The sequence below is a fragment of the Oncorhynchus tshawytscha genome, linkage group LG34 (assembly GCF_018296145.1).
Source record: "Oncorhynchus tshawytscha isolate Ot180627B linkage group LG34, Otsh_v2.0, whole genome shotgun sequence".
In the NCBI taxonomy this organism is placed as follows: domain Eukaryota; kingdom Metazoa; phylum Chordata; class Actinopteri; order Salmoniformes; family Salmonidae; genus Oncorhynchus; species Oncorhynchus tshawytscha.
Window position 1 is genome coordinate 84174 of NC_056462.1, and position 72089 is coordinate 156262.

At 42.3% G+C, this 72089-nt stretch overlaps 1 protein-coding gene across 1 annotated transcript; it reads right to left on the reverse strand.

Annotated features, from left to right (window-relative positions):
* Nucleotides 1–13966: 13966 nt before the first annotated feature.
* On the reverse strand, nt 13967–56576 carry LOC112231574 (TBC1 domain family member 2A). The gene is made up of 13 exons (XM_042311771.1): nt 56453–56576; nt 55762–56091; nt 53399–53565; nt 52810–52940; nt 52325–52536; nt 51704–52072; nt 51198–51308; nt 49199–49368; nt 48363–48884; nt 44530–44650; nt 36009–36194; nt 34703–34824; nt 13967–14320 (listed from the first exon to the last, which is right to left on the reverse strand). Exons 2-13 carry the CDS (start codon nt 56071–56073, stop codon nt 14119–14121), a joined length of 2625 nt encoding a protein of 874 aa, XP_042167705.1. The 5' UTR covers nt 56074–56091; nt 56453–56576; the 3' UTR covers nt 13967–14118.
* Nucleotides 56577–72089: the final 15513 nt, after the last annotated feature.

Consider the following 72089-nt stretch of genomic DNA (forward strand, 5'->3'; position numbering starts at 1 on the left):
TACAGCACCCTTAACCACTGCGCCACCCAGGAGGCCCTAAAATGGATGTTTAATGATGTGATGGAAATTTGTCTATGGCTGTCTGAGAAAAATGACGAAAATCAATTCCTGAATAGTACGATTGCAGCCAATATCAGATATTATTTCTAGACAAATCAAAGACAATTATAATACTGGTAAAATGGTGTTTCAATACATTTTCATTTCTGAATGCCTGCCGGGCCAAAGTGCCCAGAGTTGCAGAATCACCACCACTGGTGGAACCATGTCTTTGACTGTTCAGCTGTTCGATCCTTTGGGATGAATAATCTTGGTTTAAGATTTCATAGCGTCCGTCGAGTTCTTACTCTGAAATTTAGAACAGTTGGCACTGCGAGCAGGGTTCAGCACGATTCATAGTCAAACCAGAGTGTCCAGATCAATGGAGCAGGAGCTGGCAACAAACAAGGTAGGCACAGTTCCTACACCTGTTTCCACAAATTTGACATCTTGGGGAGATGAGAATCGTAGACTGAACAATTATAGGATACGGACCTAGAAAGCCTGAGTTTATTCAGTAGGCCCATTGTGTAACGATTGGTCGTAAATATATGGTGTAGGGTAGGTTCCTTTAAGGACAGGTCCAGAGTGGAGGTTTTCCTCTACGAGATCCAGGTAAAAATATGGTGTAGGGTAGGTTCCTTTAAGGATAGGTCCCGAGTGGAGGTTTTCTTCTGCAAGATCCATGAGTAACAATACAGCGTAGAGTTGGTTCCGTATAGGATAGATCCCTAGTGGGGGTATTCCCCTGCGAGATCTGTAAGAGGGACGAAAGTCCCAGCCATAGTGGAAGTGAGGCAGCAGAGTGTATGTGGATAGTGAGAGAATTCTCTTCGATTATAATCACAGCCGTATATATCCCCCCCCCCAAGCAGACACATCGATGGCTCTGAACGAACTTTATTTAACTCTCTGCAAACTGGAAACCATTTATCCGGAGGCTGCATTCATTGTAGCTGGGGATTTTAACAAGGCTAATCTGAAAACAAGACTCCCTAAATTTTATCAGCATATCGATTGCGCAACCAGGGGTGGAAAGACCTTGGATCATTGTTACTCTAACTTCCGCGACGCATATAAGGCCCTGCCCCGCCCCCTTTCGGAAAAGCTGACCACGACTCCATTTTGTTGATCCCTGCCTACAGACAGAAACTAAAACAAGAGGCTCCCATGCTGAGGTCTGTCCAACGCTGGTCCGACCAAACTGACTCCACACTCCAAGACTGCTTCCATCACGTGGACTGGGATATGTTTCGTATTGCGTCAGATAACAATATTGACGAATACGCTGATTCGGTGTGCGAGTTCATTAGAACGTGCGTTGAAGATGTCGTTCCCATAGCAACGATTAAAACATTCCCTAACCAGAAACCGTGGATTGATGGCAGCATTCGCGTGAAACTGAAAGCGCGAACCACTGCTTTTAATCAGGGCAAGGTGTCTGGTAACATGACCGAATACAAACAGTGCAGCTATTCCCTCCGCAAGGCTATCAAACAAGCTAAGCGTCAGTACAGAGACAAAGTAGAATCTCAATTCAACGGCTCAGACACAAGAGGCATGTGGCAGGGTCTACAGTCAATCACGGACTACAGGAAGAAATCCAGCCCAGTCACGGACCAGCATGTCTTGCTCCCAGGCAGACTAAATAACTTTTTTGCCCGCTTTGAGGACAATACAGTGCCACTGACACGGCCTGCAACGAAAACATGCGGTCTCTCCTTCACTGCAGCCGAGGTGAGTAAGACATTTAAACGTGTTAACCCTCGCAAGGCTGCAGGCCCAGACGGCATCCCCAGCCGCACCCTCAGAGCATGTGCAGACCAGCTGGCCGGTGTGTTTACGGACATATTCAATCAATCCCTATACCAGTCTGCTGTTCCCACATGCTTCAAGAGGGCCACCATTGTTCCTGTTCCCAAGAAAGCTAAGGTAACTGAGCTAAACGACTACCGCCCCGTAGCACTCACATCCGTCATCATGAAAGTGCTTTGAGAGACTAGTCAAGGACCATATCACCTCCACCCTACCTGACACCCTAGACCCACTCCAATTTGCTTACCGCCCAAATAGGTCCACAGACGATGCAATCTCAACCACACTGCACACTGCCCTAACCCATCTGGACAAGAGGAATACCTATGTGATTATGCTGTTCATCGACTACAGCTCGGCATTCAACACCATAGTACCCTCCAAGCTCGTCATCAAGCTCGAGACCCTGGGTCTCGACCCCGCCCTGTGCAACTGGGTACTGGACTTCCTGACAGGCCGCCCCCAGGTGGTGAGGGTAGGCAACAACATCTCCTCCCCGCTGATCCTCAACACTGGGGCCCCACAAGGGTGCGTTCTCAGCCCTCTCCTGTACTCCCTGTTCACCCACGACTGCGTGGCCACGCACGCCTCCAACTCAATCATCAAGTTTGCGGACGACACAACAGTGGTAGGCTTGATTACCAACAACGACGAGACGGCCTACAGGGAGGAGGTGAGGGCCCTCGGAGTGTGGTGTCAGGAAAATAACCTCACACTCAACGTCAACAAAACTAAGGAGATGCTTGTGGACTTCAGGAAACAGCAGAGGGAACACCCCCCTATCCACATCGATGGAACAGTAGTGGAGAGGGTAGCAAGTTTTAAGTTCCTCGGCATACACATCACAGACAAACTGAATTGGTCCACTCACACAGACAGCATCGTGAAGAAGGCGCAGCAGGGCCTCTTCAACCTCAGGAGGCTGAAGAAATTCGGCTTGTCACCAAAAGCACTCACAAACTTCTACAGATGCACAATCGAGAGCATCCTGGCGGGCTGTATCACCGCCTGGTACGGCAACTGCTCCGCCCTCAACCGTAAGGCTCTCCAGAGGGTAGTGAGGTCTGCACAACGCATCACCGGGCAAACTACCTGCCCTCCAGGACACCTACACCACCCGATGTTACAGGAAGGCCATAAAGATCATCAAGGACATCAACCACCCGAGCCACTGCCTGTTCACCCCGCTATCATCCAGAAGGCGAGGTCAGTACAGGTGCATCAAAGCTGGGACCGAGAGACTGAAAAACAGCTTCTATCTCAAGGCCATCAGACTGTTAAACAGCCACCACTAACATTCAGTGGCTGCTGCCAACACACTGACACTGACACTGACTCAAGTCCAGCCACTTTAATAATGGGAATTGATGGGAAATGATGTAAATATATCACTAGCCACTTTAAACAATGCTACCTTATATAATGTTACTTACCCTACATTATTCATCTCATATGCATACGTATATACTGTACTCTATATCATCGACTGCATCCTTATGTAATACATGTATCACTAGCCACTTTAACTATGCCACTTTGTTTACATACTCATCTCATATGTATATACTGTACTCGATACCATCTACTGTATCTTGCCTATGCTGCTCTGTACCATCACTCATTCATATATCCTTATGTACATATTCTTTATCCCCTTACACTGTGTATAAGACAGTAGTTTTGGAATTGTTAGTTAGATTACTTGTTGGTTATTACTGCATTGTCGGAACTAGAAGCACAAGCATTTCGCTACACTCGCATTAACATCTGCTAACCATGTGTGTGTGACAAATAAAATTTGATTTGATTTGATTTAGTGATAAAGAGTTGCCTATAAATTCTGAAAGAAAGCCACAGTCATGATTAAAAGAAAGTAGCAACATGGAGAGAGGTTGGTTTATGCCATATTGCAGATTATGTGGAAATAAGAAGACAAGTGTGAATAATTTTGGTAAGGTGTATTATCAACAACAGTGATATTTGAGGCACAACGCTGGAATAAGACATTAATTAGGTCATGCGTATTCTCCAGCAATACATTTGCAGACGCTATATTATTGGTTCTAATACAAGGTATGAAGTGCTGTGACCAATTAATAGGCACACATACCCTAACTATTCTACAGGGAAGTTGGTAGCGCTACCTTGGAAAATAGTTAATAGAAGGTGGGGTTTAGAGATTGGAGTGAAGAAGTCTAAACATCCTGGACACCGTCCGGGGAAGCGTCAGAATAATAACTATTGAAATGGCGATCGGGGACCCGATGCTCCCGGTAAAGCAGGACTAGTAGAAGAGAAGTTTAATAGAGCCATAGAGGTGTTGAAAAAGTCACACAAGCATTCTAGCAATTTGGCTCAAATATGGGAAAATTTTGCAAACTGGATAAAATTGGTCAGCAATTCCCGGCTAACAGAAAATTCCAATCTAATAGAGAATTCAGGGAGGCAATTGTGACTTGGCTCAATGACATAAAACCAGAATCAAAAGCGCAATATACCAGCGTTTTGATGTCAGCGTTCTATCAACAAAAATTACAAACGGATAAACCCGGAATTAGTAGATGTACTCAGCCTCAGAAAGACTGGGTACGTGAGTACATTGATGGAATTTGTACGTCGGTTTTGATGGTAGGTTTGAAACCTATGATCAAAACTGCAATTGCGAGGATATTTGACCAGCATTTTCACTGGAATGAAATAGTACAAGCGGTGTGGAGAGAGAAGCTAATTCCGTTTACTCCGCAGATGTATGAGCTGTTAATGCAGCCACAGTGAAAGTCACTAACAGTGGTTTCAATGGCCCAAGTAAGACAAGGAAACAGGGAGGAAAGGTGTGGGGCTATTGGTCACTGGAAAAGAGAGTGTAAGGTAGGAATTGAGCCCGCTGCATTCAGAGATGCAAGCATTGCATCTTTGTCAAAACAACAGCAACAAATCCTTTTGAAAGCAGCGGGACAGGAAAATGTTACATAGCAGTGTATGGCCTCGGTTCATCGATAGTGGTTTATAGAGATTACAGTTTCTATGTGAAGGGAGCCCAAGTCTCAAACAACATTTTAGAAAAGATGCCAGGGATCAAATATCGCGGGTTCCTTATCATGAGAAACGGGCTGAATTTGCCACGGGAAAAAGTATTTTGGATTGAAGAATCTAGGCGAAATGCCAGGGTGATGAATTCTAAAGGTAACAAATTAAAATTATCTGGCCAAACATTCCTTGCAAACTCAGAAAACCTAATCTCATGAGACATTATATGTTGTTTTATTATGAAATAGATTTACATTTTATGTTGTCTTATTCTGAAATAGATTTATAGTATGGACGAAAAGGTGGAGGGGTCACGAAGAATTAGCATTGGGTTTACCAAACCTAAAATTAACTTGACATTTTATGGGGAAAAGAGACCAGTGAATTGTTAGACACGGTGGCAAGATAATGTCGGCGTGTCTAAGGATTGTATATGCTAAATAAACGATGGGGTGAATTAAAACAAAGTTTAATGATTGGAGTATGGGCAGTGGATTTACCATTATCATGTTTGGTTTATAATTAATACTTCTGGATTGCTGATTAAGATTTCGCATAGTTTTATTTTAGTTTTATTTCACGTTTATTTAACCAGGTAGGGCAGTTGAGAACAAGTTCTCATTTACAACTGCGACCTGGCCAAGATAAAGCAAAGCAGTGCGACATAAACAACAACTCACAACAAGTTACACGTGGAATAAACAAACATACAGTCAATAATACAATAGAAAAAGTCTATACAATGTGTGCATATCGTAGGATAAGGGAGGTGGCAAAATAATTGCAATATAACAATTAAACACTGGAGTGATAGATGTGCAGAAGACGAGTGTGCAAGTAGAGATACTGGGGTGCAAAGGAGCAAAATAAATCAAATAAATAACAGTATGGGGATGAGGTAGTTGGATGGGCTATTTACAGATGGGCTATGTACAGGTGCAGTGAGCTAGTGCTTAAGCTAGTGCAGGAGAAATGAGTCTCCAGCTTCAGTGATTTTTGTAGTTCGTTCCAGTCATTGGCAGCAGAGAACTTGAAGGAAAGGCGGCCGAAGGAGGAATTGGTTTTGGGGGTGGCCAGTGAAATATACCTGCTGTAGCTCGTGCTACGGCTGGGTGCTGCTACGGTCACCAGTAAGCTGAGATAAGGTGGGGCTTTGCCTAGCAAAGACTTATAGATGACCTGGAGCCAGTGGGTTTGGCAACGAATACGAAGTGAGGGCCAGCCAACAAGAGCATACAGGTTGCAGTGGTGGGTAGTATATGGGGCTTTGGTGACAAAATGGATGGCACTGTGATTGACTGCATCCAATTTGCTGAGTAGAGTGTTGGAGGCTATTTTGTAAATGACATCGCCGAAGTCAAGGATCGGTATGATAGTCAGTTTTACGAGGGTATGTTTGGCAGCATGAGTGAAGGATGCTTTGTTGCAAAATAGGAACCCCATTCTAGATTTATTTTTGGATTGGAGATGCTTAATGTGAATCTGGAAGGAGAGTTTACCGTCTAACCAGACACCTAGGTATTTGTAGTTGTCCACATATTCTAAGTCAGAACCGTCCAGAGTCGTGATACTGGACAGGCGGGCAGGTGTGGGCAGCGATCGGTTGAAGAGCATTGAAGATTTACTTGCATTTAAGAGCAATTGGAGGCCACGGAAGGAGAGTTGTATGGCATTTAAAGCTTGTCTGGGGGTTAGTTAACACAGTGTCCAAAGAAGGGCCAGAAGTATACAGAATGGTCACATCTGCGTAGAGGTGGTTCAGAGAATCACCAGCAGCAAGAGCGACATCACCCCCATAGAGACTGCCAGAGGTCCGGACAACTGGCCCTCCGATTTGACACACTGAACTCAGAGAAGAGAAGTAGTTGGTGAACCAGGCGAGGCAGTCATTTGAGAAACCAAAGCTGTTGAGTCTGCCAATAAGAATGTGGTGATTGACAGAGTCGAAAGCCTTGGCCAGGTCGATGAATACAGCTGCACTCTTATCGATGGCGGTTAATGATATCGTTTAGGAGAAATGATCGAAACAGGTGGGATTTAATTATAAAATGAATGAGAAACACCAGTCACTAGTCTATTTTACCATTATCTTATGGGATACTATTATTTCCTCATGGAGTTATCAAGAGTTGAGATGCCGATCTTTCATTACCATGCCACTCGAGACAGGAAAGCAGGGACAAATGGTGGTTATAATGAGAAGAGTTATTACCGGCAATAGAATTTCCCGTTTATAAATGTGCACTACCGTTCAAAAGTTTGGGGTCACTTAGAAAACTCCTTGTTTTTGAAAGAAAAGCAATTTTTTTGTCCATTAAAATAACAGAAAATTGATCAGAAATACAGTGTAGACATTGTTAATGTTGTAACTGACTATTGTAGCTGGAAACGGCAATTTTTTTATGGAATATATACACAGGCATACAGAGGCTCATTATCAGCAACCATCACTCCTGTGTTCCAATGGTACATTGTGTTAGCTAATCCAAGTTTATCATTTTAAAAGGCTAATTGATCATTAGAAGAAAAGAAAAACAATCACATGTAGCAGCACTGATAAGGGGAGAGAGCCGTGGATTAGTGATGAAGGGGGTCGAGATCAGGTCACATTAAGGAGAAGGAACAGTTTATTGCCCGTATCACTTCATTTCCTGCCTAGCAATGCAGACGCAATGTTTAGCGAGGAGACTCCACCCCAAATTGAGGTATATATACCACCACTGGTAGAACCATGTCTTTGTCTGTTCAGCTGTTCGATCCTTTGGGATGAATAAACTTGGTTTAAGCTTTCATAGTGTCTGTCAAGTTCTTACTCTGATATTTAGAACCTAACACCATCCAGCCCTGGAGTTTTCCCTGACTTAAAGGCTTTAATTGCATCAAGAAGTTCCTCCTCTGTAATTTGGCCTTCACATGCATCTGTCTGTACAGCTGTTCATTTTACATTATTAGTAGAAAAAAATCCTTAGAGCTAACTTCGGTTTATGGAGATTGAGGAGACTTTTTAAAAAATGATAGTCTATGTTGAAGATGAAAAAAGAATTTGGAGCATTTTTCCCCCAAATTCCATCCAGTTCTCTTTATTTAATATATTACACTTAATCTTTGAATAAGTTCCGTTTCTTTTTGTTTTTCCTCTAATGTATTCTGTGCCTCTATGGCATATTTTTTATTACTTTCTATCTGTACCATTAGTCCCTCTATTTACTTTGTTAATATGAACTATTTTGATCTAAAAAATGTGTACTGAAATGCATGGCCTCTAAAGGCACATTTAAAAGTGTCCCATACCATAAGGGGATCTGCTGTACCTATGTTATGTCGGAAAAAGTATGTTATAAATTCTTCTATCCTGGTTAAAAACAAGGAAAATTTTCAATATCCTCGCCCATGTGGAAATTCTGTAAGAGTAATGTATATGCCAATTATTTGATGGTCCGACCGCATTCTGTCCCCTATCAACAGTTTTTTTTTTTACTTTTGGTGCCAGCGAGAATGACAAAGTAGTCAAGATGACTAATTTGACTGAGCATCTGCCATGTATATCTTACTAGATAGGGATATTTAAGTCTCCACTAGTTCCAATATATCCATGATATTTGTGATTACCTTAAGTGCATAAGGGTGATAGTTCGTAGTGTGATTTCCTTTACGGTCCATTTAATAAAAAATATTTATTTAACCAGGCAAGTCAGTTAAGAACAAATTCTTATTTACAATGACAGCCTACCGGGAAACAGTGGGTTAACTGCCTTGTTCAGGGGAAGAATGGCAGATTTTTACCTTATCAGCTCAGGGATTCGATCCAGCAAGTTTTTGGTTACTGGCCCAACGCTCTGACCACTAGGCTACCTGCTGCCCCAAATTAAGGTATGTAAAACCACATTATCTCCCACCATAAAAATAGTGTATTGCTTGTAGGCTTGAAACATGATTATATATACTGTAGTTTCAAAGTGGCGCGGATCATCATTATTTGGACCGTGAAGATTAATTAGATAAATATGTTTATGGTCCAATAACATATTTAAAATAATCCATCTACGTTGCGGATCTGTTTGAACAGTTTGCACATTCTGAAAAAAATATTGTTAATTTAATATCAACACCCCTTTTGAGTTTCTTTGCCCATCGGAGAAGTTTATTTCGCCCCCAGTCCTTTTTCCACACAACTACATCTAAAATTGTTAAATACATTTCCTGTAAACAATAGATATTATATTCCTTCTCTTTAGCCAGGTAAATACTGATTGTCTTTTCTTATTATCTTACTACCTGCTAAGCCATAACTGGCTATACTTATTTCACCATTAAATAAATCACAATACAGATTTACAAAGCATGTTTCTAGCACTCAAGCACGTTTTGCAATGGTACAACAGCACAGTATTTTTGCATGATTTATTAACTGATTATGCACACTCACACTTCATTTGCTCACACACACACACACACACACACACACACACACACACACACACACACACGCACAAACACAATGACTCTACACACGCACACACACTCACATACAATCATTTGTGGCATACAGCAAGTCAGCCACCAGGGGGAGACTCGTCGAGGCCTGGTGACAGACGGTGTGTACATCACGAGGCGATGGCTCCATCTTCTGGACATGCCAGGTCTCGACGGGTTCTCCAGCCAGGACTAATGGGAGCTGATTGGGAGTTGGTGTGTAAATCAAGGGCTGATTGCACACCAGCTGAGCAAGGCCCATAAAGCTGCCAGAAGGGCAGCACACAGGAAGAGACTGACTTCCGGCGCCGACAGAGATGGCCGCCTCGCTTCGCGTTCCTAGGAAACTATGCAGTGTCTTGTTTTTTTACGTGTTATTTCTTACACTAGTACCCCAGGTCATCTTAGGTTTCATTACATACAGCCGAGAAGAACTACTGAATATAAGATCAGCGTCAACTCACCATCAGTAGCATTCCAGAGGGACATCAGAGACTGTAACGTTCTCTGCTTCACGGAAACATGGCTAACTGGAGAGACGCAATCCGAAGCTGTGCAGCCAGCGGGTTTCTCCACGCATCGCGCCGACAGAAACTAACAACTTTCTGGTAAGAAGAGGGGCGGGGGCGTATGCCTTATGACTAACGTGACATGGTGTGATGAAAGAAACATACAGGAACTCAAATCCTTCTGTTCACCTGATTTAGAATTCCTCACAATCAAATGTAGACCGCATTATCTACCAAGAGAATTCTCTTCGATTATAATCACAGCCGTATATATCCCCCCCCAAGCAGACACATCGATGGCTCTGAACGAACTTTATTTAACTCTCTGCAAACTGGAAACGATTTATCCGGAGGCTGCATTCATTGTAGCTGGGGATTTTAACAAGGCTAATCTGAAAACAAGACTCCCTAAATTTTATCAGCATATCGATTGCGCAACCAGGGGTGGAAAGACCCTGGATCATTGTTACTCTAACTTCCGCGACGCATATAAGGCCCTGCCCCGCCCCCTTTCGGAAAAGCTGACCACGACTCCATTTTGTTGATCCCTGCCTACAGACAGAAACTAAAACAAGAAGCTCCCACGCTGAGGTCTGTCCAACGCTGGTCCGACCAAGCTGACTCCACACTCCAAGACTGCTTCCATCACGTGGACTGGGAGATGTTTCGTATTGCGTCAGACAACAACATTGACGAATACGCTGATTCGGTGTGCGAGTTCATTAGAACGTGTGTTGAAGATGTTGTTCCCATAGCAACGATTAAAACATTCCCTAACCAGAAACCGTGGATTGATGGCAGCATTCGTGTGAAACTGAAGGCACGAACCACTGCTTTTAATCAGGGCAAGGTGTCTGGTAACATGACTGAATACAAACAGTGCAGCTATTCCCTCCGCAAGGCTATCAAACAAGCCAAGCGCCAGTACAGAGACAATGTAGAATCTCAATTCAACGGCTCAGACACAAGAGGCATGTGGTAGGGTCTACAGTCAATCACGGACTACAGGAAGAAACCCAGCCCAGTCACGGACCAGGATGTCTTGCTCCCAGGCAGACTAAATAACTTTTTTGCCCGCTTTGAGGACAATACAGTGCCACTGACACGGCCTGCAACGAAAACATGCGGTCTCTCCTTCACTGCAGCCGAAGTGAGTAAGACATTTAAACGTGTTAACCCTCGCAAGGCTGCAGGCCCAGACGGCATCCCCAGCCGTGCCCTCAGAGCATGCGCAGACCAGCTGGCCGGTGTGTTTACGGACATATTCAATCAATCCCTATACCAGTCTGCTGTTCCCACATGCTTCAAGAGGGCCACCATTGTTCCTGTTCCCAAGAAAGCTAAGGTAACTGAGCTAAACGACTACCGCCCCGTAGCACTCACATCCGTCATCATGAAGTGCTTTGAGAGACTAGTCAAGGACCATATCACCTCCACCCTACCTGACACCCTAGACCCACTCCAATTTGCTTACCGCCCAAATAGGTCCACAGACGATGCAATCTCAACCACACTGCACACTGCCCTAACCCATCTGGACAAGAGGAATACCTATGTGATTATGCTGTTCATCGACTACAGCTCGGCATTCAACACCATAGTACCCTCCAAGCTCGTCATCAAGCTCGAGACCCTGGGTCTCGACCCCGCCCCTGTGCAACTGGGTACTGGACTTCCTGACAGGCCGCCCCCAGGTGGTGAGGGTAGGCAACAACATCTCCTCCCCGCTGATCCTCAACACTGGGGCCCCACAAGGGTGCGTTCTCAGCCCTCTCCTGTACTCCCTGTTCACCCACGACTGCGTGGCCACGCACGCCTCCAACTCAATCATCAAGTTTGCAGACGACACAACAGTGGTAGGCTTGATTACCAACAACGACGAGACGGCCTACAGGGAGGAGGTGAGGGCCCTCGGAGTGTGGTGTCAGGAAAATAACCTCACACTCAACGTCAACAAAACTAAGGAGATGCTTGTGGACTTCAGGAAACAGCAGAGGGAACACCCCCCTATCCACATCGATGGAACAGTAGTGGAGAGGGTAGCAAGTTTTAAGTTCCTCGGCATACACATCACAGACAAACTGAATTGGTCCACTCACACAGACAGCATCGTGAAGAAGGCGCAGCAGGGCCTCTTCAACCTCAGGAGGCTGAAGAAATTCGGCTTGTCACCAAAAGCACTCACAAACTTCTACAGATGCACAATCGAGAGCATCCTGGCGGGCTGTATCACCGCCTGGTACGGCAACTGCTCCGCCCTCAACCGTAAGGCTCTCCAGAGGGTAGTGAGGTCTGCACAACGCATCACCGGGGGCAAACTACCTGCCCTCCAGGACACCTACACCACCCGATGTTACAGGAAGGCCATAAAGATCATCAAGGACATCAACCACCCGAGCCACTGCCTGTTCACCCCGCTATCATCCAGAAGGCGAGGTCAGTACAGGTGCATCAAAGCTGGGACCGAGAGACTGAAAAACAGCTTCTATCTCAAGGCCATCAGACTGTTAAACAGCCACCACTAACATTCAGTGGCTGCTGCCAACACACTGACACTGACACTGACTCAAGTCCAGCCACTTTAATAATGGGAATTGATGGGAAATGATGTAAATATATCACTAGCCACTTTAAACAATGCTACCTTAATAATGTTAGGGTACCCTACATTATTCATCTCATATGCATACGTATATACTGTACTCTATATCATCGACTGCATCCTTATGTAATACATGTATCACTAGCCACTTTAACTATGCCACTTTGTTTACATACTCATCTCATATGTATATACTGTACTCGATACCATCTACTGTATCTTGCCTATGCTGCTCTGTACCATCACTCATTCATATATCCTTATGTACATATTCTTTATCCCCTTACACTGTGTATAAGACAGTAGTTTTTTTTTGAATTGTTAGTTAGATTACTTGTTCGTTATTACTGCATTGTCGGAACTAGAAGCACAAGCATTTCGCTACACTCGCATTAACATCTGCTAACCATGTGTATGTGACAAATAAAATTTGATTTGAGTGCGGGGAAGAAAGGACTCCTGTATAGTTGGGGATGGTTACAGAGGTAACAGGAGTGAGTGCAGTTTTGATCCTGGGAGGATACAGCAAGACCTGGAGCCCAGAAGACAGTATCCCGTAGAGGGTCTCATGGGGGAGACCTATCCTTTTCTTTTTGATTTATTATTTTAATAAACACCCTTGAAACTAAGCTAATCCTACTCTGTCCGTGTCTGATCTGTGTAAACGTCTTGACCAAACCCCCTGGTCTGCCACATATCATATATCCTGATGCCTAGTCAATTTAGCCCTGTACAAAGAGTGAGTTTCAAAAGTATTGGGAAAGTTACAAAGTCCTGAATGAATCCTGAATAATGATGAGTGAGAAATATTTATGCCTCTAACTTTCTCACTCATTATTCACAATTCATTCAGGATTATCCATAAATATGGTAGCACCCACAGTAATGTAGAAGTGTTTTTGAAACATTCTATTGTTATTTATGGTAAAAGTGACCATGCATTTTTTTGGGACACAAAATAATCTGAAACACAACCAAAACAAACAGCAAATGCATGCCAACAGAGTCGCAAGCTTGATGTAGTCATTGCGTGCTATGAAAATGGGACCAAATGCTTAACGTTTTACTACTGTAATACACGCAAGTGAATTTGTCCCAATACTTTTGGTCTTCTAAAATGGGGGGGACTATGTACAAAAAGGGCTGTAATTTCTAAACAGTTCACCTGATATGGGTGACAATACCCTCAGATTTAAACTGACAGTCTGCACTTTAACCTCAGTCAGTCATTGTATCATTTCAAATCCAAAGTGCTGGAGTACAGAACCAAAACAACATCAAATGTGTCACTGTCCCAATGCTTTTGGAGCTCGATGTATCTACTCCTACCACTCCCAACACATTGTAAATATGGCATTGTAGATATGGTACTGACCCTGTATATAGCTTACTTGCTTCCTCGTGTTCTAATTTCTATTTCTCGTCATTTTTTATTCTACTTTATATTTTATAGTACTATTGATATTGATTACTGCATTGTTGGGAAAGAGCTTGCAAGAAAGGCATTTCACTGTATTTATGCACGTGACAATAAAACATGAACATTGAAAACATCAAACAAGACAAACTGACAATATCTACTGAGATAAGTGAGTAACAGGACACGGGGTAAAAGTTCCGATTGGAATCTGGCCAGAGCATTTTATCCAGAGCTCATGTGTCCCCCTCATCCTCGCTGGAAACGAGCCCAAGCTCCCTGTCCTTGTGCTGGCGTCGCTCTCTACCCAGCTCCCTCTGGATACGCTCTAACTCACTCAACTGTACATGCACACACTGAAGGTGCAGGGCCCGTCTCTGACGGAGCAGCCTGAAAGGAAACGGGTTCATGTCGCTGAATGCAATGGTTGTCAGTCTCCTGTGGAGGGAAGGAAAAAGCAGTGTGTGATTTGTATGTAATCAGTTGTATATTTTGACGCTTATGTTGTCCAGTCACACACTAAGTATATAGAAGTATTTTCAGTCCTGTTGACTAGTGTTGACAAATTAATGGGAATTGTATTAAAATTGTTTTGGGGAGAAGAACAGTCTCTATAACCAGGTTTCCATCCAACCATTTGATGCAGATTAATTACCTGAGGCATACTTGAGAGAATGGCGCCGAAGGAGATGGCTGCTGTTTGATGATCCTGTATCCAATTGTGCTACTGTGTATGTTTTTTAGCGTTATTCGTAACTTATTTGTACATAATGTTTCTGCCACTGTCTTACATTTTCGAACAAAACAAACATTTATTGTGGATCTGGGATTCCTGTAGTGCTTTCTGATGTAGATCATCAAAGGTAAAGGAGCCATTTTTGCGGCTGTGGTGGTTTTACATTTGAGCGCCGTCTCAGATTATTCCATAAAGTTTTTAAAAAATCTGACACAGGAGTTGCATTAAGGAGAGGTATATCTATAATTCCATGTGTATAACTTGTATTATCATCTCAATTTATGAGTATTTCTGTTGAATGATGTGGCTATGCAAAATCACTTGATGTTTTTAGAACTAGTGAATCTAACGCGCCAATGTAAACTCAGATTTTTTTATATAAATATGAACTTTATCAAACAAAACATGCATGTATTGTGTAACATGAAGTCCTATGAGTCATCTGAAGATAATTCAAGGTTAGTGATTAATTTTATCTTTATTTCTGGTTTTTGTGAATGCTATATTTTGCTGGAAAATGGCTGTGTTTATTGTGGTTTGGTGGAGACCTAACATAATCGTTTGTAGTGCTTTCGCTGAAAAGCCTATTTGAAATCGGACACTTTGGTGGGATTAACAACGAGAATAGCTGTAAAATGATATAAGACACGTATGTTTTAGGAATTGTAATTATGATATTTCTGTGGTTTGAATTTGGCGCCCTCTATTTTCACTGGTAGTTGTCATATCGATCCCGGTATCGGGATTGCTGCAGTAACAGGTTTTTAAACAGGCAAATTGCCAATACAGGACTAAGATTTTATCGTACTACACCGGCTCTGACGCTCGTCGGATGTGGCAGGACTTGCAAACTATTACAGACTACAAAGGGAAGCACAGCCACGAGCTGCCCAGTGACACGAGCCTACCAGACGAGCTAAATTAATGCTATGCTCGCTTCGAGGCAAGTAACACTGAAGCATGCATGAGAGCATCAGCTGTTCCCGGACAACTGTGTGATCATGCTTGCTTGTAGCCCATTTGAGTAAGCCCTTAAAGGTCAACATTCACAAGGCCGCAGGGCCAGACGGAATATCAGGACGTGTACTCCGAGCATGCGCTGACCAACTGGCAAGTGTCTTCACTGACATTTTCTGTCCCTGACTGAGTCTGTAATACCAACATGTTTCAAGCAGACCACCATAGTCCCTGTGCCCAAGAACACTAAGGTAACCTGCCTAAATTACTACAGACCCGTAGCACTCACGTCTGTAGCCATGAAGTGCTTCGAAAGGCTGGTCATGGCTCACATCAACACCATTGTCCCGGAAACACTAGACCCATCCCAATTTGCATACCGCCCTAAGAGATCCACAGATGATGCAATCTCTATTGCACTCCAAACTGCCCTTTCCCACCTGGACAAAAGAAACACCTATGTAAGAATACTATTCATTGATTACAGCTAAGCTTTCAACACCATGATGCCCTCAAAGCTCATCACTAAGCAAAGGACACTGGAAATAAACACCTCCCTCTGCAACTGGATCCTGGACTTCCTGATGGGCCGGCTCCAGGTGGTAAGGGTAGGTAACAACACATCCACCACACTGATCCTCAACACGGGAGCCCCTCAGAGGTGCGTCCACGGTCCCCTCCTGTACTCCCTGTTCACTCATGACTGCATGGCCAGGCACGACTCCAACACCATCAAGTTTGCCGATGACACAACAGTGTAAAGCCTGATCACCAACAACGATGATACAGCCTACAGGGAGGAGGTCAGAGACCTGGCCATGTGGTGCCAGGACAACAACCTCTCCCTCAACGTGATCAAGACAAAGGAGAGGATTGTGGACTACAGGAAAAGGAGGACCGAGCTCGCCCCCATTCTCATCGACGGGGCTGCAGTGGAGCAGGTTGAGAGCTTCAAGTAAGACAGTCGTGAAGAGGGCATGACAAGATTTGTCATGAGATTGAAAAGATTTGGCGTGGGTCCTCAGATCCTCAAAAGGTTCTACAGCTTCACCATCAAGAGCATCCTGACTGTTTGCTTCACTGGCTGGTATGGCAACTGCTCGGCCCCTGACCGCAAGGCACTACACAGGGTAGTGCGTACGGCCCAGTACATACCATCCAGGACCTCTACACCAGGCAGTGTCAGAGGAAGGCCATAAAAATTGTCAAAGACTCCAGCCACCCTAATCATGGACTGTTCTCTCTGCTACCACATGGCAAGCGGTACAGGAATGCCAAGTCTAGGTCCAAAAGGCTTCTTAACAGCTTTTACCCCCTGCTGAACAGCTAATCAAAGGGCTACCCAGACCCCTCTTTTACGTTGCTGCTACTCTGTTTATTATTTATGCATAGTCATTTTAACTCTACCTACATGTACATATTACCTCAATTACCTTGACTAAACGGTGCCCCGGCTACCTACTCTGTAAACGTAGGTAGAGTGACCCTGTATATATCCTCACTATTGTTATTTTACTTCTGCTGTTAAATATTTGTTACTTTTATTTTCTATTTTTTACTTAACACTTTTTTTCTTCACTTCTTAAAAAGCATTGTTGGTTAAGGACTTGTATGTAAGTAAGCATTTCACTGGAAGGTCTACACCTGTTTTATTCGGCACATGTGACAAATAAAATTTGATTTGATTTGAAAAGAAGTCATGACAGGCCTGAAGGAATTAGTACATTTGTGGGTAAAATGTCCTAATGTTGACAAAACATAAAGGCTACACAAGGGTTAATAATTTTTTGGTCTGTGAAATTGATTGTGACAATTGCTGTGGAAACACCTTTATGCGCAAATATTGATATAATAACCATCATATCGAAGTAAGTGTAGAGTCACGCGTTTATATGTAACATTGTTTGTAGGCCTACCATCACCATGTGGAAAAGCATCGAGTATATAGGCAGATGAAATAAGTTATGAACTTCACATGGTGGTTAAGTGCACATAATCATGCACATTTCCAATAAATATACTTTTTTTTTTAATGCTGATGACATGATCGTTGCTTGGCTGCCAATTATTAGATAAAATGATCTTTCGCTTACATATATTGTACTGTTCTAACTCCAAGCTGTACTCCCAAGGAGTACATGTTGAGTTAAATAGTTAGTTAAACTCTTACCAGCACTTATGCCCTTCAAGGAACAGGCAGGTGTTGTCTTTTGACAGGTTTAATGCAGAAACGTGTGAAACTGCAAATACATATATAACAATCTATGCACAGCAAATCAACAAACAAAGTTCACTTTTAAGCTAAGCTAGACTGAGCGAATGAAACTAATCACAGTGCTAATACCTGTAATGGCTATGCTAGATGTCAATTAAATTATTTTGAATGACGGCCATGCTACAATTGCTAGCGATTTCCAAACACATACAAAAGTTGTATGGAGTTACACATTTCTCAAAATAATGATACACATGTACAGATAATATTAGAATTATGTTTACTTGCTGATAGTTTTTGGCCCTTATAGTGGCACTAAGGGATGGAAATGGATAAATAGCAGTTAGCCGGAACACTGCAAGGTATTGTGTATAACTGAGTTCACTGTCACATTCTTCTTCTATGGTAAAAACAGGAAGTGAAATGATGACAACCAAAACTAGGTGGGGAAAACTGAAATGAATCTATTAAAAGGTTCAAATACATCTTTTAAGGCATCTTTTAAGATACCACTTCTAACATATTTACAAACTTTTCTTCAGGGAACAAGAGAAGGACGATATCTGAGATGGGTGTTGAGAAGGTCTTGGAGACATTGTGTCGGGTTACTTTAAATTCCACCTTCCTGACCATTCCATCTTTTACACAATTACTCCCAAATTCATTTTCTTGCCTGATTGTCCATTGTCTCCTTCCTTGAGGTTGGGTCGCTTGCTTTCTGATGGCTTTGTAGCGTGTTGAGGTATTCATTGCACCATCTGGCCCAGAATGTGTCCACCAGTACCTGAACTCTTCCACAGTTGCTCAAACAGGTTTCGATTTTTTTTATTTTTTTTTACATGTACATTCTACAGTACAGACTGTTGGTCACAGATACCTTGTTGGTCACAGATACCTTTAAAAAATACCTTTTAATAAAGTTGGGGGCGTGGATCAGAAAACCAGTTAGTATCTGAGCAGCCCGACATCTCCTTTGCATAGAATTGATCAGGCTGTTGATTGTGGCCTGTGGAATGTTGTCCCACTCCTCTTCAATGGCTGTGCAAAGTTGCTGGATATTGGTGGGAACTGGAACACACGGTCGTACAAGTTGATCCATAGTATCCCAAACATGCTCAATGGGTGACTGAGTATGCAGGCCATGGAAAAATTCTGACATTTTTAGCTTCCAGGAATTGTGAACAAATCCTTGCGACATGGGGCAGTGCATTATCATGATGAAACATGAGGTGATGGTGGCCAATGAATGGCACAACAATGGGGCTCAGGATCTCGTCACAATATCTCTGCGCATTCAAATTGCCATCGATAAAATGCAGACGATATTGCCACTCCTATTTGCCACATCTTCACTTTGAGCCTACTAGAAAGTGTGTGCCCTCAGGCCTGGAGAGAAGCTAAAGTCATTCCACTTCCCAAGAATAGTAAAGGGTTAGGGTTAGGGGTGGTACTGTCACATCCTGACCATAGAGAGACCTTATTTTCTATGGTAGAGTAGGTCAGGGCGTGGCTGGGGGTTTAGTCTAGTTTATTATTTCTATGTGGGGTTCTAGTATTGTTTTTCTATGTTGGTGATTTTGAATGATTCCCAATTAGAGGCAGCTGGTCATCGTCTCTAATTGGGGATCATATTTAAGTAGCATTTTTCTCTTATGTTTTGTGGGATATTGTTTAGGTGTAGTTGTATGTTAGCACTCCATTGTCACGTTTCATTCGTTCTTTATTGTTTTGATATATGGTTCACTTACTTTATATAAATAAAAATGTGGAACCCAGATCACGCTGCACGTTGGTCCGAGTATGCTTCAAAAGATTGTGACACTCACAAGTGTTTCTGTACAACTGTTAATTTTACACTTATTCAGGAAATCATTACTTAACAGTTAACTTCAGTTAGTGGAAATGGAGGAGACTGAAAAGAGAACATGCGCATAAAGTATTTTGCTTCCTCCTTCAAAATATGAATGGGTGAATCATGGATGACTAGGTTTCTGTAAATAATGTTTGGTAGCATTTATATGTTGAAGATTCAACAATAATTGGTTTATTTTTCACAATTTTCCATCCAATTAGCTCTATTTTGTAATACATTATACTTGATCCTTCCAAATAAGTTAGTCATTTTCTTTTTGTTATTCCTCTAACTTATTATGTGCCTCTATGGTATAGTTTTTATTGCTATCCATCTGTACTGCTATTTCTTGTATTTCCTTTGTTAATATGAACTCTTTTGACAAATTGTTTTTGTTTGAAAGAATATTGAATTGCATGACCTCTAAAAGGCACAATTAAAAGTGTCCCACACAATAATCTGCTGTACATAAAGTGCATTCGGAAAGTATTCAGACCCCTTGACTTTTTCTACATTTTGTTACATTGATTAAATTAAATGTTTTCCTCATTAAACACTGTACTCCATAATGACAAAGTGGAAACAGGTTTTTAGAAATTTTGCAATTGTGTGTGTGTATGTGTATATGTATATATATATATATACATATATGTACTGTATATATATATACAGTTGAAATCGAAAGTTTACATACACCTTAGACAAATACATTTAAACTCAGTTTTTCACAATTCCTGACATTTAAGCCTAGTTAAAATGCCCTGTCTTAGGTCAGTTAGGATCACCACTTTATTTTAAGAATGTGAAATGTCAGAATAACAGCTGTTATTTCTTTCATCACATTCCCAGTGGGTCAGAAGTTTGCAGACACTCATAGTGTTTGGTAGCATTGCCTTTAATTGTTTATCTGGCTCAAGCATTTTGTGTAGCCTTCCAAAAGCTTCCCACAATAAGTTGGGTGAATTTTGGCCCATTCCTCCTGACAGAGCTGGTGTAACTGAGTCAGGTTTGTAGGCCTCCTTGCTCGCACACACTTTTTCAGGTCTAACCACAAATGTTCTATAGGATTGAGGTCAGGGCTTTGTGATGGCCACTCCAATACCTTGACTTTGTTGTCCTTAAGCCATTTTGCAACAACTTTGGAAGTATGAGTGGGGTCATTGTCCATTTGGAAGACCCATTTGTGACCAAGCTTTAACTTCCTGACTGGTGTCTTGATGTTGCTGAAATATATCCACATAATTTTCCTACCTTATGATACCATCTATTTTGTGAAGTGCACCAGTCCCTCCTGCAGCAAAGCACCCCCACAACATGATGCTTCCACCCCTGTGCTTCACAGTTGGGATGGTGTTTATCGGCTTGCAAGCCTCCCCCTTTTTCCTCCAAACATAACGATGGTCATCATGGCCAAACAGTTCTATTTTTGTTTCAACAGTCCAAAGGACACTTCTCCAAAAAGTACCATCTTTGTCCCCATGTGCAGTTGCAAACCCTAGTCTGGCTTTTCTATGGCGGTTTTGAAGCAGTGGCTTCCTTGCTGCGCGGCCTTTCAGGTTATGTCGACATAGGACTTGTTTTGCTGTGGATAGATACTTTTGTACATGTTTCCTTCAGCATCTTCACAAGGTCTTTTGCTATTGTTCTGGGAGTGATTTGCACTTTTTGCACCAAAGTACGTTCATCTCTACGAGACAGAACGCGTCTCCTTCCTGAGCGGTATGACGTCTGAGTGGTCCCATGGTGTTTATACTTGCATACAATTGTTTGTACAGATGAACGTGGTAACTTCAGAAATGTGGATATTGCTCCCAAGGATGAACCAGACCACAATTTTTTTCTGACTCCTTGGCCGATTTCGGTTGATTTTCCCATGATGAGGCAAAGAGGCACTGAGTTTGAAGGTAGACCTTGAAATACATCCACAGGTTTTCCTCCAATTGACTCAAATTTTGTCAATTAGCCTATCAAAAGCTTTTAAAGCCAAGACATCATTTTCTGAACATTTCCAAGCTGTTTAAAGGCACAGTCAACTTTGTATGTAAACTTCTGACCCACCGGAATTGTTATACAGTGAGTTAAAAGTGAAATAATCTGTCTGCAAACAATTGTTGGAAAAATTGTGTCATGCACAAAGTAGATGTCCTAACCGACTTTCCAAAACTATAGTGTGTTTAACAAGAAATGTGTGGTATGGTTGAAAAATGTGTATTATTGACTCCAACCCAAGCTTGTAGCGTCATACCCAAGAAGACTGTAATTGCTGCCAAAGGTGCTTCAACAATGTACTGAGTAAAGGGTCAAAATGCTTACGTAAATGTGACATTTCAGTTTCATTTTTTTTGCAACAATGTCTAAAAACGTGTTTTTGCTTTGTCATTATGGGGTATTGTGTGTAGATTGATGAGGGGAAAAAACTATTTAATACATTTTAGAATAAGGCTGAATATTTTTTGAATGCACTGTATGTTATTCTTAGGGCTAGGAATCCCACTAGCTGGACAACATCCGGTGAAACTGGAGGGGGCGCAATTCAAATAAATAAATCATACAAATTGTGGATATGAAATATTTAGGTACATACAAGTGTCTTATTTCAGTTGAAAGCTTAAATTAATGTTAATCTAACTGCACTGTCCAATTGAGCTATTACAGCGAAAGCATGCAATGTGATTGATTGAGGAAGGTGTCCCTCATCAAAATATTTTTACACTGGCACAGGTTTCACAAATTCACAAATAGCGATTAAATATTCACTTTCTTTTTGAAAATTTTCCTCTAATTTGTCATCCAAAGGGTCCCAGCTATAACATGTAGTGTTGTTTTGTTAGATAAAATCCTTCTTTATATCCCAAAAAGTCAGTTTAGTTGTCGCCATCGATTTGAGTAATCCACTCGTTCAACATGCAGAGAAAGGAATCCGAAAATCTACCCCTAAATTTTGTTTCAACAAGTCAAAATGTTTCCATTTACTCCTCAGATACCCTGAAATGTAATCAAACTATAATATTTCTTACAGAAAGAAGTATGTTCAATGGGAAACCAATTTTAGCACGTGCGTCTGGTCTTTATCACGCACCCAAATATGAATTTCCAAGACTGTCCCTGTACTAAAACTGATCATTCATATTAGTTTTGAACAGACTGCTGACACCCTGTGGAAGCCAAAGGAATTGCATCCTGGGAGCTAGAATTCAGTATGCCCCTATACTTTCCATTGTAAGCGCAAGGTCACTCAAAAAAAAAAAAAAGAATCTATGGATTTTCTCTTGCCATACCTATTGTGTTATAGTCTCCTACATTATTTTAACATTTCAACTCATTCCAAAACAAAGAAAACCCCTTGAATAAGTAGGTGTTTCCAAACTTTTGACTGGTAATGGAGACTAATTAGCAAAATCAATTTATCGTCCAATAGCATGTTTAAAAGGATCCACCTTCCTTTTGGATCTGTTTTGACAGTTTACACATTCGGATCTAATTTGTTATTAATTAATATCAACAGGCTTCCCTTTGAGTACTCTCCAGGAGGAGTTGGGGCTGCACCAGTCTTCTAAGCCAGGAATGTGGAAGGGGTTCATATGAAGGGTGCTTCAGAAAAGACAGGAACCAAAGGTCTTGCATTGAATATGGCAGAGACCTCAGACATGAGAGTTGTCAAGATCTCGTGAGTGAGCTTTGAATATCTAACTTGAAGGAGCATGGAGTCTAGGATGTGGTGTGCGATCCCAATCATGCGCTACTCATGTGTGAAGAGTGCGGGTGGTTGTAAACCCAGGCACATTTCTGGTTGAGGTAATCTTCAATGCTGGTCTCCCAGGATACAACTTCAGTCCTTTGGATGTGCCTACAAAGTTAATCCCGCAGTACGACCTCAGCTGCTTGGCAGGGCCTCTGATGGAGAAGAATCTATGGAGCGCATTGATGAAACTGGAAGAGCTCATGGATTCTATTACCTCTATGTGAATGTCCCTTGTGGGCATGCATGTGAACAGCACGGCCAATCACTTGGTGTGGTCTTGTCTGCCTCTGTGCAGCGTGCGGTGACCTCCCATGGTCCAAAGACATCTCGACCAACTTATGAGAATGGGGGGTCTCGTAGTTTCTTACAGGTTACAGATAGGTGAATAATGCTGCTGATGCATCTTTTGGCTAACACTATCAACAAACCACTTGTTCGGATGGCTCCTTCAGTAAGGTGTCTTCCTTGGTGCTTCACTCCTTAATGATGGTGACAAATGAGTAAGGTCACAACATGATGCTGGCCTTGGATAATAAGGACAGGGTTGGTCTAATTTTCCTGAAAATGTGAGTAATTGATGCGTTCTCCTACTCGCAGTAAGATTTCTTTGTCAATGATGGGATAAAGCTTGCGGAGAGACTATTGGGCAGAAGGTCTCGTTTTTCCTTGATGCATTTGATTTATTTTGATCACTGTGTATTCGGGTCGTCACTTCTTTCACATCAGTGAGGCCTTTCTTGCAGGTGTGCCAGCAGGCACAGCTACTTCCATCTGCAGATTTGGTAAACCTTTAGGCTATGTGGAGAAGACGGGCTGTTGCCCTCACGAGGGAACTCCAGTGGAAAAGCTCTCAAATTGCTTGGAATACAGCTGAGTCTCTGAAACTTTAGAAGGAAGGGTTGTCACTTTTTAGTGAATCTCGACGTCTGACTCTGGGTTGACAAGCTTGAATGAAGCTTGCTCATCACATGCTGACCTGTCAGGCATGAGAAGGAAAGCTGGCCCCAGGCAGCCATATCGTACTTCCAAGATGGCCTGTGTCATGACGTAGGTTTATGACAGTCATAAATACCTCTTCCCCCCCTTTTTTCTCTCTCTACTTCCCCCCTTTTTCCCCCCACCTGATGTTCCCAGAACATAGAGATTCTGGGAACATCAGAAGGTGGGGGGAAATGAACTATATTATGGTAATCTGACCAATTGAATATATGAGGTGGTACTTAATGAATATGATGTCAGTTCAGTTGTCATCTGAGACATTCTCATCAATGATAAGATTGGAAAGTCTACATAGCAGAGTTATCGGATTCACATGGAAATGTTGTTCAATTTAAATGTAAGAATATTAAATTAGTGGTGATGGGATGAAATGTGATTTTTAGCTTCTAAAATGTGGGAATTGGGTTTTCATAAGGTTAGGGCTCTGCTCAATCAGTGGCCAGCCCCAGTGAAGAGTCATGGGTTATAAAAAACTTTTCAGTCACACCCTTCTCGCTCCACTATATAAAGCCTTGACGACAATATAACCTCCTGTTCCGAGGATGTGAGGATGACGGTCCGATGTCAGAATGGTTCAAATAATAACTACAGAACGAAGCCAACATCAGCGTGAGCTTTGGTTGCGAATGGTATGAACTTTGAACTCTTATTCACTACAGAAGTGATACCTCCTAGCCATTGAGTTAGCAACAGCAGCTGCAAACGCAGGTTAGGAAGGAACAGACAGAGTATCCCCGCTACCACACAACGACGTTACTACAACATATCCAATTTACCAGCAGAGACATTCTTCAAAGGACGAAGGACTCGGTTGTGCAACACGGCCTTCCATCTACCACCAACCTACCGAAGCGCAGCTCAGAGTAAATATTTATTGAATTTTCCTTTTCCAAATGGGCGGTAATTTAGAATGCATAAGATACTGTATTTACGATAGCACAGCTTTGACCTTTGTTCCTCAGTCTTCCTGCTCTTTCACTCATACCCAGCCCATTTTCTTTTGTGTAACAAGCTGTCATATCTGTTCCGCCCGCTAGGGACGTTTTCCTTTATGACGGAATTTGAAATCGAGGTATGATTTATTCTTTGTATATGTAATTCTGTGTGATTAGTTTAGGTATTTAGTAAATGGATAATTAAACCCAATTTTGCATTGCTGATTCAACTTGTTAGCCAGGGTTCGTGAAGATATCTGAAAGTTGTAAATTCTTGGTTAAGACTGAATTAAGGTGACGATTAATATTGACTGCTATTGATGTAAAATATTACTAGGTCTTTAAGAGTTTATTCGGAAGATAACAGCTCTATAAATATTATTTTGTGGTGCCCCGACTCTCTAGTTAATTACATTTACCTGATTAGCTCAACCAGGTAATATTAATTACGGAGAAATTATTTTATAGAATAGCATGTCATATCACTAAACCCGGCATAGCCAAAGACAGGACACCTGCTTGCACAGATTTTGAACCATGGTCAGCTGGGTTGTGTTCCGTCAGGACATACTTCCACTGCTCTGGTTGCATTGAATGTCTGATGCGTTGTACGCAGTTTTTCACAGACACATAAAATCTTTGAGTTTGATTATATAAGTATCCTAACACCACTTTGATGTCGATGTGGAATGTGATCCTATCTAGTTTCAGGTCCATTTCTTCCACAATGAGTTTGGCGTTCTCTACAGCCAAGACGGCATCACACAGGTCCAGTCTGGGAACGGTGAGCTCAGGCAGAGGTACCAGCTTGGCTTTGCCAAGGACGGCTTTTCTGTCTTCGCCTGTGGTATTCAGGTAAGCAACTGCCACTATTGCCTTAAGACATCTGAGAAGACAGATAGCTCTGTGCTTTTGAAGTGGAGAAAGATGTATAGGTTAGTGGAACATGTAACACCTTAAGTTCCAGCAGCACATCTTTTGATCTTTTCCAGTCTTCATACTTTACCTCCGGGAGGGGGTTATCCTACTCTGTTTCTTGAGAGGAGAGTTCTCTTGGAAACAGTTTTCCTTGAATCATCTGGGGTAAGGAATCCTAGCTGTTCACTGTTGAAAAGCACACCTTAAGATCTTCTGCCTCTCAGGAACTTGGATTGTAAATGTATTTGACATGATGTTCCAGCTCACTTCAAGGCTGTGCTGGACAGGAAGATCATCCTAAGAGCGATCCAGGTCTTTGAGGTCTTTGGCCCGATTTTCTCAGGGAAGGAATTCATCACTTCTGTTTTGTTTGAGGCTATCTTGTGAAGCCTGAGGTTGGAGAGTTTGAGCATGTTCTGGGCTCTTCGTAGAACATCAATGGCCTCAGCCTCTGTGGGAAAGGACTTAAGAGTGTCATCCACATAGAAGTCTCTCTCTATGAAGTGTCACGCACCTCCTATTCCTTCGCTGCCTTCTTCAATCCAAAGATTACCGGAGACATGGACCCTCATGCGGTATTCAATCACTTTGTTGAGATCAGTGTTACGTTACCATAAGAAACACAAGACACCTCAGTGGTCTTCATGAACCACAAAACAGTGGAACATCTGTTCTTTGTCTGCTGTGATGGCGACAGATTCCTTCCTGAACCTGAGGAGGACCCCTAAGAGCCTAATGTTGAGGTCCGACCCAAACAGCAACATATCATTCAGGGACACTCCATCAAACTATTCACTTGAATCGAACACCACATGGATCTTTCTGGGCTTTTGGGGGTGGTACACACTACATTTGGGGAGATACCAGCATTCTTTACCCTTTTCAAGTGGTGGCGCCAACTCTCTTCTGCATAAACTCAATGAAATGAGCTCATGTTGAGAATATTTTCAAATGTGTGTCGGAGTGACATGGGTTGCTTGTTGGAGTACTCTGTTGTTTGGGAGGAGTATTCTGGAATGGCATAGATGACACCAACCCAACTGTTGGTGTCATCTTTAAAGAATTATTCTTCCATCTGCAGGAAGGTCATATCCTCAACATATCCTTGCTGGTTGTTGTCCTCAGTTCAGCAGACGATGATATCTCCTAGGCTTTCTTCAGTAAGTATCACTGGTGAGCTTGGCATGTGGAGACTGTGGAGAATATTTTTGCTGGCTTCTCAGGCTGAAGTTCTCCTTCACTCTAACATGATATCCAATTGGTAGTTATGATCTTGTCTCATCGCTGCAACGGGCTCGGAAGAGGCAAAGTCATGCGTTCTCCAAAACATGATCCGCCAAGCCACGCTGCATCACAACACCTGCTCGCTTAACCCAGAAGCCAGCCGCACCAATGTGTCAGAGGAAACACTGTACAACTGACAACTGAAGTCAGCTTGCAGGATTCTGTCCCACCACAAGGAGTTGCTAGAGCACGATGAGCCAAGGAAAGCACCCCGGCCAAACTCTGCCCTAACCCGAACGACACTGGGCCAATTGTGCGCCGCCCTATTGGACTCCCGGTCATGGCCGGCTGTGATCAAACCAGCCTGGGATCAAACCCCAGTTTGTAATGATGCCTCAGCACTGTGATGTAGTGCCTTAGACCACTGCACCACTCGGAAGGTCCATATCACTAACATCTGTTGGCTTGTGAGCACTGCCGAGGCACACATGGCCTCGGCAGATTCTGGGCATAGGGGGCACTGTGGGGTCCATTAGACTGTTTGCACACCTTGTGGACCTGCAGGATGTCTCTACCCTATAGGAGCAGAATGTCAGCATCTGGGTCGATGGTGGAGGGAGGATCTTGTCAGCTATTGAGTTCAACTGACAATGATGGTATGCAGCCCTGTTGTCCAGAATCTAAATGCACTTGATCAGGGTAGGGAGCGGGAGACTGGTCTTTCCATCTGCAGACTCCATAACGTAGCCATAGGTCCTTTTCCAAGCTGTCTTGGCTACTCCTGCACTGGTTTTCAAGGTGTAAGAAGTTGTCGTTCCCTGAATGTTAAACATTTCAATTAACTTTTTCCTGGCAAGTGTCACGTTACTTTGGTCATCCAAGATCGCATACATCTTCTTGTTCTTTGCGATGGCCATCGGGATACACACTCACCAGGCAGATCTTTGAGCGGGCTGGACTTGCCATCTATGTCTGCACCGCATATTTCGGTGCGCTTGGATGTGACGGATGGATGGTGGCCAGGTGCCTTTCACTGGGGCCTCACAGTCCTTTGCCTGATAAGAGGTCGATACACAGCAGTGGAAACATATGAGATTCTCCTTGAGGAACTTCTTGTGGTCTTTTAAAACCATGGTTCTGAAGCCTCTACAATTCTTCAGTAGGTGTTGCTTGTCGTGGAGAGGACACAGGCTATCTGGTCCATCTGACTGGTTTGCCTTGTTTGCTTTCAGGGATGCATCTGATGATGTCACATTCATTTTATGTACAGAGACAGCTGTTCTTAAATTGGAGAAACATGCTTTCTCATTCTTCTGAATGGCTGTAGTGAAAGTGAAAGGGGGAAAGATGCACCACACTCTCTCTTGGACTTTGACCCTTGAGACATCCATTTGTCCTGAAGGTAGAAGGGCAGCTTCTTCACAATGGGCTGCACTCCTTTTGCGGTGTCAAGGTAAGCTAAGCCTGGTAGTTATCCATCTAGCTTTGCTGCATTCAGCTCAAGTAGAATGTCAGCGAGCTCTTGAAGCTTTTTACTATCTTTGTTAAGTATCTTGGAAAAGTGTTCTACTTTCAGTAAGAGAGCTCTCTATGGCCTCTGTTGAACCATATGTTTTCTCCAGCCTTTCCCAGGTCATTGTAATCCCAAGTGTGGGATTCCTAATGTTCACTGATTTGATCCTGTGTGTGCTCATTTGTTCCTTTCCCTGGCCACTTAATAAGAAGGTCCATCCCGTCACTTGCTGTGAGCTCAAGACCGTTGATTGCGTTGAGGTTGGTGAACTTCCAGGCGTGGAAGTGCTCAGGGAGTTCATCAAACATAATAAGTCCTGAAGAAACCAGTAGATTTTTCATCGAGAAACCTGGCAAGATCAGTGGTAGTACTGTTAGGGTCATCCATAGTATGGACTCTGTGTGATGATCTGGTGGAGAGAGAGCTGTACTGTTGTGTGTAGCCTCTCTGGTGTGGTGATGTTCCGTTGTGGATGGGTGTGCTGTTCTCTGGTAAAATGCAACAGGCTCATGGCTCGGTTGCTGCGTGCTGGGACATATCAGTGCTTAGGTTGACTGGTTGAGGCGTGCTGTCTGGTTGAGGGTGTGGCAAACTTCTTCCTTTGTCTCAGAAAGTTTGCTGAAGGTGACTTGGAATGACGGGTAACATATTCCTCTGTTCTTTGGAGAACACTGGCTTGGAGGGAAAGGTACTCTCTCTCTTTATTATGTTTGACGGCTCCTGGGTCTGGCAGTACTTGCATGTGACTTCACAGATGAGCAGGATTGATTGCTGGAGCGAGAGGAGATGGACCCAGGGTCGACACCCTCTGCAAAATTGTTGTCAGACGGAACATCTCTATTGCTAGCAGGATCCATTGTTGTAGTGAGAACAATGGGAAGTGTCTGGCTACTGTAGTCATTTTGGCACTCTTGCAGCCGCAGATGATGCAGTGGTAAGTATCCAACTTCCATCTTCATAGAACCTGGTGTGTGGTTATCGTTTCACTGTACTGTTCTCATTCTACTCCCAAGGAGTGCATGTTAAACAGCTGGCTAAACTCTTAATGTCACTACAGTCCTCCAAGGAACTGGCAGGTGTTGTCTTTTGGTAGGTTTAATGCAGTTAAGAAAATAGAGTTAAGAAAATATTTACTAAATAAACTAAAGTTTAAAAAATAACAATAATGAGGCTATATACAGAGGGTACCGGTACTGAGTCAATGTATGGGGGTACAGGTCAGTTGAGGTAATTTGTACATGTAGGTAGTGGTAAAGTGACTAAACAGGAAGTAGCAGCAGTGTAAAAACAAAGTGCGGGGTTGTCAATGTAAATAGTCCGGGTGGCCATTTGATTAATTGTTCAGCAGTCTTATGGCTTGGGGGTAGAAGCTGTTAAGGTGCCTATTGGACCTAGACAATACTGCTTGCCGTGCTGTAGCAGAGAGAACAGTCTGACTTGGGTGACTGGAGCCTTTGACAATTTTTTGGGCCTTCCTTTGACACCGCCTAGTAAATAGGGTTGTACGCACTACCCTCTAGCGTCTTACGGTTGGATGCCGAGCAGTTGCCAGGCAGGGATGCAGCCGGTCAGGATGCTCTCGATGGTGCAGCTGTAGAACGTTGAGGATCTGGGGACCCAACCCAAATCGTTTCAGTCTCCTGAGGAGAATCTGTTGTCGTGCCCTCTTTATGACCATCTTGTTGTGTTTGGACCATGATAGTTTATTGGTGATGTGGACACCAAGTAACTTGAAACTCTCGGCCCGCTCCACTACAGTGACTGAGGTGATATAATCCGCAATGACATTAGATGAATCCCTGAACATATTTCAGTCAGTGCTAGTAAAACAAAGTTTTTGCTTATAAGCAGGAATCAGCAGGATAGAATTATGGTCATATTTGCCAAATGGAGGGTGCACGTGACGTGCTGGTAGAAATGAGGTAAAACGGATTTAAGTTTGTCTGCATTATCGTCCCCGTCAACTATAAGTACCGCTTCTGTATGAGCATTTTCTTGTTTGCTAATGGCCTTATACAGCTTGTTGAGTGTGGTATTAGTGCCAGCATCGGTTTGTGGTGGTAAATCGACGGCTACGAAAAATATAGATGAAAACTCTTGGTAGATGGTGTGGTCTACAGCTTATCATGAGGTACTCTACCTCAGGCGAGCAATACCTCAATACTACCTTAATATTAGACATCGCGAACCAGCTGTTAATTACAAATAGATGCACACCTCCACCCCTCATCTTATCGGGTGTAGCTATTCTGTCCTGCCAATGCACCAAAAACCTAGCCAACTGTAGGTTATCCGTTAAAGCTTCTTAAGGCTAGGGGGCAATAGTTTGACGTCCGGATTAAAAGCGTGCCCAAAGTAATCTGCCTGCTACTCAGGCCCAGAAGCTAGGATATGCATATATGTGGAGGTAGATTTGGATAGAAAACACAAGTTTCTAAAACTGTTAGAATAATGTCAGTGAGTATAACAAAACTGATTTGGCAGGCAAAACCCATCCAGGGAAAAAATAATTTGAGGTCATTGTGTTTCCCAATGGTTTTCTATTGAAAGCCCTATTATGAAGAACCTGGTTGCAGTTCCTATGGCTTCCACTAGATGTCAACAGTCTTGGCATGATCTGCTTTTGCCGTAAAGCCTTTTTGAAATCTGACACAGTGGCTGGATTAAGTTAAGCTTTATTTTGATGTATGACACATATATTTTCAAGAATGTTGAATATTGATACTCCTGTAGTTTGAATTTGGCGCACTGCCGTTTCACTGGATGTTGTCAAATCAATCCCGCTAAAGGGATTGGCGAGTGAAGGGATTCATAAGAGGTTTTAATGCCACCATAATGGCCAAAAATGAAAGAATGGATTTGTATAGATAGCAGTTAGCCTAGACACTGCAAGAGGGCAAAAAAGGGCAAAAAAGTATTTAGTCAGCCACCAATTGTGCAAGTTCTCACACTTAAAAAGATGAGAGAGGCCTGTAATTTTCATCATACGTACACTTCAACTATGACAGACAAAATGAGAAAAAAAAATCCAGAAAATCACATTGTAGGATTTTTAATGAATTTATTTGCAAATTATGGTGGAAAATAAGTATTTGATCAATAACAAGAGTGTATCTCAATACTTTGTTATATACCCTTTGTTGGCAATGACAGAGGTCAAATGTTTTCTGTAAGTCTTCACAAGGTTTTCACACACTGTTGCTGGTATTTTGGCCCATTCCTCCATGCAGATCTCCTCTAGAGCAGTGATGTTTTGGGGCTGTTGCTGGATAACACAGACTTTCAACTCCCTCCAAAGATTTTCTATGGGGTTGAGATCTGGAGACTGGCTAGGCCACTCCAGGACCATGAAATGCTTCTTACGAAGCCACTCCTTTGTTGCCCGGCGGTGTGTTTGCGATCATTGTCATGCTGAAAGACCCAGCCACGTTTCATCTTCAATGCCCTTGCTGATGGAGGTTTTCACTCAAAATCTCACAATACATGGCCACATTCATTCTTTCCTTTACACGGATCAGTCGTCCTGGTCCCTTTGCAGAAAAACAGCCCCAAAGCATGATGTTTCCACCCCCATGCTTCACAGTAGGTATGGTGTTCTTTGGATGCAACTCAGCATTCTTTGTCCTCTGGAATGGGTCTAGGGTTGGGTCTAGGGTTTCTGGGATAATGGTGTTGATGTGGGCCATTACCAGCCTTTCAAAGCACTTCATGGCTACAGACGTGAGTGCTACGGGTCTGTAGTCATTTAGGCAGGTTGCCTTTGTGGTCTTGGGCACAGGGACTATGGTGGTCTGCTTGAAGCATGTTGGTATTACAGACTCAATCAGGGACATGTTGAAAACATCAGTGAAGACACCTGCCAGTTGGTCAGCACATGCCTGGAGCACACATCCTCCTGTCTCAGCCTCCAGTATTTATGCTGCAGTAGTTTGTGTCGGGGGGCTAGGGTCAGTTTGTTATATCTGGAGTACTTCTCCTGTCCTATTCGGTGTCCTGTGTGAATCTAAGTGTGCGTTCTCTAATTCTCTCCTTCTTTCTCTCTCTCAGAGGACCTGAGCCCTAGGACCATGCCCCAGGACTACATGACGACTCCTTGCTGTCCCCAGTCCACCTGGCCATGCTGCTGCTCCAGTTTCAACTGTTCTGCCTTATTATTATTCGACCATGCTGGTCATTTATGAACATTTGAACATCTTGGCCATGTTCTGTTATAATCTCCACTCGGCACAGCCAGAAGAGGACTGGCCACCCCACATAGCCTGGTTCCTCTCTAGGTTTCTTCCTAGGTTTTGGCCTTTCTAGGGAGTTTTTCCTAGCCACCGTGCTTCTACACCTGCATTGCTTGCTGTTTGGGGTTTTAGGCTGGGTTTCTGTACAGCACTTTGAGATATCAGCTGATGTACGAAGGGCTATATAAATACATTTGATTTGATTTGATCCTGGTAATCCGTCTGGCCCCGCAGCCATGTTGCCTGTAATCCATGGCTTCTGGTTGAGGTATGTACGTATAGCCACTGTGGGGACGACGTCCTCAATGCACTTATTGATAAAGCCAGTGACTGATGTGGTGTATTCCTCAATGTCATCAGAAGAATCCAGGACATGTTCCAGTCTGTGATAGCAAAACAGTCCTGTAGTTTAGCATCTGCTTCATCTGACCATTTTTTTTATAGACCGAGTCACTGGTGCTTCCTGCTTTCATTTTTGCATGTAAGCAGGAATCAGGAGGATAGAGTTGTGGTTGGATATACCAAATGGAGGGTGAGGGAGAGCTTTATACGGGTCTCTGTGTGTGGAGTACAGGTGATCTAGAAGTTTTTCCCTCTGGTTGCACATTTAACATGTTGATAGAGATTTGGTAGAACTGATTTAAGTTTCCCTGCATTACCTCCTGCCACTAGGAGCGCCACCTCTGGGTGAGTGGTTTCCTGTTTGCTTATTAGATTATACAGCTGAGTGTGGTCTTAGTGCCCGCATCTGATTGTGGTGGTAAATAAACAGCCACAAAAGTATAGCTGAGAACTCTCTAAGCAAGTAGTGTGGCCTGCAATTTATCACAATATACTCTACTTCAGGCAAGCAAAATCTAGAGACTTCCTTAGATTTTATGCACCACCTGTTGTTTACAAATATGTACAGACCCCCCCACCTCCCCCACCCCCTTCGACTTACCAGAGTGTGCTGGTTGTTCTATCTTGCCGGTGCAGTGTGTATCCCGCTAGCTGAATGTCCATGTCGTAATTCATGGAATGGATTTCATGGAATTTTTTAGGTTTTTGTCTGCCATATGAGTTCTGTTATACTCACAGACATAATTCAAACAGTTTTAGAAATGTCAGTGTTTTCTATCCAATACTAATAATAATATGCATATATTAGCATTTGGGACTGAGTAGGAGGCAGTTCACTCTGGGAACGATATTCATCCAAAAGTGAAAATGCTGCCCCCATCCCAAAGAATATTTATCTGTACCAATTCAGTTTGATGGAAACACCTCTGGTGGGAAAATGTGCATATTATTTTTAGAATAGTCGCACGGAAATCCGCCAAATGGATGGTAACCTAGCTACTGAGATCACAAATAAAAGAAAAATGACTGACAAATAAATTTGTCATCACAAGGCAATTAACATTGTATGTTGTTGCACTACTGCAGTTGATTTAATTGCCATCAATCAGATTGTCCTTCATTAGATCTATAGAAGAGCTTAGGGGATAACATATCTACCTGCTGTCTGTGATGGTTCTGGTGATGAAACGGAGGTACTGGTAGATATCCACACTATGATGAATCTTCAGAATGTCCTCTTCTGTGTATTTGAAGAGCGCCAATGCATAGCGAAATATCACCTGTAAAAATGTGATAAAATATTATGTCCATTAAGTAGTATTGTTTCTTGCTACTATGACAATAGTGAATGTGTACAGGATAGTCAATGTCATTTGTAAAGTGACTATGCATAGATAATAAACAGTGAGTAGCAGCAGTGTAAAAACAAAGGAGGGGGGTTTCAATGTAAATAGTCCGGGTGGCCATTTTATTAATTGTTCAGCAGTCTTATGGCTTGGGGGTAGAAGCTGTTAAGGAGCCTTTTAGACCTAGACTTGGTCGCTCCGGTACCGCTTGCTGTGCGTTAGCAGAGAGAACAGTCTATGATTTGGGTGACTGGAGTCATTGACAATTTTTTGGGTCCTTCCCCTGACACCGCCTAGTATATAGGTCCTGGATGTCAGGAAGCTTGACCCCAGTTGAATTACATAATCCTTTTTGTTTTTTGGATATAAGTGCTTCCTTTATTACTGATAAATAAACTAAATACTTGAGTAAATGAGGGATACAAAGTATATTGAAAGCAGGTGTGGTTCCAAAGTTAATTAAGCAATTAAAACATCCCATGTATAAAAATGCCCAGTTGCCCATTATTTTGCCTACCATAGCTAGAAGAGATCTTAGTGACTTTGAAAGAGGGGTCTCAAAGGAGCATAGGGTGTTTAAAGTGTGTGTGTGTCAGTCACCAGATCTCAACACAATTAAACACATGGGAGATTTTGGAGTGGCACCTGAGACAGCGTTTTTCACCATTATCAACAAAACACCAAATTATGGAATTTATCGTGGAAGAATGGAGTCGCATCCCTCAAATAGAGTTCCAGTTGTAGAATCTCTGCCAAGACACATTGAAACGGTTCTGATGGCTTGTGGTGGCCCAATGCCATATTAAGACACTTTATGTCCGTGTTTCCTTTAGTTTGGCAGTTGCCTGTATATTTAAATTACTTATTGTCATTTCTCAGTACTACCATAGAGACCCATTCTGGAAATATGTCTAAAACACCAAACAACCACTCATCTGACTATTATTGCAATGGTATTCCTCTCTGAAGAATTTGTCTCAATTACTTTTATGAAAAGTAACTTTAATATGGTACAATCCACATATCAAAACATCAATATCACTGAAATATACGTCGAAAACCTGTCATCTGTAACCTGTAACCTAAAAACCCTAACCCCTTCCTCAAGCCCCGTTGACCTTGGTGCCCTCGTACAGGAAGGCGTCCCAAATTCTGAGCAGGATGTCACTGGTCAGCCTCTCCACGAACGCAGCTAGGAACCAGTCGGAGGTGACCAGGGACACGTCCACTCCGTGACAGTGGAAATGGGCTGTTAGTCTCGGCATCTTCTCTGCCATGAAGTCCTTGAGCACGCGCTGCTCCACCTGAGATTAAGACACAAGATGGGTTAAACAAACCTTTCTGTCCCACCACAGTCTAAACCCAGTTCACGCTCCCTATTAGTGGGTGAACAACCAACATAGGGTTCTACACTAACTTTTTCCACTGGTGGCACCAGAACATTATTTGGTCACACCAATTTTGCTATATATTTTTGTAGTCGTGCATTCCATACAGAACCAGGCTAATAATGACTAGCCATCTTTTAAATGAGCATGCCCTTGTGTTCTTACATTGATTTGGATATTTACTGTAACAGCAAAGAAAATAGTTCAAATAAAGTGCAGAATGTATTTTTTGCCATGTTCTTTTCTGCAAAATCCTTTAGAGGGCAGAATAAAAAATAAAAAAGATTATTGATACCAAAACGATACCATGACAAAAAAGGTATATACTGTATAATATAGCGGAGGACTGATTTTCATTTTTTCTCTCTCAAAATCACACTTTTTAAAAATAGGAAACAACAAATTTGGATGTTCCAAGTCCACCACAATGTTTAAACTACATCTGGGGACCATTTTTTAGGTCTGGAAAAAAAAATCACTTTTTTTATATCTATTTACCCTTTAATTCAGGCGAGAACCAGCCAGACAGTTTGGTTTTCTGTGTTTCTGTAGCCCACTTGTGATGAAGTTTTAAAAACACTGGATTGATGCAAATAATCATGATTCTGCTACTTTGTAGTTACCTTTTAATTGACTTTCCATCTACCCAAAAACAGCGGTAGTGGTAAAAGAATAATGCATTTTTTAATAGGCCTACCCAATGGCATTATGCATTGACATTCACAATTTTTTACATTCTAAAATATGACAGAATAATGTGGGCATTAACTGGCTAAATAGACAGCATGCTCCCAACACAAACACACTAATGAAGTCTGTCCATGTGTAGCTAGTCTGTCTCGACATTTGAGATGTTGAAGAGTTAAGCCGGGTGTACATTACACGACTACTGATTCCTAGATGGCATAGCAGTCTGTTTGTCTTGTCCCCATCCGTCCCATGTATATATAGTTTTCTTCGTATGTATTTTTTATATTTCCGTCTACGGACTGAACCTTCTCTCCTCCTCCTCGCCTCATCCAATGTGGTACGGATCTGATATTGTTTACACTTGTTGTTTACACTAGAACCTATTGTTTACACTAGAACCGGAACCCCCATCAGAAGCTAGCCAGCTAACTAGCTACTAGCTACTAGCCAGTTAACCACTGCTAGCGGTCATCACGATTAACTCGGACATCAGCCAGCCTTAGCCCGGGCAATTCCTGCCAGTCTGCACAGGCGATATCAACCCAGAGCACATCACACTGCTTTTTCTCTACCACATTTCCAGATTCCTACAGCAAGCTCTGAACCTTTACACCGGATCATCACAGCTAGCTGCTATCCGAGTGGCTACTCCTGGCTAATGTCTCTGTCCCAAAGAAAGCACCAGTTAGGCCTAGCTTGAGGCTAATTCCAGGCTATCTCCCGGCTAGCTGAAGAGGTCCACCAGCCAATTCTTGGGCTACAATACCTGTTTGCCAATTGGCCTGGACCCTTTTACTGCTGACACGGAGCCCCGCCGATCCATCACGACTGGTGTGCCGATGTAACCATCTGAAGGGGTTTCGACAGGCTCTCCCGTTGCAACGTCCCCCAAAGGCCCATCTGCTAGCCTGCTAGCTGTCTGAATCGCCGTGTCTCCAGCTCGCCTAGCTACTCACTGGACACTATGATCACTCAGCTACACATGCCTCTCCCTAATGTCAATATGCCTTGTCTATTGCTGTTTTGGTAAGTGATTATTGTCTTATTTCACTGTAGAGCCTCCAGCCCTGCTGAATATGCCTTAGCTAGCCCTTTTGTTCCACCCCCCACACATGTGGTGACCTCACCTGGCTTAAATGGTGCCTCTAGAGACAAAACCTCTCATCATCACTCAATGCCTAGGTTTACCTACAATGTATTCACATCCTACCATACCCTTGTCTGTACATTATGCCTTAAATGTATTCTTCCGCACCCAGAAATCTGCTTCTTTTATTCTCTGCTCGGAACGCACTAGACGACCAGTTCTTATAGCGTTTAGCTCTTATCCTACTCCTCCTCTGTTCCTCTGGTGATGTAGAGGTTAACCCAGGCCCTGTAGTGCCTACAGTGGGGAGAACAAGTATTTGATACACTGCCGATTTTGCAGGTTTTCCTACTTACAAAGCATGTAGAGGTCTGTAATTTTTTATCATAGACACTTCAACTGTGAGAGACAGAATCTAAAACAAAAATCACATTGTATGATTTTTAAGTAATTCATTTATATTTTATAGCATGACATAATTATTTGATCACCTACCAACCAGTAAGAATTCCGGCTCTCACAGACCTGTTAGTTTTTCTTTGAGAAGCCCTCCTGTTCTCCACTCATTACCTGTATTAACTGCACCTGTCCACACACTCAATCAAACAGACTCCAACCTCTCCACAATGGCCAAGACCAGAGAGCTGTTTAAGGACATCAGGGATCAATTGTAGACCTGCACAAGGCTGGGATGGGCTACAGGACAATAGGCAAGCAGCTTGGTGAGAAGGCAACAACTGTTGGCGCAATTATTAGAAAATGGAAGAAGTTCAAGATGACGGTCAATCACCCTCAGTCTGGGGCTCCATGTAAGATCTCCCCTTGTGGGGCATCAATGATCATGAGGAAGGTGAGGGTTCAGCCCAGAACTACGCTGCAGGACCTGGTCAATGACCTGAAGACAGCTGGGACCACAGTCTCAAAGAAAACCATTAGTAACACATTACGCTGTCATAAAATCCTGCAGCGCATGCAAGGTCCCCCTGCTCAAGCCAGTGCATGTCCAGGCCCGTCTGAAGTTTGCCAATGACCATCTGGATGATCCAGAGGAGGAATGGGAGAAGGTCATGTGGTCTGATGAGACAAAAATAGAGCTTTTTGGTCTAAACTCCACTCGCCGTGTTTGTAGGAAGAAGGATGAGTACAACCCCAAGAACACCATCCCAACCGTGAAGCATGGAGGTGGAAACATCATTCTTTGGGGATGCTTTTCTGCAAAGGGGACAGGACTAATGCACCGTATTGAGGGGAGGATGGATGGGGCCATGTATCGCGAGATCTTGGCCAACAACCTCCTCTCAGTAAGAGCATTGAAGATGAGTCATGGCTGGGTCTTCCAGCATGACAACGACCCGAAACACACAGCCAAGGCAACTAAGGAGTGGCCAAGGTCCTGGAGTGGCCTAGCCAGTCTCCAGACCTGAACCCAATAGAAAATCTTTGGAGGGAGCTGAAAGTCCGTATTGCCCAGCGACAGCCCCGAAACCCGAAGGATCTGGAGAAGGTCTGTATGGAGGAGTGGGCCAAAATCCCTGCTGCAGTGTGTGCAAACCTGGTCAAGAACTACAGGAAACGTATGATCTCTGTAATTGCAAACAAAGGCTTCTGTACCAAATATTAAATTCTGCTTTTCTGATGTATCAAATACTTATGTCATGCAATAAAATGGTAATTAATTACTTAAAAATCATACCATGTGATTTTCTGGATTTTTGTTTTAGATTCTTTCTCTCACAGTTGAAGTGTACCTATGATAAAAAAAAATAACAGACCTCTACATGCTTTGTAAGTAGGAAAACCTTCAAAATCGGCAGTGTATCAAATACTTGTTCTCCCCACTGTAGCTCCACTCCCATTCCCCGGGCACTCTAATTTGTTGACTTATGTAACCGTAAAAGCCTTGGTTTCATGAATGTTAACATTCGAGCCTCCTCCCTAAGTTTGTTTCATTCACTGCTTTAGCACACTCCGCCAACCTGGATGTCCTAGCAATGTCTGAATCCTAGATTAGGAAGGCCACGAAAAATCCTGAAATTTCCATCCCTAACTATAACATTTTCCGACAAGGTAGAACTGCCAAAGGGGGCGGAGTTGCAATTTACTGCAGAGAGAGCCTGCAGAGTTCTGTCATACTATCCAGGTCTGTGCCCAAACAATTCAAGCTTCTACGTTTTAAAACCCACCTTTCCAGAAACAAGTCTGTCACTGTTACCGCTTGTTATAGACCCCCTTCAGCCCCCAGCTGTGCCCTGGACACCATATTTGAATTGATTGTCCCCGTCTATCTTCAGAGTTCGTACTGTTAGGTGACCTAAACTGGAACATGCTTAACACCCCAGCCGTCCTAAAATCTAAGCTAGATGCCCTCAATCTCATACAAATTATCAAGGAACCTACTAGGTACAACCCTAAATCCATAGCCATGGGCATCGTCTTAGATATCATCCTGACCAACTTGCCCTCTAAATACACCTCCGCTGTCTACAACCAGGATCTCAGTGATCATTGCCTCATTTTCTGTGTGTGAAATAGGGCCGCGATCAAACGACCACCCCTCATCACTGTCAAACGCTCCCTAAAACACTTCAGCGAGCAAGCCTTTCTAGTCGACCTGGCCCGGGTATCCTGGAAGGATATAGACCTCATCCCGTCAGGATTCCTGGTTGCTCTTTCAAAGTGCATTCCCCACCATCTTAAATAAGCGTGCGCCATTACAAAAATGTAGACCTAAGAACAGATAGCCCTTCGTTCACCCCAGACTTGACTGCCCTTGACCAGCACAAAAACATCCTGTGGCGTTCTGCATTAACATCGAAAAGCCCCCGCGATATGCAAATCAAATTTTCAGGGAAGTCAGGAACCAATATACTCACTCAGTTAGGAAAGCTAAGGCTAGCTTTTTCAAAACAGAAATTTTCATGCTGTAGCACTATTCCAAAAAGTTTTGGGACACTGTAAAGTCCATGGAAAATAAGAGCACCTCCTCCCAGCTGCCCACTGCCCTGAGGAGAGGAAACATTGTCACCACCGATAAATCTACGAAAATCGATCATTTCAATTAGCATTTTTCTATGGCTGGCCATGCTTTCCACCTGGCTACCCCTACCCTGGCCAACATCTCAGCACCCCCCGCAGCAAGGTTCTAAATGACCGCCATCGATAAAAGACAGTACTGTGCAGCCGTCTTCATTGACCTGGCCAAAGCTTTCGACTCTTGTCAATCACTGCATTCTTATCGGCAGACTCAATAGCCTTGGCTTCTCAAATGACTGCTTTGCCTGGTTCACCAACTACTTCTCAGCCAGAGTTCAGTGTGTCAAATCGGAGGGGCTGTTGTCAGGACCTCTGGCAGTTTCTATGGGGGAGCCACAGGTTTTAATTCTCAGGCCGAGTCTTTTCTCTGTATATATCAATGATGTCGCTCTTGCTGCTGGTGATTCTCTGATCCACCTCTTCACAGATGGCACCATTCTGTATACATCTGGCCCTTCTTTGGACACTGTGCTAACAAACCTCCAAACGAGCTTCAATGCCATATAAACAGTCCTTCCGTGGCCTCCAACTGCTTTTAAATGCAAGTAAAACTAAGTGCATGCTCTTCAACCGATCGCTGCCCGCACCCTCCTGCCCGACTAGCATCACTACTCTGGACGGTTCTGACTTAGAATACATGGACAACAACAAATACCTAGGTGTCTGGTTAGACGGTAAACTCTCCTTCCAGACTCACATTAAGCACATTAATCTCCAATCCAAAATTAAATATAGAATCGGCTTCCTATTTCGCAAACAAAACCTACTTTACTCATGCTGCCAATCAAACCCTCGTAAAACTGACTATCCTACCAATCCTCGACTTCGGTGATGTCATTTACAAAATAGCCTTCAACGTTCTACTCAGCAAACTGGATGTAGTCTATCACAATGCCATCCGTTTTGTCACCAAAGCCCCATATACTACCCACCAATGGGACCTGTATGCTCTCGTTTGCTGGACCTCACTACATATTCGTCGCCAAACCCACTGGCTCCAGGTCATCTATAAGTCTATGCTAGGTAAAGCCACGCCTTATCTCAGCTCACTGGTCACATAGCGTCAACCACCTGTAGCACGCGCTCCAGCAGGTATATTTCACTGGTCATCCCCAAAGCCAAAACTTATTTTGGCCGCCTTTCCTTCCACTTCTCTGCTGCCAATGACTGGAATGAATTGCAAAAATCACTGAGTCTGGAGTCTTATATCTCCCTCTCTCACTTTAAGCATCAGCTGTCAGAGCAGCTTATCGATCACTGTACCTGTACAATACCAATCTGTAAATAACACACCCAACTACCTCACCCCCATATTGTTACTTATCCTCTTGCTCTTTTGCACCCCAGTATCTCTATGTGCACTTCATCATCTGCACATCTATCACTCGTGTTACTGCTTAATTGTAATTATTTCGCATCCATGGGTCTATTTATTGCATTTCCTCCCTACTCTTCTACATTTGCACACACTGTACATAGATTTTTCTATTGTGTTATTGACTGTACGTTTGTTTGTGTAACTCTGTGTTGTTTTAGTCGCACTGCTTTGCTTTATCTTGGCCAGGTTGCAGTTGTAAATGAGAACTTGTTCTCAACTGGCCTACCTGGTTAAATAAAGGTGAAATTAAAAATTTAAAACAACTTTCAAAATCGCTGAGCCTCTCACATTAAACCACCACCTTTCCTGTAGTTTTTTTTGTCTTTCCAACGTAGTGGTGCGCACACTTAACGATGTGGCACAGACGGGGGTCACACTACAAGATTCTTCACTTCGTGAGGATTGTCGATACCACACTGTCTAGCAAAAACAATGATGTGATTAGATTTAACATACTGTAGCAACAACAAGCTGCAAGCTTATAAACGTTTTCAGTCAGACATTCACGCTTGCCATAGAGTTGAAATGTCTACCCAACATTTTGAATTTAATAACATTGCTTGTTCAAATCAGAGCTGCAACTATTTGACACTTTGGCTTGGGTTAAAGGCAAGTACAAATGCATACTAGTAGTAGTCATCGCTCCTGCTTGAGAGTTTCCTGGGTGATGAAAAACAATGTCATCTCACTTGCTTCTTCTCTGGCGAGCTCTCAAAAGCTATTGCTAATCACCATTTGTTAGGAATGTTATGAATAAATGACTAAACAATATCCCCATTATAAATAGAACTGTAACGAAATAAACTTATACTCTGTTTTGTTATATCTGATTAACAATATGAATTCATAAGAGAGGGATTGTGGAGCCTGAAACAGGGGATAATTAAAATTAAATAAATACTATTCCAGCCAGTTTGGAGAAGATTGGAAGTGTTTTTTTTATGTAAGCAGAAAGGGTAATTAACCTATGGTTGAACCGACTCAACTTAGCACTGGAATGTTCAGATAAAGACTGTTTTCTTAGCTGACAGTTCCAGTTAACGGAAAACCTAAGTGGTGAGGGGTCAAGAGTTAATTCAGTTATATTGTGTGTCATGTGTGTGTGCTAGTAGGTCGGAATGAACTTTTAAACCTGATTTGAGAGGAGATCCATTCTAGAACCAATGACGTCATATTTTGTATGTAAACTGTTCGTGGTTACATGGCAGCGCGCTCCGAGAATAAATACTATTATCTATTTTTGATAAGACTGGTCTCTGTCTATTCTATGCAAATAAGAATCTTACAAATTTTCATAAAATAGACTAAGTGAATTCAATTAATGAAAACATATTGGAATAATGAAATTATATCAACACCATTCTTAAAACTTGTTGTTGTACATCTCACACTAAAAGAGCTTTGCAGATTTTGATCCAAGTATCGGGAGGTCAGGGACTGCTCTAAGACGAGATCCGTAGGCCTTCGATTACGTCTCTGATGCACTCACACTAGGCAAGCGATGGTGACGGCCGCGTGTCCCGAGTAGGCAACGACATGGGGATTTTGTTTCCGATCTCAAAAACCTGTTTGGAACAGCAAAATCGGGGCCAAAATCTGTAGTGTACTGTTTCATGTTTTTAAAATGAGAAAGTGACAAAGGTTTATTTGTAGTGGAATGCTTTGTATGGAAAACCAAGTTGAAGCCAACATTCAATGTAATCTAGCTCATAATAATGAACTGAAACGGCGGGAAACAAACAATAGCGCCTGCATCTCTCATAAAAATGGATCATAAATAAAATCACGGAACTAACGTGACCAGGTAAATTGTTTTCACTGGCACCCTTGTGACTGATAAAAAATGTAAAGTCAAACGTCCCAAAATGACAGATTTGGTAACAGTATCGAACCCTGAACCAATGCTTGAATTTTTATGCTTCACTAGCTGCTCCATTCGAGTGTTTTTTTTATTTTATTTTTTTACATTAAGGTACATTACAAGTACATTAATGGATATCCACCCACATTGCAACTTCAGCAAAACATATATTATAAACTATCAAAGGAATCGTTTCACATACCTGAGATGCTGTTAGAGTCTTGCCATAGAAGTCCTGAGGCATGATGGTCTCAACAATGGCCACCAGACACCAGAAAGCATCTTCCTCGCTCTGCAACACTAGCAAGGCCATTGCAGCCAATCTGACAGAAAAAAAGAAGGCAGTGAAGGCAATGACAGAAGGCAATGACAAGACTAATACAGTTACTGTGTCCGAATACACATACTAGCATACAACATACTTAAACTGCATGTTATGTACCTATCGTCGCATAATATTTAGAACGTACTGTTTAGTAAAAAGTATGCAGTATGCCACGGCTCCTGACTGGCTGAGTAGGTGGGGTGGGGCCAAGTGTGGGTGGATTTTCCAAATTCAACAGACACGAACCAGCCTGATAATAGCTCATTTCCAATTCTATTGATTTCTCTGTTCTCGGAAAAGAATAGGAATGGAGTTATAGGCCTACTCAGGTTGGTTATAAGCAGACTACCAAATTATAACCAAAACTATACAAATTATAACCAAAACTACCAAAAGAGCTGTTGCCTACCGTAGCCCATATAAACCATCTATCCTATTTAAAAAGCACTGAAGATAGAAACAGATCATTTGGTTCCATTTTAACATACAGTATTTTTTAGTGAAACAAAAGTGCTGTAACATAAATACATTAAATTAAATAGCCTAGTACACACACCAAAACTTATCAAAATGTTTAAATCAAAATGGTATTGCGCAGAAAAACGTGGACAGCATCGCAAATTCAGAACCAATGTACAGCAACATAATAAACTAAAGCACTGATCATTGGAAACAAGATCAGAATGACTGCTAAGGCTTGATCCATAAATTAAATAATTCAATAGGTAGCTTACAAAACTATAACAATCCATATGTTCAAATCAAAAGGCATGGCTAACATGACATCAATAATGCATCCACATCCCGAGTCCCGGTGCCGACACACTCACATATCGAAAGATGTTCAGTATTTTGTTTAAAGGCTCCGACGAAGGCCAAGACAACAAGAAACAGTTTTCAATGAGAAAATAGAAATCCACTTTGGATAAAAATACTTCTTATTTCAAAGATGTAGCTTACGATAAAATAATTGTGATCATTTTAAGGAGGACAAAAACTACTTAGGTAACATTTGAACACCACTGCAGAAGCTTCGCTTCCCAGTGAAGTAACCTAGGGCCTAGGTTACCTAGGAACTAGGGCCTATCACTTGCCGCCCATCTATTCCAATGCATTGTGGAAAAGTGTGCATAGAATTCTACTAAATAAAGAGCCATACTCGATGTTCAAAAATTCACATACTATAAAACATTATATTTTTGCTTACTGAGAATTTATCATGCACAATTTTCATTGTTGCCATGTATTGGTTGATTTCGGTGTGAATTTAACCGAAATTAGTATGACATCTGGGCATTTATACTTCAAAAGGCTACTATTTAGGATGGAAGTATGGGTATTCGTGCACGGTCAATGCCTCCTCATAGTGAGTACAAACCCAAAATTATACCCCATACATTAAGTTTCCATCCACAGTTTTTATGGGAGTAAAGTCATGCCATATATTTTTAATAAATCACGGTACAATTTTATGAATACAGTTTGTTTGTTCGACATGGTAGGATCTTCTTGGAACTGGAAGCGCCTTTATGCGTAAATATTGATATAATAACCATCATATCAAAGTTAACTTGGAGTCAAGTGAGGGTATGGTGAAGTAAGTTATGATGAATTTCACAGGGTGGTGAAAGTGCATGGTGATGATTCTGATAAATATTGAGGGGCTTATTCTGCTGACATGATGATCAATGCTTGACTGCAGTTTGACAAAAATATTCTCACTATTATCCATAATAATCTCATCAAATAGGTCCACAGACGATGCAATCTCAACCACACTGCACACTGCCCTAACCCATCTGGACAAGAGGAATACCTATGTGAGAATGCTGTTCATCGACTACAGCTCGGCATTCAACACCATAGTACCCTCCAAGCTCGTCATCAAGCTCGAGACCCTGGGTCTCGACCCCGCCCTGTGCAACTGGGTACTGGACTTCCTGACGGGCCGCCCCCAGGTGGTGAGGGTAGGCAACAACATCTCCTCCCCGCTGATCCTCAACACTGGGGCCCCACAAGGGTGCGTTCTGAGCCCCCTCCTGTACTCCCTGTTCACCCACGACTGCGTGGCCATGCACGCCTCCAACTCAATCATCAAGTTTGCGGATGACACAACAGTGGTAGGCTTGATTACCAACAACGACTCTTTTAGAGACGGCCTACAGGGAGGAGGTGAGGGCCCTCGGAGTGTGGTGTCAGGAAAATAACCTCACACTCAACGTCAACAAAACTAAGGAGATGATTGTGGACTTCAGGAAACAGCAGAGGAACACCCCCATCCACATCGATGGAACAGTAGTGGAGAAGGTGGAAAGTGTTTAGTTCCTCGGCGTTCACATCACGGACAAACTGAAATGGTCCACTCACACAGACTGCATGGTGAAGAAGGCGCAACAGCGCCTCTTCAACCTCAGGACGCTGAAGAAATTTGTCTTGTCACCAACAAAACTCACAAACTTTGACAGATGCACAATCGAGAGCATCCTGTCAGGCTGTATCACTGCCTGGTACGGCAACTGTTCCACCCACAACTGTAAGGCTCTCCAGAGGGTGGTGAGGTCTTCACAACGCATCACCGGGGGCAAACTACCTGCCGTCCAGGACACCTACACCACCCACCTACACCAGGCCAAAAAGATCATCAAGGACAACAACCACCCGAGCCACTGCCTGTTCACCCCGCTATCATCCAGAAGGCGAGGTCAGTACAGGTGCATCAAAGCTGGGATCGAGAGACTGAAAAACAGCTTCTATCTCAAGGCCATCAGACTGTTGAACAACCATCACTAACATTGAGTGGTTGCTGCCAACATACTGACTCAAATCTCTAGCCACTTTAATTATTAAAAATTGGATGTAATAAATGTATCACTAGTCACCTTAAACAATGCCACTTTATATAATGTTTACATACCCTACATTACTCATCTCACATGTATATACTGTACTCTATACCGTCTACTGCATCTTGCATAAGCCATTCGGCCATCGCTCATCCATATATTTATATGTACATATTCTTATTCATTACTTTACACTTGTGTGTAAAAGGTAGTTGTTGTGAAATTGTTAGATTACTTGTTAGATATTACTGCATGGTCAGAACTAGAAGCACAAGCATTTCGCTACACTGGCATTAACATCTGCTAACGATGTGTATGTGACCAATAAAATTTGATTTGATACATCTAACCGGCCTCAACTGGAGACCATGTGTATGGAGCTGTGTGTGCAAGCAGTTTGCTGATGTCAACGTTGTGAACAGAGTGCCCTATGGTGGCGGTGGGATTATGGTATGGGCAGGCTTAAACTACGGACAACAAACACAGTTGCATTTTAACATTGGCAATTTGAATGCACAAAAGTACCGTGACGAGATCCTGAGGCCCATTCTCAGGATAATTTTTTTAAGGCATCTGTGACTAACAGATACATATCTGTCTTCCCAGTTATGTGAAATCCATAGATTAAGGCCTAATGAATTTATTTAAATTGACAGATTTCCTCTTATGGAACTCAGTAAAATCTTTGAGATTGCTGCATGTTGCATTTATATTTTTGTTCAGTATAGTTACTGACACAATACTGAAGTGTACAATTGTTTTACTCCACAAAGTTAGTTAAACAATGGAAGGTTTCTATATATTTTCTATATTACAAAAGATATCAACAAATAAAATAGGTATTTTTTTTAAAGTCTTTGAATGTACCTGTTGAGGCCCTGGCAATAGCCGACAGACCGGTTGTGACAAGAAAAGGCCAGGAGGATACGATGTAGCTGCCGGACGGCACGCTTGGCGGGGAAGGAGAAGTGGCGGTTCCCCCTCAGAGTGGTCTCCAGGTCCAACCAGATCTGCTGCGAGACCCGGTGGGCCGAAGCAGCCTGGCTCCTAAAGCATATCTGTTGGTACCAGTGGGGCTGGCCCTCTCTCAGGGAGCGGGTGCGGCTCCACACTATCCAGCGCCACACACGACTCCTGTAGTAGTGCGGCACACCCTTTCTCAGAAGCCCCTTCAGCTTCGGAGAGGCCACCGCCTTGTCTGATCGTCTGCCATCAAAGTGCTGTGCCCAGCGGCCCCAAAGACGCTCGCTGTCCCCCTCCTCTTCCCCATCCTTCTGTTGTTGTGGGGGATCGTGGGAATGAATCCCTAATGCTTGCAGTTTGGCCAGCAGCTTCATATCATCCATTTGGATGTCAGTGGAGATTCTAAACCCATACTCATCATAGTCCCTACACAACACACAAATGACGACAGCTCATTAACTCTGCTAGGAAGTTCTTTGTATTTTCTCATGATTAGCATCACTTAACTTTACCAACAAGTACTCACAAGAAATGATAGGAATCATAAGTGTGATTACAATGAACACTCTTACTGAGGTTAACTTACCTGAAATGTTTCAATTAATGCTACACACACACACACACACACACACACACACACACACACACACACACACACACACACACACACACACACACACACACACACACACACACACACACACACACACACACACACACACACACACACACACACACACCTGGCAGGGTTCAGTTCCAGAATGTCCCTCCCGCCCTCCCGAAGAGTGTCGGTGATCAGGGTCTTTATGGCTTCCCTGTGTCTCTCCAAACCTCTGCTCTCCTGTAGCTTGAAGAGGACTGTCAGAGACCTGCTCTCCATCCGGAACACCTTGGCCTCCAGATGGGCACACTGACACATACACATACACAAGAGGAAGAAGGAATGTAACAATTTACAAGGTACACTGCTACTCATCTGGATTTAAGCATACTACAAATACATACAGTACTTATTGTCTCAAAAAAAGACATGCTTTTGGGGATTTTTTAGAGACCATGCGTTTACCATTATTTCCAGCATGATCCTCTAGGTTTGCTGCATGTAGAAAATCCTAGGATTCAATCAATCAATGTCTGGTTGTGCGTGTGTGTTTGGTGGGGGGGTGTAGAATCACTGATCTCCAAATAGTATTCAATGCCAAATACGCTTAGTGCGATTATGATTAGCAGACCAAAACCAAAGATGATGGATAGATGATGTTCACTCAGGCTGTTTACCATTGGAAAAAAATGTCAGTTCCGCTTCAAATTATGTAGACAACGCCACACACATTTACATAGAAAAATCCTAAACGTTTCTTGTCTGTCACGAATGTTGAATAAAATAAAATGTCAACTTTGCCGATTGTCCGTGGTGTTGGTAGAAATTTGAGACAAAATATCCCCAGGAAATTATTATTAAACCAACTTCAATACGCAGGTCTATGTGTGTGGCAGTCAATATGTGCTTTGCTCATTACCAAAGGTACATGTTAGTACATATGCGAACCATGCATACGAACCAAAGTCTTGCAGGTGTTTACATGGTTGTGCGCACGTGTCAGGTGAAATGTCAACTTCAGTACGGTGATCTAAAAAGTTGGGTAAACAATACTTTCCTGTGGATATTTTTTCTCAAATGATGAGCAGCTGAAGGACCAACACCATTGACAATCGCCAGAGTAAGTTCAAATATAATTGTTTTCAACATTCCGGCTTGTAGAAGACCATTTCTAGAATCATGTTCCAGACAGTGTATTTAGACATTCACTGTCTGGTCCCCAGGCAAAGTTCCGGTCTACTTAACTGGGTTTGTCTCCCATAGACACCAATGCAATAGGGTTTTCCACTAGTTACCACAGCCACAAAGTCAGAATTGCCAATATTGTATATATTCATGAAAACAAAAATATTTGGTCATAATTTAAGGTTAGGGTTAGGCATAAGGTTAGCAGTGTGGTTAGGTATAGATTTTAAGAAGAGAAATTGTAGAAATAGGCAGGGTTTAAACTTTGTGGCTGTGGTAACTAGTGACGACAATGCAATAGCAGCTGGGTCTGGTCTAATCGCTTCCTCTTCCGTCTCTGCCTACATCTCCCCTGGCTTAAAGACGCTGCAGGGTCAAGCTGATGTCTGCATTGGCTGTGCAACATTTACTGTGATACAGTCTCTGCAGAAGTCAGGACAATCACACCTCTTGCTCTTCGCGCAGCAGCACAGAGCTTCTGAGCAGAGCTGTTGTGAAGGAAGAGTGTCTGTTTATGCTGGACCTACGGTCAATCAATCATGTCAATGCAGAACTATACAAAGCCCTCCGCATTGTTACAAAATTTGGGAGGCACACGACAATGTGGTACAGAGCTCAATTTAGCCTCTGCATGCCTCCAGAGGCTCCACAATTGCATCACACCCTCAATATTGAGACTCGGACCACAATTCCGGATCAAGCATAAATTGGCTTTTAGGTGATCCCCCCCCACCAAAGACACACCCAACCAGACATTGATTGATTGATTGGAGATGGCTTGCAATCAAATAAAGAACATTTTTTAGAATGTTCTACATGCAGTAAACCTAGTGAATCATGCTGGAAATACCAATAAAAGCAAAGTGCCTCAATAAAAGCCACAAAAGTATACTAAACATTCTACAATGCAACATCAAAGTCAGGTCTTGTAAATGTCATGCAGCAGCAGGTACCTTTATCATCAAGCACTTCTCTTGTTCTGTACTCTTCCTCCATTCTTTGGTTAACGTGTAGATCTCTGCGTTCAAGTAAGTATTCTGAGTCTTGTAGGCCTCAATGTTGTCCTTGGGGAGGGAAGAGAGCATTTAAACTTAATGCCTTCAATACATTTATAAAGTGTATTTCAAGTTTACAGAGGTTGCTCCTGAATTATTGTTTGATATACTGTTATTGTTGTAGGAACTATTTCACAACTGAAAAAACATCAGAGACTCCCCTCCATCTTCCAGAATGTGAGTTAGTGAGTGGGTGTGTGTGTGTGTGTGTGCTTGCAATAGTTCTTTGATGCTGCATAAATATTGCAACGGCAGGTTTGATTGAATACGGGCTTCACACTACTAAGAGATGTCCATCTTGATCCTCCCAATACTGGTAATTTAAGTGGAAGCCTTCAACTAAAGTGACTTACAGCCCCATGCTCTAGCTAGCTAGTCCACTAAGCCATTGAAACCTTCCCCACCTTAAGATTCCTAATCTCCTGTCTCAGCTGCTCCTGCGTTTCAAGGACAGTCCAACCGCGGACGAGGCTTCGCTGGGGGTCGGTCAAACTCTCAGCCACTTGTTGGGACAGACGGAGGACCAACTCTCTCTCAGCCTGGTTCCTCTCAGCCAGTAGCCGGAGGTGATCCTGAGACTCGGCCACACAGTCGTGCCTCAGCAGTGGCGCAACCTGCAGGCCATACGAATGATCTGTGTTGCACTCGCCTTGATTCCATGGTTGTGAGTTGGAACTCTTCCATTCACACTCCGACCTCGGGGACTCTACTGCAGGAGTCAATTTCTCCTGCTGGGCCAACTCCAGGGCCTTCTGCAACAGGGATACTAGATCCTAAAAAGAAAGTGACATCAGAGATTACAGGGACAGGCTTAGATGTGACATCCAGCAGGTGGTTGCTATAGTACAATGTGTCAACAGTTGTCAACAGTTGTCTAATTAACATGATCTTGGGTAAAATGTTTGACATGGACCTCAGAGAAATATAGGGCTATATAGACACTTTCGATGTATAGCTGAGTTTAGCTTTTTTTACTGATACAGAAATATTCCAGGACTGAGTCGTTATGTTATTCCAGACCTCACCTTCTGGGCCTTGACCTGGCCTGCCAGACTGAGCACTTCCTGTTGAAGACGGGCGGTGTCTGGAGGCTCTTCCTGCTGTGGACTAGCAGTCTTGTCTGCGGGGTTAGAAGAGGAGCCCTCACAGCTTAGGGAGCTCTGGTGTCCCTTTGGTGCCTCTATCTCCTGGACCCACTGTGTTTTTGGCCCAGAGGGCTCAATATTTGTTTTTGGAGCTGTGCAAAGAGAAAAATGGTTTTCAATTACTTTAAAAAATCACTGTTAATTACAAAGGTGGCATTGGTGGTTATATAATAGTGAAAATCTTTCCCACGGGCACCATCCACTCAGCATTCACAGGTCTAAACAGACTGGATTGATGGCAGCAAAACGGCCATTCCTCAGTCTTGCGCTCAATGAAGCCGCTGTCATATTGCTTTCTACTATCCAGCCCTTTCATATCCGTGAACATCCAAAAAGGGGGATCAGGTGGTCTAGGAGTGACCTACGTGATTTGTCCTGGTCAAAATATGGAGGGGCCTGGATGTCTTTGAGTGGCAGGAATGGATCCCAGAGTTCTTCCCAGCTGAGGCTGTGGCTGAGCTCCTGGGAGGAACGGCTCCGGAGTAAGTATTCCTTACTACAACCACAGATGGACATAAACATACATAAACATAAATGTAAAACATTTAAACTATACATTTGTTTACAAAGACTCAAATTACAGTTAAGCAAGCTTATATTTTGGGTTATGATAGGGTAAGACAGTTGTACTTTGCTCATGAGGTATTTCTAAGTTATATTCTTCAAGAATCAATGAGTAGATATAATTACTTTTATGTAGTTCTGTCCTTGAGCTGTTCTAGTCTTTTAAAACATGTATTATGCCATGTTTTATGTTGTGTGTGGATCCCAGGAAGAGTAGCTGCTGCATTAGCAACAGCTAATGGGGATCTTAATAAAATACAAAATTCTGATATTTCCTCCCAGTTTAAAAGGCTATGTCAAATTTCTAGAGTGAACCAAGACCAATTCTGTTTAATGTGTGTGTGTGTGTTTGCAGATGTATGAATAGGGTTCATATTTGTGTATACTGACTGAATTCCTGTCGGAGTGTGTCTGAGGAGGACGTCACTCAGCGTGGCGTATCGTCGTAATGCATGGTGACTGGTGACCATTCCCAGCTTTCCTGAAATGTTCCCATGATGCCACCTCTTCAACTGGAGCTGCTTCAGCCAGTATATCATAGACTCGCAATTCACAGCCTGAAATTCAAGACAGGTTTTGAGAATGACCTGAAGTAGGACCTCAGGGTGAACATTTTACTTCCAAATAAATAACTTTTCTAAGCACATTTGGAGTGAGGAAAAAAACAGAAATAGCCCCAAAATGGTATACCACGGGATGCCTACCTAATACAGCATTAAAGGTTTAATGGAACTGAGGTCCTTTGATTCTCTTTACTGTTTCAGAGCATGCTTCTCTGCAGTGTTTGTATAGAATCTATTGAAAAATGTATACTATAAAGAGGTTGGGGGAATGATGCCTATGTAAAATCCAAATTTAACTCCTTTGTCCTGCTGTGGGTGTTTTGCATTCAACTTGGTCAGGACATTGAATTATGCATTTCATAGAAAGGTGGTAGGAAGGTTGTGGGTGAGTCCACTTTCTTCTTGTCATTGGTTGAACATATGTAGACAGCTGTGACTTTAGACTTCCTCAAGGTACTTCCCTCTTTCCCACAGATGAAACACCACTTAGAATTCAGCACCAACAGCCATAACCACAACCCTCTGTACACTGTACTCCGCCAGACCTACTTCATGGGACTGCTGAGCTGCACTTTATCAGATTTTGCACACTCAATGGAAAGACTTCATATTCCTTATTTATTTATTTCTATGTATGTCACTATATTGAAATGTGCAAAAGCCTGTTGTCACGCCCTGACCTTGGTTCAGGGCGTGACTAGGGGGTTTTCTAGTTAAATATTTCTATGTTAGTGTTTTGTATGGTTCCCAATTAGAAACAGCTGGTAATCGTTGCCTCTAATTGGGGATTATATTTAGGTGGCCACGTTTCCCACCTGTGTTTGTGGGATATTGTTTTGAGTGAGTGCATTCAGCACCACGTAGTTCACGGTCGTTTATTGTTTGAAAGCTTCACTTATATAAAAGATGTGGAACTCAACACACTCTGCGCCTTGGTCCTTCCAGTTCAACAACTGTGACACCTGTTGTGTCGTTATTTCTTTGTAATCATCATTAAACCATTCACAAAAATGTCTGCTTTTAGTTTTTGCACCGTATTGCTGGAAATGCACACAATACCGCATAATGTCAAAGTGGAATTATGTTTTCAATAATGTTTACAAATTTATTCAAAATGTTTAAAAAAATGTGCTTAAAAAATGTGCTTAACAAGTCACATAAAAAGATGCATGGATTCACTCTGTGTACAATAATAATGTTTAACTCTTTTTTTTATAACTACCTCATCTCTGTACCACATACAATTATCTGTAAGGTTCCTCAGTCAACCACAAAGACCAGGGAGGTTTTCTAATGCCTAACAAAGAAGTCCATGGGTAAAATAAAAAAAATGCAGACATTCAATATCCCTTTGAGCATGATGAAGTTAAGCATTACACTATCCAAAGTGTATCAACATACCCATTAGTGCATCAATACACACAAAGATACAGGCGCCCTTCCAAACTCAGTTGCCGTAGAGCAAGAAACAGCTCAGGGATATCACCATGAGGCCAATGGTAACTTTAAAACAGTTACAGAGTTTAATGGCTGTGATAGGAGAAAACTGAGGATGGATCAACAACATTGTAGTTACTACACAATACTAACCTAAATGGCAAAGTGAAAAGAAGGAAGCCTATACAGAATACAAATATTCTAGAACATGCATCCTGTTTGCAATAAGGCACTAAAGTAAAACTGCAAAAACATGTATTTTTAATTTTTATAAGAGTACATGGTCATTATTAAGGCCAGATTGTTCTTCAAGATGTTCAAATGTTCATAAATGACCAGCAGGGTCAAATATAATCACAGTGGTTGTAGAGGGTGCAACAGGTCAGTACCTAAGGGAGTAAATGTCAGTTGGCTTTTCATAGCAGAGCATTCAGGTCGAGACAGCAGATGCCGTAGAGTGAGAGAGAAATGATAACAAAAACTTTGGCAGCCACGCCATTCTAAAGAGGTTAATTCTATCTGTACGATTTATTGGAAGATTATTCAAGTTAATTACATCTGCTTTCATATTGTTGAGTAATGGAATAAAGTTATATTTATATATTTGTTTGTTGTAACTTATCCTAAGTATTTAATATTTTTTTGTGGTCCACTTAAAGGATTGCTGTAGATTGTGAGTAATTTATTTTTATTTTTCCTATTGTCATATATGAATACTTTCTGAAGGCACATGTTGCGCTTGGACAAGTTTACCTTGAGGGTGAAGGTGCGCTCGGGTGTTTGAATGTAGAAGGTCCTCTGGTCTGCCTGTGGTAGGTCTCCCAGTATGGCATTGGACAGGTCAATCCATCCCAGTGGATTCACATCCTGGGCACACTTGTAGTAGACCAGCTGACACTCCTTCTCTTCGTATATGAACCAGAGGGACCTCCAGACCTTCAGTGGCCCACTCAGCTTGTCCAGATACCCGCATAATGTGGCGGCAGCAGATACCACTGGGCTCTGCTTTCTGGACTCAGTAGGAAAACTGTCCCCGTCTTTGTTTTGAAAGGCAATGTCATTCATTCCGTCTCTGCCTGCTTTCTCCACCCCAAATCAAATCAAATATTATTTGTCACATGCGCTGAATACAACAGGTAGACCTTACCGTGATATAAATACTTACTTTACAAGCCCTTAAGAAAACTAAGAGTTAAGAAAATATTTACGAAATAAAGTAATATTTTTAAATACATTTTTAAAAGTAACACAATAAAATAACTGCACAATGACACCAATGTCCAATCAATGTTCAAGTTTCATAGGTTTGTTCAAGTTTAAGCTTCCCAAAGGCACAAAAGGTGCCTAGATCTGAAGGAAAGTTTTCAAAAGTAACTTCAATTAAACACAGAACAATACATAAGAGAATGTACAAATTTGTTACAATTTATACATTACTACTCACTTGATCAAAGAAGACAAATTAACACTTCCACAGATAAACATGCAGTATCATACTTGACAAAGGTCAGCAAAAACCTTTTTTAAACTGCTAGTGGAGTCCAACTGAAGTCTTCGTGCATGGAAACTCTTCCTAGTCAAGTCTCTTGTAAGAAGCTACAGGGTGTGAGGTTATTTTTAAAAGGTTGCATCCAGAGTTTTAGGTTACAAAACTGTAGTGCACATGTACAAATCTAAACATTGCTACTATAATATACACCATTCCACCACTGCCATATGCCTACTACCAATATGTTGTTACTGTGAAAAGTATATTTCTAGTAGGGTTAATTAAATAAAGTAAAATACATACTCAATTCCTTTTGGCACGAGACATTGAAAAATCTTCTCATACTTCTGGGAGGAACCAAGTTGACCCCAAATGTGGACAAAGCCAGCATACTACTGCATCTGATGCACATACAGTGGGTTCCATAACTATTGGCACCCTTGATAAAGATGAGCAAAAAATACTTTATAAAATAAATAATACAAATAATCAGCTATATTGTATGCAAAAAAAGGGGACATTATATTATTTTCTACTAATACAATTGCTCAGAGGAAGATATTTTGTTTAGCAAGTAAAAAAGAAAAAAATATAGGAGTAAACATTATTGGCACCCCTGTTTTCAATATTCTAGCACCCTCCCCTTGTGAGGATGACACAGTTTTTCTAAAATGTTTTATGAGATTGGAAAACACATTCCTCCATTCAGAATTTTCCAGATCCTTGATATCCTTCATCTGTGCTTATGGAGTGCCCTCTTCAATTCAAACTACACGTTTTCAATAGGGTTCAAGTCCATGGACTGAGACGGCGATTTCAACATGTTGATTTTGTGGTTAATTAACTATTTATTTGTGGATTTTGATTAGTACTTGAGGTTATTGTCTTGCTGGAAGATGCACTTGCGGCCAAGTGACAGCCTCCAAGCAGAGGCAACCAGGTTTTTGGCTAAAATGTCCTGGTACTCAGTGCCAGATTACCGAATGGGCATGCAGAGCACGTGCCCTGGGAAGGTCAGGGCCACAAATTCTCTGAACTAACTGGTGAGAGTTATTGTTGCCTGAACTAAAAACGTGAAATTAAAATGTTTTTCGTTTTTTTTTGTTGGGCCCCCTTGGAGTTCGGGGCCCCCTGGGAGATCGGAGCACCCTGGGAGGTTGGCTCTGAACTAACTTTTGAGAGTTATTGTTTCCTGAAATGGAAACACTTGAAATGAAAGCGTTATTTTTATTGTGGGATAAGCTAACATCAAATCAAACAGTATTTGTCACATGCGCCGAATACTGTCCTGGTAGCAGGGACAACGTTTTCAGAAAATGTCGACAGAAACAAACATCATCCTCGGTTCTTGAATCTAAATCAACCTGACCCCAAAAGAGAGAAGGCGAGAAAAAGACTGCTCATGACCAATCCAGAAACCGGATAAACATTGGAATTAACATTGAAAGGTGGCGAGCATTGAAAGGTTGGAAGAGTGATGACAAAATGGCCACTGTTCTCAAGGATTGGTAGGTAAATTTTGGATTGTGTTTTTAGTTACTAACCTTAGTGTGTTCAATGTTAAAGCTAGCTAACACGGCTTCTTAGCTAGCTAACACTTAGCAAGATAACATTGTCTGTATTTACACTGCTTTGTACTCAAAGGAATCTAACGATAGCTACATCATGTAGCTACACTACATAAACTCCACAAGAGACCCAATGCCTTTATTTTAACTACCTAACGTTACCTAGATAGGTAGCTAGCTAAAGCTAGATATGCAAATTGTTGACACAATCATGTTTGGCTAGTAGATTACAACTTTAGCTAGCTAGGTGGTCAACAGCATTTTCGGCCCAGTACCCCCCCCAAATGCATCTAGCTATACACTTTAGTACAGTAACATCACACAAACACGTATTTCTCAGGGAGAAACTGTGTGTGAGACCGATGGGAAAAAAAGACTATGGGCCATACATTTTTTTAGACTATGGATAAAAAAATGTATGGCCCATAGTCTTTTTTTCCCATCGGTCTCACACACAGGGCAGCAGTGCTCCTTTTCCTCACACAGGCCAGCCACCCTTCAACCGCCCTTCTCCCCCGACAGGTGACACTACAACTGCAAGTCAGAAGCAAAACGCTTTTCAGCTTCAAGCCAGTGGAATGCCGACTCCCTCTTGCCATTTATTTGTATATATTTATTGATTTTATTGTTTAAAGGTCGACTTTGGGGAAAACCTAAAGAAAACAGCTTTTCTTCCCCTTTCCCTTTAAACTGTATAATTGATCAATGCACCAACATACCAGGTAATTTAAAGGGAAACTTCACTGCTAGATACTATTTGAGGTGTTTTTCCAGTCTCCCTACATAATTATGAGTGATGAGAGCATAGCTGCAGGAAGTAGGGGTGTAGGACTGAAGCACCCCTTTTACAATTAGTGTGTCCTTTGTGTTTCACAGATTGCACCATCACGCAATCACGGGAGTAGATATGGTTATCCTTGTTCAATAGGGCCTTTGGACTGGTCTCAACAATGTTCCTAGCTGCCAGGATATTGTAGAATATCTAGGTTGATGGAAGCCATACTTCCTTGTTCCCACACTCGAAGGCAGGATTTTCAAAACTAGGGCAGTACTAGTTTACAGGTTCATGGGAGCTATGTTACAGTGCACTGTGTAATATTTGTGTTGTGGAGAAATGACCAGGCAGGAGACGGGAGTACAGTTAGTTTTCGTTTAGTCAAAACCCCTCGTGCTCTACAGTTCGCGGCATTCCAGTGCGCATGTGCATTTCCTGTTAGGTGTAGTAACGTAACACTGCCGTAATGCATTACTGCTTAGTAACAGCACAGTAACTAATATAAACAGATGTAGATCCCAGATACTACACTCCTCCCCCATAGTGTTTAACTCCCAGAGAACAAGGTAAATATGTTAGGTACAGTGCCTTGCGAAAGTATTCGGCCCCCTTGAACTTTGCGACCTTTTGCCACATTTCAGGCTTCAAACATAAAGATATAAAACTGTATTTTTTTGTGAAGAATCAACAACAAGTGGGACACAATCATGAAGTGGAACGACATTTATTGGATATTTCAAACTTTTTTAACAAATCAAAAACTGAAAAATTGGGCGTGCAAAATTATTCAGCCCCCTTAAGTTAATACATTGTAGCGCCACCTTTTGCTGCGATTACAGCTGTAAGTCACTTGGGGTATGTCTCTATCAGTTTTGCACATCGAGAGACTGAAATTTTTTCCGAATACTTTCGCAAGGCACTGTAACTACTAATGCAATATCTGAACAATGCATTCTTAAACATTTTTCAAATACTGGGTTGAAGCAGACTTTTCAGAGCCCAGCACAAATCCAGGGGATTATTCTGCCCCGAAGATGGAGTTTGTGTCCTAATAACTAACCCAGGTAATGTCCTTTTTCTTTCCTTTTATCTAGGACATATTAAAGTGTTTGTTTTACTGTCCGTTACCTCCTTAACCAGCTAAACTCTCACAGGTCAAGCTTTTGAGGTGCCCTTCGCTGTCGAATAGGATATCTCCGCTCTTCCTGGGCTTCCTGTGGTGGGCCAGGTTCGGGTGGAAGGTCAGGCTCTGTCTCTCCCGTACGTCCACAGTCAGAAGAATAGTCCTGGGGGTCGTTATTGTTCTTGTTCTCTCGGCATGTCTCTGCTGGGGCGTTGGACCGTAGCAGATGATCCACATGAACGTTGACCTGGCGATGACCAATTTGGACTTGGTAAGTCAAAGGTCCTCTGCGTTGCAAGATCACACCTGAGTTCCACAGGCGCTTGGGGTGTCTGAAATCACGTACCATCACCCTCTCTTCCTCTTTGAATTCTCTGACAGTCTTTGAGTGTCTGTCATGAGCTTTCTTCTGCTGTAGCTGGTGCTTTGCCACAGTGCTTGACAAGTCTGGTTTCAACAATGTCAGGCGGGTACGTGGTTGGCGTTTCAGAAACAGTTCAGCTGGTGTACATTCCGTTACTGTGTGTGGGGTGTTATGGTAAGTAAACAGGAACCGGGGAAGCCTTTGGTGGATGGGCACAGACTGAACCTCGAGTCTAGTCCAGGCCTTCTTAAAGGTTTGCACGGCTCTCTCCGCTGCTCCGTTTGATGCCGGATGGTAAGGTGGTGACAGGATGTGCCTTACTCCGTTGTTCTTGAGAAACATTTCAAAATCGTTTGACGTGAACGGGGGGGCATTGTCCGATACGAGCTCCTTGACTAGTCCAAAGGATGCAAACAGGTGTCTGAGAAGATTGATGGTCTTCTCAGCTGTGGTCAGTTGAGTAGGGAACACTTCCATCCACTTGGAATGGACATCGACGACAACAAGGAAATGTTGCTTGTCAATTTCGGCGTAATCCACATGGATGCGTTCCCAAGGTGTAGCAGCCCAGGACCATGGATGAAGAGGTGCAGCAGCAGGCTTGTTGCGAACAGCTTCACAAGGTGAGCAGTGGCCTACATGCTGTTGAATGTCCTGATCCAGTCCAGGCCACCACAGATAACTGCGAGCGAGTGCTTTCATTCGAGTGATCCCTGGATGTCCCTCATGCAGGTCAGATAGCAGTCTCCTCTGGAATTTGTGAGGTACCACCACCCTTGATCCCCACAGAACACACCCTTGATCAGTGGACAACTGGTCTTTCTTGTCGATGAATGGACGAAGGTTATCGTCATTTACGAAGGTTGGCCAACCGCCTAATGTTAAGTCCAAGACTTTGGAAAGCACTGGGTCTTTCCTTGTTTCCTCTGCTATGTCAGAAGCGGATATGGGCAGTTCATCAATGAGAGAGATCTGGAAGACTGCTCTATCATCTTCACTGTCGGAGTCACTATTGCATGGTAGTCTTGATAGTGCATCGGCATTTGCGTGATCACTGGATCTTCTGTACTCAATCTCGTAGTCGTAGGCTAACAATATCAGAGCCCAACGTTGCATTCGAAGTGCAGCAAGGGTTGGTATAGCTGATTTTGGTCCAAGGATGGCCAACAGAGGCTTGTGATCTGTCAGCAGTTGGAACTTCCTTCCGTAGAGTTATTTGTGAAGCTTCTTCACTCCGAATATTATGCTCAGGGCTTCCTTCTCAATTTGAGCATAATTTTTCTCACTTGGTGACAGAGTCCGTGATGCAAATGCAATAGGGTGTTCTTCACCTGACGGTAGAACATGTGAGATGACGGCTCCTACTCCGCATGGAGATGCATCACACGCGAGTCTCAGCTTCATCTCTGTGTTATAGTGGGCAAGCCACTTGCTCTTTAGCAGACGCTGTTTGCAAGTCTTGAATGCTTCTTCGCATTGTGGGGACCAATTCCACTTTGTATCGGCCTGCAGCAGTTGGTGAAGCGGATGCAACAATGTGGACAAGTTTGCCACAAACTTTCCGTAATAGTTCAGGAGCCCCAAAAATGACCTCAGCTCTGAGATATTTGTGGGTGCTGGAGCGTTTACGATTGCTTCCACCTTGCTGTTGGTTGGGTGCAGGCCTTGTGCATCAATCTTGTATCCGAGATACTCCAGATCCGAGATACTCCTGACTCTGGATCCAGCTTCAGTTGCTGATAAGCGAATGCCAGGTCCAGCTTACTGAAAACCTTCCCACCAGCTAGAGTGGCAAACAGATCTTCAACGTTTGGTAGTGGATATTCCTCTGGTAGTATGCAGCGATTTACTGTGACCTTGTAGTCACCGCACATTCTGACGGTCTTGTCTTTCTTTGGGACTACAACAATCGGAGTGGCCCAGTCGCTCCTCGCTACTTTCGTGATTATGTTATTCTTCTGTAGGCGGTCCAGTTCCTTCTCTACTGCTTCCTTAAGAGCATAGGGAACTGGACGTGGTTTGTGAAAGATAGGCTTGGTTCCTTCTTGCACTCTGACTTTTGCTGTGAAGTCTTGTATTTCACCGTAACCATCTTTGAAAAGTTCTTTGTGCTTCTCCAGCATGTTAGTGAGTGTAGCCTGACTCACTGGTTTGTCATTTCTCAGACTGAAGATTTCTCCCCAGTTCAACTTGATCTTTTGTAGCCAGTTTCTGCCTAGCAAGGCTGATTTTTCTCCTTTAACAATGACAAGAGGTAGCGTCCACTCCTTTCCCTCATACCGGACTGGTAACTGGATCTGCCCTAACACAGGAATAGTGTCACCAGTGTATGAAGAAAGGAGGATGGACGCAGGCTGAAGAGGGCACTCTTTCAGTTTTTCTTTGTAGAGTCTCTCTGGAACCAGAGATACAGATGCTCCGGTGTCCAGCTGCATTTTAACCTGTTTTCCCGCTAACTCCATGTTGAGATAGATTCCATCTTTTAGTTGTTGAGCTGTGTACACTGTGAACAGTTCCACTACTGTTTCAGTTGTACCTTCCTCTTCTTGTGCTGCGTCTGACACTTTGTGCGCTCTTGCTGTGCGTTTTGAGGCTTTACACACTCTCTGTAAATGTCCAACCTTTCCACAATTGTGGCACTTTTCATTATGGAATCGACATTCACTGTGCTGATGATTATCTCCCCCACATCTGTAGCAACTTGGCTTAGACCTTTGAGATGTGGGCTGCTTTGTTCTTGTGTAACCTTGAGGATGGGACTGAAAAAAGTGTGACCTTTGTGAGCTTTTTCCACCACGTGCATCACTGACCTTGTGAACACCTTTCTGACGTTCTGCATGTCCCGATAGCTCAATAGTATCCCTGTGGGCAAGCTCGAGTCCAAGTGCTATATCACAGGCTTTCTTAAAGGTCAGGTCCTTCTCTGACAGGAGCCTTCTGTGATATGCTTCACCTGTGAGACCACATACAAACTTGTCTCGGAGAGCATCATCAAGAAATCGTGCACACTCACATGTACTTGCCAGCCTTTTCAAAGCAAGGATGTAGTCAGCCACGGTTTCCCCTTGACTCTGGTGACGTTGGTAAAATCTGAAACGTTCTGCAATGAGAATTGGCTTAGGCTTGAAATACCTTGAAGGAGTTTCAGTCAGTTCTGCATAGTTCAACTCCACTGCTTTCATTGGTTCAATGAGACCTTTCAGCAATCCATACTCAGTTGGACCCAAAACACTGAGAAATACGTCTGCTTTCTTTCCATCTTTGATTTCATTTGCAGCCAGCCAACGCTCAAAACGCTCCAAATAGGAATCAAAATCCTCTTTTGTAGCCTCAAACTCTGGTACTCGACCAATGGTTGCCATTTTCACAGTTAATTGTTCAGTTTCCTTATATTCTTTTATTTTCTGAATATTCATCTACTTCTTCACTTCAGAAGTTTCTGCAATTATTTCATTCACTGCACTCATTTGTATTAATGTGTTACGTTCCTTCTTCCTTTTTTCTTGCCAATATTTCTCCACTGAGATCGCCTAATTTCAATGGGTTCAATGTGACAGTTTATTTTATTTAACCACCAGAGGGCAGTGTCGCTATTCTGGAATCCAATAGTCTTGCTACTTGGCAGCTCCTGAATACTGTACTAGCAGTGCTAGCAGTGGTTAGCCTTCTCTACTGGCAAAAGAAAATAAATATAACTGACGAATTACATAATTATTTTGAGTTTCATGACTTTCATTCTTCCCTTCAAGCAATGTCCGTTTATGTAGTTTAATCACCTCGTCGCCACTGTAATATTTGTGTTGTGAAGAAATGACCAGGCAGGAGACGGGAGTACAGTTAGTTTTCGTTTAGTCAAAACCCCTCGTGCTCTACAGTTCGCGGCATTCCAGGGCGCATGTGCATTTCCTATTAGGTGTAGTAACGTAACACTGCCGTAATGCATTACTGCTTAGTAACAGTACAGTAACTAATATAAACAGATGTAGATCCCAGATACTACACACTGTCTATCCGAGACTGCTAAATAATAAGCTACAAGACTGCTTCTGATTATTCCTTTTTCCAAGAAGATTTGTTTTACATAGGAACATACAGTTCTATTTATTTGTGCTGGAATACAGAGACCAGAAAGCAGTGGCTAGCTAACTAGACATTTGAAAAATTAACTTTTAAGAAGGCACACCTGGAAATTGAAATACATTCCAGGTGACTACCTCATGAAGCTGGTTGAGAAAATACCAAGAGTTTGCAAAGCTATCACCAAGGCTAAGTGTGGCTATTTGAAGAATCTCAAATATTAAATATATTTAGATTTGTTTAACACTTTTTTGGTTACTTACATGATTCTATATGTGTTATTTCATAGTTTTGATGTCTTCGCTATTATTCTACAATGTAGAAAATAGTAAAAAATAAAGAAATAACATTGAATGAGTAGGTGTTCTAAAACTTTTGAACGGTAGTGTACTGTACATTTCTAGACAACTGTGACCCATCCACTTAGCTAGATGTGGCTTGGGGGTGGTTATAGCATTTCTTTCACATGCCCCATGAATTTCGCCAAGTATGTCGGGTAAGTGTCATCTAATAAAATGTTTAATATGTATAAAATATTTTTATCTGGATTTCACATTGCTACTATGCACGTAATCATTTCACGGTACAGTTAACACCTTCTGTATCCTGTGCATTTGACACATTTTATTTGATATAGTGTTTTTTTACCAGAGACGGTAATGTGAAGAACTGCACCAAGTCAGATTAGGATATAGGCCAAGGACTAGATAGTGTATTTTTAACTGGAATTGTTCCTTATTGTAGACAACTACTTTGACCATTTTTAGTTTTGAAATCTTTGGTTGTTTACTAAACTACTCACTCTGTTTAGCACACAGTCTCATGTGAATCCTTAAAGAGACAGGTGGGGTTAAGGTTTAAGAGGGTGTGAACAATGTTGTATGGGTGTAGACAAAGAAGGGCTTCAAGGGCCATTTTCTCAAAAGTGGGGTTGCAAGTTTATCAACTTTCAAAGCAGAATTTATTTCCCATTGTTCCATTTCTAGCCCTGTGTGTCTACTTTTATCCAATGTAAAAAACACTATTTCAAATTTTGCTACATAAGTCCGAAACAAGGCGGTCAGTCACATTTGTCTAAACATCAGACTTACCATGGTTACTCCATGGATACAGTTGAAGTCGGAAGTTTTACATACAATTAGGTTGGAGTCATTAAAACTAATTTAGTTTTGGCAAGTCGGTTAGGACATCTACTTTTTGTTTACAGACAGATTATTTCACTTAACGTTCACTGTATCACAATTCCAGTGGGTCAGAAGTTTACATACACTAAGTTGACTGTGCCTTTAAACTGCTTGGAAAATTCCAGAAAATTATGTCATGGCTTTAGAAGCTTCTGATAGGCTAATTCAAATCAAATGTATTTATATAGCCCATCAGCTGATATCTCAAAGTGCTGTACAGAAACCCAGCCTAAAACCCCAAACAGCAAGCAATGCAGGTGTAGAAGCATGGTGGCTAGGAAAAACTCCCTAGAAAGGCCAAAACCTAGGAAGAAACCTAGAGAGGAACCAAGCTATGAGGGGTGGCCAGTCCTCTTCTGGCTGTGCCGGGTGGAGATTATAACAGAACATGGCCAAGATGTTCAAATGTTCATAAATGACCAGCATGGTTAAAAAATAGTAATCACAGGCAGAACAGTTGAAACTGGAGCAGCAGCACGGCCAGGTGGACTGAGGAAAGCAAGGAGTCATCATGCCAGGTAGTCCTGAGGCATGGTCCTAGGGCTCAGGTCCTCCGAGAGAGAGAAAGAAAGAGAGAATTAGAGAGAGCGTACTTAAATTCACACAGGACACCGGATAAGACAGGAGAAGTACTCCAGATATAACAAACTGACCCTAGCCCCCCGACACATAAACTACTGCAGCATAAATACTGGAGGCTGAGACAGGAGAGGTCAGGAGACACTGTGGCCCCATCCGATGATACCCCCGGACAGGGCCATATAACCCCACCCACTTTGCAAAAGCACAGCCTCCACACCACTAGAGGGATATCTTCAACCAACTTACCATCCTGAGACAAGGCCGAGTATAGCCCACAAGATCTCCGCCACGGCATAACCCAAGGGGGGGCGCCAACCCAGACAGGAAGATCACATCAGTGACTCAACCCACTCAAGTGAAGCACCCCTCCTAGGGACGGCATGAAAGAGCACCAGTAAGCCAGTGACTCAGCTCCTGTAAATAGGGTTAGAGGCAGAGAATCCCAGTGGAAAGAGGGGAACCGGCCATCATATGAGTCAATTGGAGGTGTACCTGTGGATGTATTTCAAGGCCTACCTTTCATCTCAGTGCCTCTTTGCTTAACATCATGAGAAAATCAAAAGAAATCAGCCAAGACCTCTGAAAAAAAAGTGGACTTCCACAAGGTCTGGTTCATCCTTGGGAGCAATTTCCAAACGCCTCAAGGTACCACGTTCATCTGTACAAACAATAGTACCCAAGTATAAACACCATGGGACCACGCAGCCGCCATACCGCTCTGGAAGGAGACACGTTCTATCTCCTAGAGATGAACGTACTTTGGTGTGAAAAGTGCAAATCAATCCCAGAACAACAGCAAAGGACCTTGTGAAGATGCTGGAGGTACAAAAGTACAGGTACAAAAGTATCTATATCCACAGTAAAACGAGTCCAATATCAACATAACCTGAAAGGTCGCTCAGCAAGGAAGAAGCCGCTGCTCCAAACCCACCATAAAAAAGCCAGACTATGGTTTGCAACTGCACATGGTGACAAAGATCATACTTTTTGGAGAAATGTCCTCTGGTCTGATGAAACAAAAATAGAACTGTTTGGCCATCGTTATGTTTGGAGGGAAAAGGGGGAGGCTTGCAAGCCGAAGAACACCATCCCAACCGTGAGCACGGGGGTGGCAGCATCATGTTGTGGGGGTGCTTTGCTGCAGGAGGGACTGGTGCACTTCACAAAATAGATGGCATCATGAGGGAGGAACATTATGTGGATATATTGAAGCAACATCTCAAGACATCAGTCAGGAAGTTAAAGCTTGGGTCTTCCAAATGGACAATGACCCCAAGCATACTTCCAAAGTTGTGGCAAAATGGCTTAAGGATAGCAAAGTCAAGGTACTGGAGTGTCCATCACAAAGCCCTGACCTCAATCCTATAGAACATTTGTGAGCAGAACTGAAAAAAGTGTGTGCGAGCAAGGAAGCCTTCAAACCTGCCTGAGTTACACCAGCTCTGTCAGAAATAATGGGCCAAAATTCACCCAACTTATTGTGGGAAGCTTATGGAAGGCTACCTGAAACTTTGACCCAAGTTAAACAATTTAAAGGCAATGCTACCAAATACTAATTGAGTGTATGTAATCCTCTGACCCACTGGGAATGTGATGAAATAAATTAAAGCTGAAATAAATAATTCTCTCTACTATTATTCTGACATTCCACATTCTTAAATAAAGTGGTGATCCTAACTGACCTAAGACAAGAATTTTTACAAGGATTAAATGTCAGGAATTGTGAAAAACTGTGTTTAAATGTATTTGGCTAAGGTGTATGTAAACTTCGGACTTCAACGGTACATACTTGAAATCATCGGGCACTTTATTAAATGGATCACTCATCACTTTAATAATGTCACTTTAATAATGTTTACATATCTTGCATTACTCGTCTCAAATGTATATAATGTATTTCATACTTGCCTATGCCGCTCTGTCATTGCTCATCCATACATTCATATACTCAAATTCCATTCCTTACTTAGATTTGTGTGTATTAGGTAGTTATTGTGGAATTGTTAGACTACATGATAGATGTTGCTGCACTGTCGGAACTAGAAGCACAAGCATTTCGCTGCACTCACATTAACATCTGCTAACCATGTATATGTAACCAATAAAAATAAATTGATTTGGTTTTGATTTAATATGGGACAATACATTCAAATTCCAATGGCTCCAAATTGAAATGACTTAAAAACCTCAAACCACTGTAAATTGTATAAATGTATAAACAAATATTGAAACTATTTAATGAGACCTAAAATGTGTGCAACATGAAAATATTGTTTTATTTACAGTGTGTAATTTATTGACGGTCCCTAACTTGCCCCGGAAATAGGCTTTCCTAACTCAAATTAATTTTTTCATGGTTGCACCCCAGCTGGCTGAAGCTTATTGGCTAAATCATTTTGCTAACTCTTCCCGCCTGAGAACACATACACGAGGCATGTATGGCTAGAATAGATCTAGCTTTTGTCAAATTAATGTCAGAATTGAAATTTCTTAGCAGGCTAGGAGAATTTACACAGGTTAAGATATTTAAGTTAAGGTTAGGAAAAGGGGTTAGGGTTAGCTCAAATGCAATACATGTCAACTTTTGAGGTAAATTTGACAAAAGCTGGATCCTTTCTAGCCATGACCATGAGACCCCCACATCAAACCACACCCAGAAAACAAATTGACAGTTGAATTCAGTATGCCGCTGGAATTTCTTAATGAAACAAATCTAAACCGAGGCATAATCAGTAAGTACAGTTGCCCTTTAAGATTAAATCATCAACCCTGTTACAATCAATCCTGTCACTTTTATAGGTGGGTGGGTTGAAACATCACAACAAAAATGTGCACACAACTCCAAGGTGAAAGGCTATAAATATCTTTGGGCAATCTTGCATGGAATTGCCCAGGCAGGACATTGATTTTAAGTCAATCAAATCAGTCCAACTCACCTTCACCACATTTTCATTAGTAGCAATCTACAGGCATGATGATTTATATAACCATTACCACTAATAAACCTAAGGGCACAACAGCATCTAGTGGTTTAAGTGTAGATACTGCTAAATGCATATACACTCAAAACATTAGGGGTTCAACAAGGGTTCTTCTAAGATCCTAAAGGTTCTTCAAAGGGTTCTTCAAAGGGTTCTCAAAGGGTTCTTGGCACTGAAAATGGTCCCCAAAAGGTTATTCCAAGAACCCCATAGGAAGTGGGGTTCATCAAGGAACCGACTTGCCTAGTTAAATAAGGTTTAAAAAAAAAGTTTTTAAAAGGAACCTCCTTAGTTCTTCTTCCTTAGTTATGCCCAACTGAAACATTTGGACTTGAATTTGAAAGGACAGCAGGTGCAGGCATTTAACTGAAAAATGTAAAGATATCCTCAATTTAAGGTAAGGTTTGTCCCTTGTAGTATCTAAATTGGTATTGTTTTATGATGATACCATCTATCTTTTCATATTTGGCTCAGAACAGGGCAGCACGGCTGGCCCTTGGATGTACAAAGAGAGCTAATATTAATAATATGCATGTCAATCTCTCATGGCTCAATGTGGATGAGAGATTGACTTCATCACAACTTGTTTTTGTAAGAAGTGTTGACAAGCTGAATGTACCAAGCTTTTTGTTTAAACTACTGGCACACAGCTCGGACACCCATGCATACCCCACAAGACATGCCACAAGAGGTCTCTTCACAGTCCCCAAGTCCAGAACAGACAATGGGAGATGCACAGTACTACATAGAGCCATGACTACATGGAACTCTATTCCACATCAAGTAAGCAGTAAAAATATATTTTAAAAATATATTTAAAAAACACCTTGTGGAACAGCGGGGACTGTGAAGCAACACAAACATTGGCACAGACACATGCATTCACACACACACACACACACACACACATGATAACATACGCACTATACATACACATGATAACATGCGCACTATACATACACATGGATTTAATACTGTAGATATGTGGTAGTGGTGGAGTAGGTGCCTGAGGGCAGTCTGTGAATGTCTGTGAAGTCTGTGCATGTATTGTAATGTTTTAAAATTGTATAAACTGCTTTAATTTTTCTGGACCCCAGGAAGAGTAGTGGGATCCATAATAAATACAAATACAAAACACGCCAGAGAATATATCCATTGGAGTTTACCTCATATTTGGATTTGTTTAATTATGCTTTGCCACTAAAATGATAATAAACACTGAGAACAAAAATATTGTGTTATTGTTATGTGTATTATCACCATTAATAATAATAGGGGAGGGGGGTGTAGTTAAATAAATCAACCCAAAAGGTTATTCAAAGGGTTCTTCGAGGAGCCATTAAAAGGTATTATTGAAATAACCCCCAACGGGTTCTTCAAAGAACTTACAGGGCCCACAGGTTCAATTTGAAGAACCCGTATAGGATACTCCAGGTACTTTTTCTTTTTAGAGTGTAGATAATATCCTCATAATCGAAAATAGATGTAAAAAAAGCCTGGACAATTTCCTTCATATAAACAAAAGTCTGACTTGCTTTGTTTCTGTAAAAGAACTTCAACTTCTTTACCAGCTCAGTGACATGTTTTTTAAATGACAGTTTGTCATCAAGCCAGATACCAAGATATTTGTAGGAAGGAACTCAATTTGTGTACCGTTCAAACTAGTTATTACAAATTAATTTAAATTTGGGTTGTGGGCCTTTGCATTTAGCACTAACTTTAGATACAATAATAGGCTTGAAAATTAGACTTCAAATGTGAAAAGGCTTGGCCAACCAATGGAGCAATGGAATACAACACTATTGTCTGCATACAAATAAATATATTTTTTACACCATTACCAATGTTATTTATATAGATTGTAAACAGTAGTGTGCCTCGTATCGAACCTTGGGGCACCACTTTATGTAACTCAAGGAACTCAGATTTGACCCCATCGACCTTGATGGCCTGAGTTCTGTCATTGAGATAATTATGAAAACATCGGCAAGCATCACTACCCAACCCTATCGAGGGCCGCTTATTCAACAGAATAACACTGTCTACAGTATCAAACGCTTTTGACAAGTCTACAAATATGGCAGAACAATTATTTCTTTCATCTAAGGCATTTGTAATATCTGTTTGCTAAGGACTGTGGCTGTTTTTCTTGATTGTGCTGTATTTTTGATTTGTCTATGAATTGTATGTGCAGGGGTCCCTTGCAAAAGAGACCCTGGTCTAAATGGTGACTTCCTGTTTAAATAAAGGTAAAACAAATACAATTTTAATACATTCAGACCTGAACATAGCACCATTTTAAATTGCCCAAGTTGCATCAGAGCGTCCAATTGCAGTGTATTTTGCAGTTGGTTCCGGCAATGAGGTGCATTAAAACTAAAAGCGGAATTACCTAATTCGGTAGAGATCCAAGGAGACATTAAGAATACCATTTACAGATGTGTTACAGGTCCTTGACCCTCATCCCGTGCTGCTCCATACCCATCAAACCTGACACCACAGGTCCTGGGTTTCATCATTACGCATGCCTGGCACTCATCATTAAGCGCACCTCACAACTCCTCACAACTATAGACGTTGTGTGGTTGAGAGGTTTTCTGTTGTCAACCTTGTGAACAGAGTGCCCCATGGTGGCGGTGGGGTTATGGTATGGGCAGGCATAAGCTACAGACAATGAACAGAATTGCATTTTATCGATGGCAATATGAATGCACAGAGATACCGTGACAAGATCCTGAGGCCCATTGTCGTGCCATTCATCCACCGCCATCACCTGATGTGTCAGCATGATAATGCATGTTACATGTTTCATTGCCCCACTTTGCAAGGATCTGTACACAATTCCTGCAAGCTGAAAATGTCCCAGTTCTAGCATGGCCTTCATACTCACCAGACATGTCAGTCATTGAGCATGTTGGGATGCTCTGGATCAACATGT

Bases quoted from the DNA above. Each gene is read 5' to 3' on its own strand.
- LOC112231574 (XM_042311771.1), bottom strand. From the start codon at position 56,073: ATGAATGACATTGCCTTTCAAAACAAAGACGGGGACAGTTTTCCTACT. The intron at 44,651-48,362 runs GTACATTCAAAG...TTTTTCTGTCAG, and splicing joins TATTGCCAGGGCCTCAACAG to ATTGGCTGCAATGGCCTTGC. The intron at 14,321-34,702 runs GTAGATATGTTA...TTCCCTCCACAG, and splicing joins AGAACCATCACAGACAGCAG to GAGACTGACAACCATTGCAT.